The sequence below is a fragment of the Dipodomys ordii genome, unplaced genomic scaffold, assembly GCF_000151885.1.
Source record: "Dipodomys ordii isolate 6190 unplaced genomic scaffold, Dord_2.0 Scaffold76, whole genome shotgun sequence".
Classification (NCBI taxonomy): Eukaryota; Metazoa; Chordata; class Mammalia; order Rodentia; family Heteromyidae; genus Dipodomys; species Dipodomys ordii.
This window is the reverse complement of record NW_012267292.1, coordinates 4,721,010-4,793,098: the sequence shown is the minus strand read 5'-3', so window position 1 is coordinate 4,793,098 and position 72,089 is coordinate 4,721,010. Positions and strand designations below refer to the sequence as shown.

Sequence of the window (72,089 nt, the reverse complement as noted above, 5' to 3'; positions counted from 1 at the left end):
TCTTCCACACTGTTTCTTATTCTAAATGTAGCCATAGAGAGCTGATGCCTCCTGTTTTGAAGAAAGAGCTGGGCATGCTGTCCAAGCTCTGCAGCCACAGGTGTGTCCTCCCTCCACATTTTAGCCAGACCCTGTGATTGACCATTCTACGCACAGGGCATTTATGGCTTATTGACTGAAGTTCACAGGTAGAGAAATCTTGTTTTACCACAGAAAATGAACGCACAATTTTGATTCTGTCTTTTCTTATTATTTATATGTGAGAAAAATGATATAATCAAGAAGCTGGCTGTACATTGCAACCAAGCCAGGACCTGAAGAAATTCTTGAAGAGACAATGCCTCTGCACTTCCGGTGATTGCTCAGACTTGGTGCAACAGGCCGGTACTGTCCTGGGACAAGGGTTTCCCTGCCACTGTTGTATGCCACTGCAAATACAATCTCTCATTTTCATGGCTTCAGCCTGCTGAAAGTAAATGAAATTATCCAAAATCAAATTGTTTTGTCAGTTGTGTGGCTTGAACTCAGGGCCTTGGCACTTGCTCTTGAGCTCATTTTTGCTCAAAGCTAGCACTTCACTCTATCACTATGAGGCAAACTCCACTTCCAGTTTTGAGTGGCTGATTGGAGGTAAGAGTCTCACTGGGACTTTTCTGCTGGGGATGGCTTCAAACTATGATCCTCAGATCTCAGTCTCCTGAGTAGCTAGGATTACCGGTGTGAGCTACTGGCACTTGGCCCAAATTTGAATCTTTTTAAGAGAGAACATAATTTGTGAGTATAGATGTTCTAGGACAGACTATCAGGTATGCAAATCCCTTATTGGTAAGATATTCCCAAAGATCCTTACTTGTGCGTTTGCAATGGAGATTGTGACTTTTAAAAATTATTATTATCATTGTCGGTTGTAGGGCCTGAACTCTGGGCCTGGGCGCTGTCCCTCAGCATTTCAGCTCAAGGCTAACGCTCTACCACTTGAGCCACAGCACCAGTTTTGGCTTTTTCTGCTTATGCGGTGCTAAGGAATCAAACCCAGGGCCTCATGCATGCAAGGCAAGCACTCTACCACAGAGCCACCTTTCCAGCCCTGATTGTGACTTTCTTATAAGCCTCTATATCCTAGAGCTCCTCAAAGGGTGGAGGAATTGTTAGATATGCAGAATCCCTGGCTACATCCTAGACCTATTGAGTCAACTAAGATGGATTCTTCATTGAATGAGACCCAGGTGTTTATCCGCAATTAAAGATCATTCAGATTGCTGTTATACTTGAGTTTGGAGTGTATGTTGATAAACATTTTAGCCTAATAATTCTTGTGTTTATTCTTATTATCTTTCATGTATAGCAAGTGGTATTACTTTACTGTTTACTATATAAATTTAAGGATTTTTTTTCAGAATAAACTATTTCTCTACAAACATGAATTGATTTATAGTAAACATTAAATAAGTTCAAGTGGTATGCTGATATCACAGAAATCATAAAAGGTATATGTACAGAAGTGACTTAAAGTGGCATGGTGCTTAGATTCCTGGGCTTGTGGAGCCCTATAACTTAGGTTTCTCTTCTTCAAATTCACTGTGTGGCTGACAATAATTTTTTTAACCTTTATGCATCAGCTTCCTCATCTGAGCAACTAATAATATTACCTATCATTAGGCATTGTAGTTCTTAAGTGGTTTACTATATAAAAAATACTAATAGAGCCAGGCACTGGTCGCTCATGCCTGTAATCCTAGCTACTCAGGAGGCTGACATCTGAAGATCATGGTTCAAAGCCAGCCCAGGCAGTAAAGTCCTTGAGACTCTTATCTCCAATTAACCACCAGAAAACCAGAAGTGGCACTGTGGCTCAAGCGGTAGATCGCTCGCCTTGAGCTGAAGAGCTGAGGGACAGTACCCAAGCCCAGAGTTCAAGCCCCACAACTGACAAAATAATGATAATAATACCGATCCCATAGTAATGAGATGTTTCAGGATACATTTGTTTTTTTACTGTCTAGAAAAACAATTTGCTATTTATTTCCTCCTATCTTGTTAGGCTAACACATACCATCTCCCTGAAAAGGCTAAATATTTCCAGAATTTTTATGCCATGGCAGAGAGTGAGAGCAGTAACTTTCTTGCGTTGGTGGGAGGGTAATCTTATCGGGGAGCAATGGGTGAGGCACAAGTGCCAGGGAAGGGCTAGACAGAGAATCAGCTCTAGTTACACCAGGAGGCAATGACGACAGGAATGACCACTCAGGGGTCATCTTTACCATCACGTACACTTTGACTCACAGTTTTACTTACTTCACCTGCCCTTACCCTTTTACTCACAGTTTTGGAATTTCTCCACATATATTCTATTCTGAGAACTCTTTATTTGTATTTTTCTCGCCGCACTTAGGCTCTGGGTTGTGCTCTCCTGCCTTCCAGCATCTCTTAAAAAGAAACTTAAATGACTAGTTCTTAGATGTTGTAGGACCCTCCTGAGACATATGTAAGATATGGATTGTTTCGTGACATTCATTGGCCTCCATTTGTTCAGAAGTGAGAATCTATGTTCTTTTCTCTAATTTCATAGCCAATAAATCCAAACAGCTCATAGGGGCAATCTCAAGACATGGGAATAGCTGTACACTAATGCCTTATATCTGCAATCCTAGCTACTTTGGAGGAAGAGATCAGGAGGATAAGAAGCCAAAGGTAGCCCAAGCCAAAAAACAACAACAACAAAACAAGAAGTTCACACTTCAGCCAATAGATGGTCAAGGTGGTGAGCACCTATCATCCTAGGTTTGCAGAAAACTGAGATAAGAAAGATTATAGTTCTAAACCAGCCTCAGAGAAAAACCATTTTCATGACCCTACCCATCTCAACAGAAAAGGATAAAGATGGTGGCATGCTCTTATCCCAGCTACTATGGGAAGCATAAATAGCAGCATCACAGTACAGGTCATTTCAGGCAATAAGTTAGTCCTTATCTCAAAAATAACTAGAACATAGGCAAAATGAACCCCAAGATAAATACTCAAATGGTTTTTCTTTCTTGCTTTCTAACATATTTATAAGATGATTTTTTGTTGCTTTGTATGTCCCTCCCCCATGGTATAACCCTTGTTTTCACTGTATTTGATGTTGGTATAATTTGTGGAGGGAAAGGGAAAAAACAAATGGTTTAACTAGGGATACAGGTGGACCCATTGCAACAATGAGATGTACAAGACATTATGTCGCAAAACAAATGTTACAACTTTGGAGGGGAAGGTAGGGGGAGGCTGGGGGTGGGGGGGAGATGAGAAGGGATGGTAAAGGGAAACAAAGGAGGAGGCTACAATGCTTGATAAGCAATGTACTCATTACCTTGCTCATGTAATTGTAACCCCTCTGTACGGTATTTTCACAAGAAAAAAAATAACTAGAACAAAAAATGCTAGAGATACGGTGCAAGTAGTTCAAGTAGTGGTTCAAGCGCAAGGCCCTGAGATCAAACCCTAGTATTGCCAAAGACAAAGAAAAAGATATACAAAGAATGGACACAATCTTATTTTTAGGTTGCTATTCAAATATGTTTTTAAAATCAGTCATAGGTACTTTTATCAAATAGTAACAATAAATCTTTATTAATATATTAAAAAAGGTACTTTAAAAATTTTATTGCCAAGGTGATATATAGAGGGGTTACAGGTACATAAATAAGGTAGTGAGTGCATTTGTTTTCAAACTTGTCACCCCCTTTTTCATTTTTCTCCCTCTTTCCTGCCCCCAGCAGGTACATTTTTTGTGAACACCTATAATCTTCCAGACTCTTCTTGGGTAGAAAATAAACATTTCAATGAGAGCAGTTAGTGTGTAGAATTGTTTAGTAAGTTATTTCTCTCCAAGATAACTCACAGGTGGAGTGGAGATGCATGTTAACTTTTTTGTTTATAAGCCAGGCAAGCTCAAGGCACATTCATTTCTGGATGGTACAGGCAGGCTCATCAGGCAGAGAAACAAGGAAATCCAAGGTGGGGAGGAAGATAGTTCATTGTCTGTATCAGCTGGCTCATTTCTCACATGTCAGAAGAGCTCCTGGTAAAGAGGCCACACTGCAGCAATCTATGGGCTCTGTGTGGTTTACATACATGACCCACTGGGGCTTACAGATTATTTTAAGATTACCCCTAGGTATGGAATATGAAATTGCTGCGTAAGTCACTGAAAATATTTGAAAAAAACTACATCTGTACTGAATGTACAAATATACACATATGGAGACTTTTTCCCATGTCATTAATTCCTAAACAATACAATATGGCATTTACATTGTATTAGGTATTATAGACAAAGTAGAGAAGATTTAGAATACACTAGATGATGCACATAGGTTATATGTAAATATGATGTGTCATTTTATATAGGTCTGAGCATCCGAAGATCTTGATATGCATGACATTTTGAAGCCAACTCCCTGCAGATACCAAAGAACAACTGTCCCTATCAACACTTCAAAACTGGATTTTTCACACACACACACACACACACACACACACACACACACACACACACACACACTCACACATCTGAATACAAGCTTTTCTTGGGAAGGGGGAGAGATACTGGCAAAGAGTAGGTGCACATTATCCTGGAATATACATCAGCCAGAGCTGAATGGAATCTCTGCTCCAGACCTATGGCTGTTCACATTAGGCTTGTCCCCTCTACATTCCTACAGCCCATCTCTGAGTTGGGGCCACATTCTGGTCTCCACCTGCAGGGAATGCTGGGAAATGGAGTTTCTGGCTTCTACGTGTATCATACTAATGTTGCAAATGCCTAAGACATAGGGAAAGCCTTTAAAAGATGGTGACAACAAGACCCAACTAGGGAACTAGACAGTTTTCAGAATATTTGGCCATTTAGTCCCTATGTGTTCCCAACCTTCTCCTCTTTCTTCCACCACCTCATCTTGCGCTCTTGCTCTCACACTTGCCCTCTCTTAGAAAAAGTTATAGCTAGAGCTAGAGATATAGAGATATAGATAAATATAGCATAGAGATATAAAGATATAGATACTTAGTATGTAGAGATAGACAGACAGACAGATAGTCTCTCTGCCTGTATACTAGTTCTGTTAACAAGAATAGATCTCTATTGAAATATACAGTAATTTCTACAAAACATTTATGTATCAGGCCTTCTCTGCACGTCTGAACGTGAATGGCCTTTCCTAGCAATCCCTTCCTCTCTTGTGAGCATTCATCTTGCTCCTGTTTTTTTTTATTTTGTTTTGTTTTGTTTTTTGGTCGGTCATGGGGCTTGAACTCTGGACCTGGACGCTGTCCCTGAGCTCTTCAGCTCAAGGCTAACACTCAATCACTTGAGCCACAGCACCACTTACAATTTTCTGGTGGTTAATTGGAAATAGTAGTCTCAGGGACTTTGTTCCCCAGGCTGACTTTGAACCTTGATCCTCAGATTTCAACCTCCTGAGTAGCTAGGATTACAGGAGTAAGCCACCTGTCCCTGGCTTGCTCCTTTTTCTATGGTCACTGTCGTTATTCATAGTAGTGATGATAGGTATGTAGTCCAGATAAGTGATTTTTATGTGTGAGGATTGGTATTATGTTCTTTTTATATAGGATCTGTACTGGGCTCTTGATTTAAGCATAACAAACTAAAAATTAATCATTATAGCTGTATTTTACAAACCAATAAAATGAGCCCACTGAAGTTAGTTGACCTGATGGAAAGTCATGAGGAAGAAGCTGAGGCAAAAGGGAAACCCAGGCCTGCCTGAGTCCTGCTGGCCTCAGAGGGAAGCACGGGCTGGCTCTGCTGCCTCACCCCTTCCTAATGGTGCTTGAATATCTAATGAGCATTTCCATGCTGCTGTTTCACCTGTTTCACGAGTTGGAGGAAAGAATAAAAGCCTTTGAGGTTCTGGCTTTTTAAAAAGGCATTTTAAATGCATTTCAGAATAGAAAAGCATTTTTAAATGGGTTGGGAGAACACAAAGCATCAAAGAGCTCATGGGTACAGCTTGTGACTTCCTGGGGCTCTGTATTCTTAACTGTCAGACTTTAACAAATATTCCTGTAGATAATTGCTTAATTATTATATCTGTCAAGAAAAAGCCTTCACATCCATCAAGTACTGCATATAAAAATAGTTTTAATCCTAGATTTTGGAAAGTTATCTCCTGAGGCATGAGCAAGGCAGAGCCCTCATGATACCAAGTCATTCTCAGACTCCTAAGGATTGAGCTGACTGTAGAGCAGGGGAGCAGAGGAAACAAAGCAAAAGAACTGTTCTCCCTTTTGTGGGATCACTTTCATTTTATAGTTTCCAATTATTTTTAAGTCTTCACAACATGGAAACCAAGAAGTCAGATGATCTAAGAAAATGTATATATATGTGTGTGTGTACATATATATATATATGTACACATATATATATATATATATATATATATGTACACATATTAAGTGACGTAAGCCAGACACAAGGAAACATAGGTCCCATGGTTTCTCTTATTTGTAAAAATTAGTATACATCTAGGACAAGCTTAGCAGATGAGCAGAATAGCTCAATAGCTATGTACATATGGCCATATAAGATGATGCTAAGCAAAACGAACTTCAATACATGGACAAATGTTGTTAATGTACTATGTGATTTCTTGTTTCTTTTGTACATTCTTCCCCCTATGATTGTTGTCTCTCTATTTGATTTTGGTCCCCTGGGTATTGTATATATGTTTATCTGAATTAGAGAAGGGAAGGGGAACAAAAAATGTTGAGACAAAGGACAATGGGGAACCAGTGCAACAGTAATATTCACAAGATCTGTACAACTTGGGGGGGAGGAAGTAAAGAGGGAGGAGGAAAAATAGGGAGAGGGTAACAAGTTAGACAAGAAATGTACTCACTACCTTACTTATGTACATCACCTGGACAATAAAATTAAAATAAAAAAGAAGTTAGATTATCTTAATTCTGCTAATTTATAGTAAAAGAATGTGGTGCAGTATAAACAAGGCTGGGAAAGATTGAAGCTTAGCTAGTTATGCTTGTCCAAAAATAATTGAAACTATATACTAAGATAAAATTTGGTTATCTGTTATGTATAAACATAGCAGCACTACCATGCAAATGGTGAGAGAAATCGATATAATTAAATTAATGCACCCACGGAGGGTTCAAAAATTACATTACTTGTAGACCTTGTATTTGCAAGTTGACCTATTCATGAAGATTTATGTGTGAGAATAGAATCACTATTAAGGTGCCTTAGTGCTGATTCATGTGAAGAATAGTGATGGTATATTTAGTCATCCACCATGCACAATCCCAGCAGAGGCTGAACAAGGCCATATTTGGCCACCTTGTTTTTCTCTAGTGCTGTATAAAGTATCCTTATACTTTATATAATGCCAAATTTCAAATTTTTGTACTTTTGTGCTTTAAAGAAGCCTCTAAGCACAGTGCTGAACTGCTACATAGTGTTCCAAATCCCAAGAAAGCAAAGTGTGCTCTATGGAGAAATAGTTTTATTAGACAAGCTTCGTTCAGATGTGAATCACAGTAATGCTGGCTGAGAGTTCAGCTGTTCTGCTCAGGGTCATCAAAGGATTCAATGAGGGCTAGGAAGGTGGCTCAGTGGTAGAGTGCTTGCCTTGCATACATGAGGCCCTGGGTTCAATTCCTCGACACCACATAAGCAGAAAAAGCCAGAAGTGGTGCTGTGGCTCAAGTGGTAGAGCACTAACCTTGAGCTGAAGAGCTGAGGGACAGTGCCTAGGCCCCATAACTGACAAAAAAAAATAAAACAACGGATTGGGTGATGCTCATCTACATTGTTAAGGGATATTTGTATTCTCTTTATTGATTCAAATGCTAACCTCTTTTGGAAACAGCTTTCCAGACATGCTGGAAAGACATGCTATTCTACTATCTCTATGTGGGAATCCCTCATTCCTGTAAAGTTGACATATAAAATTAAGCATCAGACTCAATGTCCACAAGTGACTTTTCATAGAATGCAACTGTAGTTACAGTATTTATTATTTCAAGTTCCTATATTAAAAAGGTTAAACTATTACTGGGTGCTGGGCACTGGTAGCTTACACCTGTAACTCTAGTACTCAGGAGGCTGAGATCTGAGGTTCAAAGAAAGCCTTAGTAGACAAATCTATGAGACTGTTGCCTCCAATTAATTAGTAAAAAGCTGGAAGTGGAGGTGTAACTGAAATGGTAAAATGGCAACCATGAGCAAAAATGCCAAGTAAGGACATGAAGTCCAGTACCAGCACAAAAATTCATTAACAAAAAAATAAATATTAGTGAGTATAATAAATTAGTTTCAAAATCTTCATTGTTTAACAAATAGACTTTTTAAAAACATGAATGTTAGCTACATGGTTACACCTACCTACAAAGGCAGTTAGAAAATGGAATCATACAATGTACTAAGAGATACCATGAGTAGCTCTGTCACTGGCCTTACAGTTATTTCTTTCAGGCATTTTTTCCCTGAAGTAAATGACTAAACTCTTGAATATAAGTATGTTTTTAGGTTTTCCTTTTAAATCAATTTCAGTTTTTCACCAGGGAATGCTGGTCTATCTCCTCATCTGTCTTACTGAAAAATTAAGCCTTTACATAATGAGATTTCCCAATATTCTCTTGTTCTATTAATAGTTCCATCAAGACTTTAATACCTTCTGTAAGTTTTTGCCTAGAAATACATTTGCTACTGAATACAAGATTATATACTGTCAAAATACAGCTGATAAACAGTTAAGTTGTTGGCTCCAGTTCAAGTTGCTTTAACATTAGACCTATAATATGCTAGCTGTATGTGACTCTGTGATATTGTTTATATTAGTGAATAAAGGGACTTGGACTCTGTTTGGGTTCCTATACTACCCTTTATTGTTCTCTGAGATCTAGGTTCGTTTTAACATTTTTTTTTATCCTGTTGACCATGATGAGTATTTTTAAGTCTTTTGATAGTGTTTTAATATCAAAAGAAGTACACTGTGATTATCAGGCCTCTTCTTTCAGGGGAGTATTTCATTTTTATTAACCTGCTCACATTCTTCCTTGGAATTCCTAGGGAAAGTCTCACAAATGTTTTTCCCCTAAATGTTGTACTTAATTGTATATATTATACCATTTATAACTTTATGCAATTTTAGAGAATTCTCAACCTTGTTAAAATGAGGTTAATGTTGACAGGCGCTGGTGGCTTACACTTGTAATCCTAGCTACTCAGGAGGCTGTGATCTGAGGATCACAACTCAAAGCCAGCCAGGGCAGTAAAGTGCATGAGATTCTTATCTCCAATAAACCACCAGAAAACTAGAAGTGGCTCTGTGGCACAAGTGGTAAAACGCTAGCCTTGAGCTGAAGAGCTGAGGGACAGCGCCCAGACCCAGAGTTCAGGCCCCACGACTGATTAAAAAAAAAAAAATGAGGTTAATGCCATGTGATCCAACAGCAGTATGCAGATGGACAGACAGATAGATAGATAGATAGATAGATAGATAGATAGATAGATAGATAGATAGATAGATAGACAGACAGACAGACAGACAGACAGACAGAGGCCACAAGAATTGAATTCAAGGTTGTTTTTTTTGTGTGTGTGTGTCCGGTCGTGGGGCCTGAACTCTGGGCCTGGGCGCTGTCCCTCAGCTCTTCAGCTCAAGGCTAGGGCTCTACCACTTGAGCCAGAGTGCCACTTCCGGCTTTTTTCTTTTTGCTTATGTGGTGCTGAGGAATTGAACCCAGGGCTTCAGGCATGCAAGGCAAGCGCTCTACCACTGAGCCACCTTCTCAGCCCCTGAATTCAAGGTTTTAGAGAGGTATCCCCAAAACAAAGGAACAATCCAGGTTCCATCAGCTTATTAATGATCAAGCAAAATGTGGAGTGGAATAATTAGAAATGAATTTCTGTTATATATACTACAACAGGAATGGACATAGACAATAGTGTGTGGTATGAAATAAGCCAGGCTGAAGCCAACAAATATTGCATGTTTCCACCTAAGTGAATTATCTAGTAGATAAGCTTATGCATACAGAAAATAAAATCAAAGTGCCCAGGGGTGAGGATGAGGAAATGATAGTTTTATGGATATGGAGGTTCTGTTTAGGATGATGAATAAGTTCTGGCCAGAATTGCACAGCCTTAGAATGCCCTTAATGCCCCTGAATGATATACTTGACAATTAAGGTAAAAAATATTATATTATTTTATATCTTGCCACAATAACACATTAGATAACACAACAACACAAAATCATATCAGATTTTAAATCTTTAAGTCTGAGTTCTAATCCCAAATTAATTCATTGTTAAGTGTGTATATGATTTTAAACAACCTGTTCTTGTCTACAAAAGTGGGGGTTCCTGCTACTGGCCTTAGGGGATTACTATGGAAATTGATGCATTTAGCCTGGTACTTAGAACTAACTATGTAGGTAAAAGGATCTGATTTATTAAATAATCAAAAAATCTAGAGGACTATGTTGAAGCACTGTGTTATATAATTGGTTTTCTGCCTTTGCAGAGATAAGGATGTTTTCATGAAATACAACTGCCATTGGATGTTAAATGTGAAGGAAAAATGGACAGACCTGTGTTGGGATCCAGGGACTACCATGCTGGCAGGAACATAAAATGTCTGTGCCTAAGTCTGATGCTTCAGTTTGTACTTAGGTTGTCTTTAGGTTATCATATCGCTTTTCCTCACATTTGCAAATTGTTCGGTTTCATTAGTACAGGCTGGCAGTCCTTGCAATGCGTCTTGAAAAGAGGTCTGTGGCCCACATCAGAACACATACAGAGATATGCCCTGCAAAGAAATACAGTTATTTGGAAATCAGACATCCTCCAGTATTAATTTGAAAAGAACTGTATTAAAGAATCATGCCTCAAAAACCCAGCATGCATCCAGATGAGTATGCAGAAACTAAGACATGAGACCATAAAGAAACAGCTGACAGGAGACAAGGAAGCAAGAAAGTGGCTAATGCCCTTTGTAAGCCTTGCTTGAGGCTGGCATCATGCATAACATGAGACCTGTGACATTCAGAGAGATTAAATTCCATTGTCTGCTCAGGAATACAATGAAATGATTTCAATGTTAATAATATAGGATTCAGTTATTGGGGGGAAACAGGTACATATATATGTGTATTATATATATATATTTTTTTATGTTCTGACAGCTAAATTCTGTAAATTTTACCACCAAGTAATTTCTAGAGTCTATCTACTTTTATCAATCTCTAGCACTTAGCCAGCCTCACAGTGAGAACTCTGTGAATGAACTAACAATGGAATAAAACTGTCTACAGTATGTGTGTTTTTCTAAGACATGTAATACCAGAAGGTAAGTAAGAGATTTAATTATACCTCTTTGCCAGGTGGCTCATTCTTGCAATCCTAGCTACTCAGGAGGATGAGATCTGAATATCATGGTTTGAAGCCAGACCAAGCAGGAAGTCCATGAGACTCTTATCTCCAACTAACCACCAAAAAGCCAGAAGTGGAACTGTGTGCAGTTCAAGTGGCAGAGCACCAACCTTGAACAAAAAAAGTTAAGGGATAGTGCTCAGGCCCTGACTTCAAGCTCATACTGGCACAAATAATAAATTAATTAATAAATCTATTAAGTAATTAAATAAAACTATCTCTTTTGTCTTTTTCAGAGCAGAAATTCTCTCTATTGGGACCATTCATAAGCAAGAGACATCAACGCTGTGACATATGCCGGTGCCACCACCCCCACCGCCACCCCCACCACCTCCTCTGCCTCCCCCTCCCCCACCTGTTGGGGCTCCTCCCCCACCTGCTGGGGCTCCTCCCCCTCCTCCACCACCAGTGCCTCTGGTAAGACCTGTTTGTTCTGTCTGGAGTATTGTGGCCCCATAAACCACTTGAATATATTCCCTTCAGCATTTAGAGTTTCAGTGTTTAGAACAGCTACTGCCCAGCTCTCCTGTGACAGGTGAATCTGAGGTAGCTGTCTCTAATGATGTCATTTATTATTTCCAAACTAGATTGATCCAGTTATTTCTCACCCCAGTTCCTGGGCTCCCACTTCCACCCTGTTGGCCAATGTAGCCAGCATTTCCTCTCTCAGTCCTGGTGCTTGATACAGGATTCCTGAGCCTCTTGGAGTGACTTTCTATCCACCTGGAAGTCTCATATGTGAGGCCATGTCAAAATGCCAAGCTGATAAGTAAGACATTGCAAAATCAAGTTCCACTATGTTACATGGAAGGTATTAATGATCCTCTGGGCTTTCAGTTTAGAGTCAGCAAATTAAGCATCATGTGAAATACCACAGTCCCGTGTGAAATGTAAATCTGACTGAAAGTTCCCTAGCTCCACAAGACTAAAATTGGTCTATTTATGTTGCCTCTACTTCTCCCTCTCTCCCTCTCTCCCTTTTCCCCCCCTCTCTCTCTTTCCCTTTTCTTTTCCCCATCTCTCTCTCCCTCTCTTTGTTTAATCATTTGATCATTTGGTTTGGGCTTAGCAGGGGCACAGAGAAGGTGCTGAACTTCAATACCAGTGACCTTTGCAACCAAGATAAGTTTGGTGTTCAGAATCCCTGTTGTGCATTTTGGAATACTGATCAAAATTCTTTTCATCTACATCCTAGATTCCAGTAGCATCCCTCAGTTATGGGGGTGGGAGAAGTCCAGAGTTGTATTTGTTAAGCTTTTTTATTACTGTCCATATGCCTGAAAAAAAAAAAAACAATTTTCATTGCTCTATGGATTCAGAGGGTTCTTCTATCGTGGTGGAGAGCAGAGCATTCCACTGCATGGCAACGAGAAAGAGGGGAAAAGGGAAACAGAAAGGCACGAGGGCAAGATATAGCCCCCAAAGAACATCCCTCCCCCACCTCACTGCCCCTCCAGTGTCCCCTTCCAAATAAACTCTACCTCCTACTTTTCACAGCTTCTCCAAAGTGGATCCAGCAAGAATGATCCCTCTTTAGGTCAGAGCCCTCAGAATGGAATGGGCTCTAATAGACACCATCCACAGTTATACTCACCAATCTCCTAGGCATTTCTTAAGCCAGTCAAATTGACAATAAAATCAATCCAATATACTAGATAATGCCAAGTGTTTCCCAGTAGGAGGCAGTGTAAAATAGAAGGAATAGGAATAAGTACCGAAGTTTTACAGTGATAAAACAGTTCGTAAGTGAAGAAGACATACATGAAATTATCACTAAGAACTAATTATCACTAAGAAGTGCAACTAATACTAATTTCAAATACAGTGATACAGAATAAATAGCCAGATATGGGCTGGGAAGGTGGTTCAGTGGAAAAGTGCTTGCCTTGCATGCATGAGGCCCTGGATTCGATTCCTCAGCACCACATAAGCAGAAAAAGCTGGAAGTGGTGCTGTTGCTCAAGTGGTAGAATGCTAGCCTTGAGCTAAATAGCTGAGGGACAGTGCACAAGCCCAGAGTTCAGGCCCCATGACCAACAACAACAACAAAATAATAATAATAATAATAATAATAATAATAAATAGCCAGATAAACAAACATGTCAAATTGAAGTTTTTAGAGGTTTGGAGATAAACTTCTTTTAAACCTTGCTAATGACACATAAATACCCGAGTCTCAATAAATGTTAAACCTATCTTTCTGAGTGTTTCTAGAAGTTAACAATAGACCTCTATGTAAGTGCTTTCCCTAGTGATCAGTAATTTTAAAAATTACTTTAAAAAATTAACCCAAAAGGAACTAAAATGACTTTCTGTAAGGATCTGTAGAGCATGCTCTTTATTTTACTAAAAAAAAAATCTAAAGTGGGATTTGGAGAAGTAATTTTATTATGCTATACTTTTAATTAAAATTTTCATCGAGCTTTGATGTTAGTTAAAAATTGCAGCTATTGTGACCATGAAAAGTAGATAAGCTGGGTGTTGGTGGCTCATGCCTGTTATCCTAACTACTCGGAGGCTGAGATCTGAAGATCCCTGTTGAAAGCTAGTCCAACAAGCTTTGAAGCCAGTCTGAGAGACTCTTATCTCCAAATACCACCAGATAGCAGCAAGTGGAGATGTGGTTCAAGTGGTGGGACAGCCTTGAGCAAAAAGCTCAGGGACATCATTCAGGCCCTGAGTTCAAGCCTCAGTACACACATACACACACACACACACACACACACACACACACACACAGAGGAGAATTAATGTTCTTTGTGTATAAAAAGCTCTTTCAGATAAATTCAGGAGGAATGAATTTTTTAAAAATGGGCACGGTATGATCTCCCACTTTCCCTTATCCTCTACTCTCCTCCCCCAAAGTTGTAAAGTTCATTTCCAATATAGTATTTTGTATCGCTGTTGCATTGGAACCAGCCCAGGTGCCCCTCAGTCGATGAATGGATCAAGAAACTGTGGTATATATACACAATGGAATTCTATGCTTCCATCAGAAAGAATGATATAGCCCCATTCATAAGGAAATGGAAAGACTTGGAGAAAATCATATTAAGTGAAGTAAGGCAGACTCAGAGAAACATAGGCTCCGTGGTTTCCCTCATTTGTAATTATTAGTTTATGTCTAGGATAGTCCTAGCAGAGGATCACAATAGCTCAATAGCTAAGTACATGTGGCTATAAAAAGATGCTAATTGAAATGAATTCCAAGGTATGGAAACAAGAGGTTTTTTTTGCTTTGTTTTGTTTTTTGCTTTGTTTTGTTAATGTACTGTGTGAAGTTATTTTTTTCATTCATTTTTATCCCTTCGGTTTATCCTCTGTTGTCACTGTTTTTGATTTGGGTACCCTAGTCTTGTATATATGTTTATCTGATTTGGGGAAGGGAAGGAGAATAACAAAATGATGAGACAAAGGACACAGGATTAAAGTTTGAACCACCCAACTCAGCTTCAAGCTATACTCTTTGGTCTTATTCTTTTAAAAATCCAAAGTATAACCCCTGCTTTCACTGTTTTTGATGCCGGTATAATTTGTGGAGGGGAAGGGAAAAAACAAATCTTTAAATAGGGATACAGGTGGACCTATTGCAACAATGAGATGTACAAGTCGCTATATCGAAAACGAACTTTACAACTTTGCTGTGGGGGGGAGGATTAGGTGGGGGGCCGGGAGAGGATGGGATGAGAAGGGGAAACAAAGGAGGAGGCTACAATGCTTGATAAGAAATGTACTCATTATCTTGCCCATGTAATTGTAACCCCTCTGTACAGTATTTTCACAATAAAAAAAAATCCAGTAACAATGACAAATTTTCCTACATGGTATATCTTGTAGGTACATAATTTAATTGTAAGGGTATGATTAAATTATTATTGTTGCTTTGTTTAATACAAATTTCTTAGATACCTAGAGAAGGTGCAGGTCAGTGGGTTTGGCTTTTGAACTGCATAATTTTATTGAACTTTTATTTTCAAATGTCTTTTGATTCCTCCTATCTTAATTATCCAAAGTGAGCTGAACAGGCTGTTTGAGGTCTGTGAATTTTGTTTTCTGGCCACAATCCCACATAGACCAGTGACCCACCAGCTGACAAATTTTAGAGTTGTGTTGCTCAGGCCTAACTGAACAGTAACATTTAGGACCATAGCTTATGTGTTTGATGATAAAATAGATTTTATGGGGTTTTGTGGCATGCTATTACCATTCAAGCTAAACACAACTTTAGGAGGAAGCATGCCCAAGGGCTGGATGTATCTTATTGTTTAAATACCAAAGGGAGACTGGCTTGGATATCATTTCTTTACCATGAGAACCACTCTGAGGAGGAAGACATGATAAGGGTGTGTATTTCTGCCCTCATGCTCTCAGGCTATTATTTTCTAATCATGCTGAAAGGAAATTACAATGAGAAGTCTCTATGGTCCCTAGCTGCTCTGATCCATCTTTGCTCTTTGCCAGACAGGGTCTTTGTTTACACTCAGGAAACTTGGCGGCATGATTTTCCTCCTGTTGACCTAAGAATGGCATGATTCACAGGCAAAACCAACTCAGCAGTGTTGGAAAATGTCAGCTGTTACTTGCATGCAGAGGTTTCCCCACCATGTAGAATACAAGGGCTTGTGATGGAAGGGCGTTGTGGAGACAGTGTTGGAAATCTCGTGGGAGACTGGGACTCTTGTGTTTACTTTTGTTTAAAAAAAAGTGGGGGTAGGGAGGGCTCCTTGGAAGGGTTCTTAATAGAATTGTATATTACATTACATCCTGGAAAGGGTAATTTGCATGTTTACCCGTGCATTTGGAATAATGAGAGGCTTAAAAATTCTGAAATACTGTCACTCACATTGGCTCTCCTGACATTGCCGTGCTTTGATTAGTGTGGCTCATGTGGGATGGGAGAGATTTGCCTGGGATTGACAGTGCTGATCAGGAGAAAGCTTTTGCATTACACCATTCTCTGAGGCTTATGTAGGCTAATATTTGGTGCCAGTTTCAAAAACAACACGTTTGTGTTCACATGTTAAAAATTTGATTTTCTCTTTGTTCGTGGGTTTACACCAAAGCATTAGCAGTGTTTTAATGAAACCTGAGCCCATCCTTGCAGCATATTTCCTGTCTGCAAGAGGGAGAGGTGTGTCAGATCCTGCCACTCATGCTTCCAAAAGACCATTCAGCACAATATGTAAATGTGTTTCTTCTTTCACAGCTGTGAGGTGGGTGTGTGGCTGCGACAGAAAAGAGCAGGCTTGCTGTGGTGTGCAGAAGTGATTGTGCACTGATAATGCCCAAGTCTCGGCAGGAAAAGCCTAGGAGCAGCCATGAAAGGCCTTTATCAAATATCCCCAGATCCCAGGAACAGGAGGGTTGGAGCTGAGAGCTCACGCACAGCACATGGAACACAATGGCAGAGGGTGAGCCTTGAATGTGGCCCATTTATGGAACAGTGATTCCTCACTAGAGCTTTTTTTTTTAACACCCCAAATTTCTGGCCCTTTGCCTTTGGAATCTATGAAATTCCATAGTAACTAGATTGACTAGAACACTGCCACAATCCTCCCAGGATTGTTTCCCATCCATACCCAGCTGGGATCAGGAGGGATGCTGTGGCTTGGCGCCTGGGGTCTTCGGGGCCATGGGCCCTTTCCTTTACCTTCTCTTCTCTTCTTTACCTTTCTTGGCATACAAGGAAAAGAGAAGTCGTCTCTGAACTCTGGTGGTGGCAAGCAATGTGACACACAGCTCTAAATGGGTAGGACTGGGAGAGCCCCAGCCCACCAAGCACAGCTCTGCAGAGAGGGAGCAGCAGCCAGAGTCACAAGCCCCATGTTGCTTATCAAAGGACAGGTGCATGCAGTGAGAGCAGCAGGGTTCCCATAGACAGCATTTCTGGATTGTATGAAAGAAACTATGTGGCTGGGTGCTGGTGGCTCACGCCTGTAATCCTAGCTACTCAGGAGGTTAAGATCTGAGGATTGTGGTTCAAAGCCAGCCTGGGCAAGAAAGTCCATGAGGCTCTTATCGCCAATAAATAACTCAGGAAAAGCCAGAAGTGGTGCTGTGGCTCAAAGTGGTAGAGCATAGCCTTGAGCACAAAGATGCTTAGGGACAGAGCCCAGGCCCTGAGTTCAAGCCCCAAGACTGACAAAAAAAAAATCATGTGGGGCTGGGAAGGTGACTCAGTGGTAGAGCGCTAGCCTTGCATGCCTGAGGCCCTGGGTTTGATTCCTCAGCACCATAGAAGAAAAAAGAAAAAAACCGGAAGTGGCGCTGTGGCTCAAGTGGTAGAGTGCTAGCCTTGAGCTGAAGAGCTGAGGGACAGCGCCCAGGCCCAGAGTTCAGGCCCCATGACTGGACCCCCCCCAAAAAAATCATGTACCCCTATGTAATCCCTGATGGAGACTATAAGGGAAGGGTAGTGATTTGTGTTTTCCTTCTTGTATGATTCTTCATTTTCTCAAATGGAGTATTTTTACTTTTACAATTTGAAGAAAAACAATTGAAGGAAAGAAAATGCCTGGGTGTGGGTGGTTCACTTTGTAATCCTAGCTATACAAGAGGCTGAAATCAGAGGATCACAGCTAGAAGCCAACCAAGGCAAGAAAGTCCATGAGACACTTATCTCCATTTAATCATTAAAATGTCAGACATAGAACTGTAGCTCAAGTAGTAGAGTGTTAGCCTTGAGCACAAAAGCTCAGGGACACACCAGGCCCTGAGTACAAGCCCTAGGAGCAGCACACATGCACACACAGAGAGAGAGAGAGAGAGAGAGAGAGAGAGAAACAAAGAAAGAGAATGATCATTTGCCTGTCAGAAGCAGAATTAGATTATATTATAGTCATAATCTATAGTAATAGTAGATATATTCTGAGCAGCTATTGGGCATCTATTCTAAGCATGTAATACAGATAACTCAGATTCAGATTTATAATCCAATGAAGTTTCAGATGCAGGAACTGAGGCTCAGAGAGTGAATGAACATATCCAATCTCACAACAGCCAGTATATGGTGCAGATGGATTTCTTCCTAAGCTCTCTGACTGTAGCTCCCAAGTGCTCTACACCTTGATGCCTTCAAATATGTGTACTAGGCAGCCCCAGCAGTACTTACTCTATGCATGTAACACTTGTGGAGTGCTTGCTATGAACACTGGACGGGTGTAAGTGCTTAGGCTATATACTGCCTTATTCTTCATAATAACCTCTGCAGCAAGGGTGTTGTTCTTGTTTTATGAATGAGGGCACCAGATCTCCACTCTGAACCTCTAGTCCAGCTGTTTTTGATATAAAGTCAAAGGGCATTGAATCTCTGGGGATTATCAAGGAAGCAAGTCTCAGGGATGACATCTATCTCTTTAAATCTAAAATCCAGGAAATCTATAAATCACTCACTCTACCACTTGGGCAAAGCTTCTAGATTTCCTTCCTGTATTGCCAAGCTATTCCTAGGTTTCTCTTTCTTGTTCTTTTTTACCTTTATGGTTCCATAATTTTCCCTACTTGCTTGATTTTCTACCTTTAAGTAGGAAAAAATGCAAGTTGCCTTTTGAATTAGCAGAAGATAATCACCATTAATGATTGGCACAAGCCAGATGCGGTAATCCTACTCAGGAGATTGAGATCTGAAGGATTGTGGTTTGAAGCCAGCCCAAGCAGAAAGGTCCAAGAGACTCTACCTCCAATTAACCAGCAAAAAGCCTGGCTAGAGACATGGGTTAAGTGGTTAACTACCGGCCCTGAGCAAGAAAGCCAAGCCTTTGGTACTGACAAACAATAAAAGAAGTAGACTAATGCAAAGGAAATGAGTTTTTGTCTTGTCTTTAGCTTATAGCTGCCTGTGCATGAGCTTAGAAACAAGTTCTCTGCTGCTAACAGTGCTGGGCAATGGGGACACTAAAATGCCACTTCAGTTCAGTGATAGCAGACTGTGTCCTTGACTTTAACTGAACTGTCATACAAGCTTACTAAGCTTGGACTGCCCAGAGCTCTTGAGTCTCTGCCTCAAAAGAGTTTACAATGTGAATCTAAAGAACTCTTGGCTCATAGTGGATCCTTGCTCAAACATGGAAATGTTGACTGTAGAACTGGATTCCTTATCCCAGACTAGAATTTGGAACAATATATTCCCTCATCAGAAAGCTTTTCCTACCAGTGGATTACTTATACTCTTGTCAGAGCCTTCTTGTCTTTTGAATAAGTCACTTTTCATCTTTCAAATTTGCTTCTCAAATCCATGGAGCTCTCTTCTGAATAGTTAAGATTCAGGTGAGAAATGAGCAAGGATCTTGAGTGACTGACATAGAAGATCCATGCCCAATTCATGGCCTGGTGTTTCTTCCAGAGCTGGTGAGTTTCCTGAAGATACTCTAAGTCATTAGGTCAACCTGCTGTGAGCTAACTAGCCTCTGCTTCTCATTTTCCCCCTTCATAGCCAGAGCACATTCTAGGTTGTATTTTATAAAACACCAGCAACACACCTGTATTTTTGTAGGAATGTTTTATAAAGTAAATACAGATGTAGTAAAAGTAACAAATTTAGGGAGAGCAACAATTAATACTGGGTATTATTTAAAGGGCCATAAAGGCTAGGCACTAGTGGCTTACACATGTAATCTTAGCTGCTTAGGAGGCTGAGAATGAGAGAACAGATCACAGTTCAAGGTCAGCCTGGACAGAAAAAAGTTTGTGAGATAACCTTCTTCTTCTTCTTTGTTGCCTTCTGTAAGAAACTTGCTTATTTTTTTTAAAAATCCAGATGCTGGCATTGTCCATATTTATTTATAATTGTTGACCTGCTGAAACTTGTTCACTGAAACATTTTGACTTGCATTACTGTTTTACATCCCCAGTTATATTAAAAATCCACATACAAATGAAAATGGAAAAACTCTCCACATATGCTGCTTACCAGCTAGATTTTTTTTTGTATAATTGTTACATGACTGGCATGGATAGCACACAGGTTGGTATCTTCCAAAAAGCCAACCAGATAGGCCTCATTTACCTCCTGAAAAATAGCTGTGTTCTGGAAGTGCAGATCTGTTCTGAAGTCCTGAGCAATTTCTTGCAGAGGTACTGTAAAGGTAGCTTGAGAATCAGCTCAGTGGATTTCTGATAGCATCTCATTTCCCAAAGTGCCACAGTACCAGGCCTGAAATGATGGGGTTTCTTCACCCCATGTTGACCACCCTTGCAAGTGGCTTTGTGTGTGTGCACATGTACATGTGTGTGTACATGCATGTGTGCGTGCATGCACTGGTCCTGGGCCTTGAACTCTGGGATTGGGTGTTATCCCTAAGCTCCTTTTACTCAAGGCTAGTACTTTGCCACTTGGATTCCAGCAACACTTCCAGCTTTTCCTGTGATTAATTGGACATAAGAGTCTCATGGACTTTTCCTGCCTAGGCTGGCTTCAAACTGCAATCTCAGCCTCAGATCTCAGCCTCCTGAGTAGGTAAGATTACAGGTGTGAGTAATGGGCACCAGGATTAAACAACTTTTTTTCTTTTTTGTTTTCAGAGCTGAGGACCAAACTTAGGGCCTTGCACTTGCCAGACAAGTGCTCTTTCACTGAGCTAAATCCCCAACCCATGAGTACCTTTTGTAGCCAGTTGTTTCCTGGGTGCTTTAGCACTGGTGGATTTACAAGCAGTCTGCCTGGTATAGAGAGGCCTTACTCACCTTTCTCCTTCGCCTGGAACTAGAGCAAAGAAGAGGTGATGCTGGCATTAGAGAGCCACAGCAGCACAAGGGCAGCTGCCATGAGACACCCTTCTTAACCCATAGCCAGGCACAGCTGCATGCACAGGAGACTAAAGATGCAAGGATATGGTTCCGGGCAAGAAAGTCCAAGAGACCCCATCTCAATGGAAGAAGCTGGGCATGGTGCACATCTCTTTGTCAGATAAAATAGGTGGATTGGAGTTGGGATATGGACCCAGACAAAAAAATGAGATACTGTTTTAACCAGTGTTAAAGTGGGCTGGAGCTATGACTCAGTGGTAGAACATTTGCTAGCAAGTATAAGACCTTGATTGAGTTCAAATCCCAGTACCACTAAAAAGGAAAAAAAATGCTAAAAAGTATTTTTAGGCACAATCTACATTCCAATTTGTTATTGTTTTCTAATAGAACCGATGCTGTACCTTTACTTTATACAAGGATATTTTAAAACTCAGGAAAAGTACAGCACGTACACATCTTATAATTGGTAGCAGCAGATTTCCATTTGGTAATGATAAGTTTCCACTGTAATATGACCTGTTCTCAATAGAGGAAATTGAACGTGTTGTCAAGCTGGTGAAAGCAGAATTCCACCTGTACCCCAGGGAGTATTTAAAATGCAAAGGCGTAAAAACATGTTCATGCCCTAGCACCCTCTGTTCAGCACTCATTGTGCTAAGTTCTTATCTCAGCAGGGACTGTGCAATGTTTCAGCCTGGTGTGTTTAAAACAAAGACAGTTGGGGCTGGGAAGGTGGCTCAGTGGTAGAGCGCTTGCCTTGCATGCCTGAGGCCCTGGGTTCGATTCCTCAGCACCACATAAGCAAAAAGAAAAAAAGCCGGAAGTGGCACTGTGGCTCAAGTGGTAGAGCACTAGCCTTGAGCTGAAGAGCTGAGGGACAGCACCCAGGCCCAGAGTTCAGGCCCCATGACCGGAACCAAAAAATAAAAAATAAAACAGACAGTTTTAGAGTCAGACAGATTGGAAATCAAATCCCACATGTGCCGTTACATCCCCAATTTCCTCATGAAGACAGTGGCCCCCAGCTTGGAAGCTTCATGAAGGGAGGATATTTTGTCTATCTTGCCCATGCAAATCCCTAACACTTTGGGCAGTGCCTGACATATAGTGGCATTTGGTAAGTCCGTTGAATGAGACTTCAGTAAGATAACAGTAGCAGCTGTTCTTTACAGCTGCGTGCATAACAAATTGTAGTTTCTGTTATTTTAAAGACCAGAACACTGGGCAAATCTTGGACTAATAAATTCAAGCCAAAGAAAGGCCCTATGGTCAGTTCAAGAAAACAAACAGGTCAGACAACCTAAAGTTAAGATCAAGGATGGGAAGCTGAGTTTCCCTCACTGGAGAGTTAGGCCAGTGGTCTGAAAGCAGTCCACAACCCAAGGAAACAGAAGTTACTACTTTCAGGTTTTCTGGAGTTCCAAATCTATCCTATCAGTACTTGCTCCTGCACGTGGATTCTGAGGAGTTGGTGGTTTCCTTTCTCACCTTTTTGTACAGAGATGAATGGATCTGGACCCACTGGTGTAACTGGAACAAGATAGATAAAAGTCACATGGTCTGGCCTATGGGATTGTTCTATTAGGGTGAGCAATGTAGGCAGGATGACCTTGAGATATCCAAATCCAACAACATAGTAACATGGTTTGGAGAATCTTTCTTTTCTCAAATACTGTTGGTTTCTCATTTAATGAACAGTCTTGACAGTAGCAAGCCAAGGGACTGATGAAGAGGACATCAAATGTTGTTTTTATGAGAGAGAAAACAGTGATGCCTGTGTAAGAATTCTGGGTTGCCTGACTCTAAACTCTGCATTTCTAAAGCAGAGGAGAGAGAGAGAGAGAGAGAATTTTTGGGATTTGTGAAACTTGATAGCTGAGCTCCCCAAAGCTGAGATTCAAATATTATGGCTTTGTCTTTTTCTGCCTGAGTTAAATATTCATTTAAAGTCTACTGACCAGGCAAACATGAAATATAGGTGGGACATATTCTTTATATTTGTTGTTATAAAGAAATTATAGTTAATTTGTGGTTAATTTTAGTTTATTTAATAACATTTTTATACTGTTAAGAGTTCTTTTAATACTAAACACTGAACAACCCGTGGATGATATGCAGTGATGTGTATGAGAGAGTGTGTGTGTGTGTGTGTGTGTGTGTGTGTGTGTGTGTGTGTGTGTGAATTTTGTTTTTGTTGGTCCTGGAGTCTGAACACTATCCTTGAGCTTTTGTGTTCAAGGTTATTGCTCTGCCCTTGGATCACACCTCTACTTTCTGACTTTCTGGTGGTTAATTGGAGATAAAAGTCTCTCAGGTTTGTCTCAGGTTTGACAGTATATATATATATATATAGTGGGGGGATGCACACACACACTGTTTCTGAGCTTTTGTGCTCAAGACTAAGACTCTACTACTTGAGCCACAGCTCCACCTCTGGCTTTTTTGATGTTCATTTGTAGATTAGAGTCTCATGGGCTTTCCTGCCCTGTTTGGCTTTGAACCTTGATCTCTGGCTTCAAACAGATCTCTTGAGTCTCCAGGATTATAGGTATGAGCCTGTATGTTTTCAAAAACAGAGATTTTTAAGATAAAACACATTGGGGTATGTTAGGTTGGGAAGCAGTTAGTTATGAGTTGATAACTGTGGTAAAGCTGATTAAAGGTTCCTATTTGCATATTGACACATTTCAATAATTGAAAAAACTTTAGTGGATATCAAATAATTCACTTAATTCAAAATAATGGGATGGAATCAGGAAGTTATAAAGCCTGCTTTCTTCATTAATTCAGAGAGGAAGTTATGATGATTAATAGTACATGATTTTTAATTTTACAGAAGAAGACAATTGCTTGAAATTCTGTAAGTGTCTGTGATTTGTCTCCTCCTCCTCCCTCCACACAACCTGAGTCTTGGTTTTATAGGGATTATATTAAGGTTTGATTGTTGTGTTGTTTTTAGTATCCGTTTCCTAAAGCTAAAGTAAGTAGATTGGTAAGTGGAATGAATTGAGTTTTTCTCCTAAGGCAAATGGATACAAAGGACTTTGAAAAATAGCTGTGGCCTCACCATCATACTCTCGCCTGCTACTTGTTATTAAAACAAACTTTGAGACTCAGCAAATACCAGATAGGAAACAGTATTTGATGAAACTGTTGCAGTTTCCAATCCAAGGACATGTAGCATGACTTGCATTGTCTTAGACAAACCACAGAGGACACTGAAATAATTATTGAAATAAAAGTCTCCTAGTTGGCAACTCTTCTTAGGGACAAGGTCACCAAATGTGGAAAAAGTTTCACCTTCACCAATCTGACTAACTGGTGAGTGGGAAAGTTCATGTGAAGATAAAACTGCAGACCTAAATAAGCTGGCAAAAATATGTAATTTAAATATTATATAATATAAATATATACAATGTATAAATTAAAAATGTAAATATAGAGCCAGGCACTGGTGACTCATGCCTGTAATCCTAACTACTCAGGAGGCTGAGATCTGAGGATTGTTATTGGAAGGTAGTCCAGGCAGAAAAGTATATGAGATTACTCGGTAAAAGCCAGAAGTAATGCTGTGGCTCAAGTGGTAAAGCACTACTTACTCTTGAGCAAGAAGATGGTCAGGGACAACACCCAGGCCCTGAGTTTAAGCCCCAGGACCACCAAAAAAAACCATAAAAACATAAAATTATAAAATATAAACTTTATATGTAATTGTATATAGTACAATATATATAGTTATATATAACATATTATAAATATATCATTGTTAAAGAAGAACATGAGACAATTGTTAAAGAGAAAAGAGGTTTTGATTGTGCTAGTAAGGAATTTTTACACATATCCATATATATATTCTAGCACAAAGACATATCATTGATGGTTTTCTAGTTAACTCTAAGACAATGTTTAATAATTCATTCAAAGCTAATAACCATCAGGAAAACTGTTTCTCACCTACTTCCATTTCCCATCTGGTTAACTACTCAGCCATGCGCAAACTTACACATCAATTTAACCCACACATCAGTTTTTCTTTGTCTTTTTGGGGTTGCCATTTTAGTCCAACTTCCTGTTCCTTTTTTAAAAAAAAAAAAACAGTTATTTTCAATTAGCTCATCTAGTCCTTACCCTCATCTGAGAAAAATCATGGCTGCTTCTCCTCACTGGGGCCATTCAATGCCACTGTATCCAAATGAATAATGTAGTTTTGTCTTTCAGGCATAACGTCACCATTGGTGACAGTGTCAGACTTGGTTGTTTGGCTTGGATAGGGCAGTTATTGAGCAATGGGCCTTCAAAGCATGGTGACCTTTGTGAAGTTTAATACTATTTCTTCCTGCTATACTTTGGCAGGAACAGCCACAAGGTCAGGTGCAGTGCTAGCTACATTGGCATTGAACCAAGCCCCATGAACTGATCTTCCTTGAGCTGGATTTACAATGCCTTCTGTGTAACCTTGAGCATCCCAACCTTGAGCCCCACTATAATAGATCTCATTAGAAGATGGCGAGCAGCACTGACATTTCCTTTATTTTGTATCTACTTGGATTTCAGTTTATTGTAGTTGTTGCTAGCTAGTAATTGAATACAGAAGTTATTCTTTTTTTTCAAATTTACTTTATGGTCATTATAGAGGTGATGTACAGAGGGCTTACATTTACATGAGTCAGGTTATGAGAATATTCCTTTCATACAGTGTCATCTGTTCCCTCATTCTCTCCCAGTCCCTCCCTCCCATCTGGGTGTGAGGGGACACATGATCACATCACATCAGCCCCTAGGGCTCATATGAAGAACCAATGAGATGGCAAATGAAAACCCTTAGCATCCCAAGCCAAATCACACAGGCTTCTTCCTGTTCTTACGTGAAAGTAACTGAAATATGGCAGCTGTATTAGGATACGTTATTCTGGCATCTGTTACTTTAAGGGTCAGATGCCAGGAGGTCCAGGACCAGCAAGGATCAACTTAGCATGCAGTTCCTTAAGTCACTGCTTTGATGCCCAGAACATTAGTCCTTAGTTACACAGCCCACTATAATTTCTGATCCTCTTTGTACGGAGACTCCGTGTATTTCACCAAGGTTCTGATTCTTTCTGCTACCAGTATATTGCCTGGCATAGGGTTCCTGACAAATCCAGGAGTCTGCTAGAGGTTCAAGTTTGTAGGACAAGCTTGTAAAAAAGGCAGGGTATGTTAAGCTGGGTGCTGGTGTGTCAAGCCTGTAATCCTAGCTACTCAGGAGGCTGAGAACTGAGGATCGAAGGTTTAAGTCAGCCAAGGCAATGAAGTCAGTGAGATTATCTCCAAATAACTACCAAAGAAAAAACAAAAACTATGTCTCAAGTAATGCAGCAGTAACCTTGAGCAAAACAGCTCAGGGACAGCACCCAAGCCCTGAGTTCAGGCCCTAGGACCAGCGCGCGTGCGCATACACACACACACACACACACACACACACACACACACACACACACACACGGAGGAGGATGTATGCAAACCTATTTATTGGTATAAAGACTTTTCCTTAGCGAATTGTAATAGTACCTTTAATTTATTACTTAACAGTGATTCGCTACCATTTTATTATACATCTTGACATAAATCTCTGATCATTCAACATCATCTGTGAGACAGATGTCTATCATTTGGAGTCCCCTGGGGGTACACTCTCAGGAAAACATTTGGGTTCAAGTAGTTCATTTAGGGGCTGCACCCTGCTGGGAACACCAGGAGACACTGTGGAGCCTGTTGTCATACTAAGTCTTATTTCTTTCTGGCACTTTCAGTAGTCAGTCTTCCCCTGGCAGAGACTACAAACAGCCCAGAGGGGGGTGGCCAGAAGGCAGCCTTGGGGCAAGACAGAACAGCCAGACAAGGGATGCCCATGGCACCAGCCACAATTGTGTCTGTCCCCAAGGGAGATTCATAGAGGGAGAAACTGAGGCTAAGCCAAAGTTAAGGACTGCCTTGGAGCCATCCAGCTGGTTTACAACTTTGGATTCCTTTCCTTGCATTCTGCTCCTGACATCTCCTTGTCTCCTGGCTGGTTAGCTCCTAAAACAGCTGGCTCCACGGGGCTTCTTTTAACAGTGCTTGTCATGTGGCTCCTTCAGGTGGTCACTTAGCACAGTGCTTCAGATTTTCTGAGTCCAAGGCCTGCCCATGTTCCTTTCCTGAACAATCCTGTGGCCTTAGTTGGCTAAATTCCTTAAACTTGCCGCATTCTAGTTTTGTCCTCTATTAAAATGCTCTCTCTTTGTGGTTGATATGAAGGTGAAATAAATTAACATATGTAAAGTGTTTGACGTAGAATAGGGACCACAAATGTGTCCCTTGGTTCAGGTTAGTTACCTATGATAATGTGGACAAGTTATAAATCAAATGCTTACATTTCATCCCAGCATTCATGATTTTTGGTGTCTTGGGTTTGTTTATTTTTTTAATTATTGTAGTTGTTGTTTGTGCTGACACTAGTGGGCTTGAATTCTGGGCTTGGGTGCTGTTTAGTTTTGTGGTTAAGGCTAGCCAAAAGTCCACTTCCAGGGCCCTGTGCAGGGCTCTGCTTGCTCCGCCTCTTGCTTTCTCAGAAGCAGATCCTCCCAGGCACTCATGGGGCTCAGGTCCCAGTGAGCTCCAGAGCCTCATGTTCTCCTGCATCAGCTCACTTTCCAGCCTCCAGCCCCACTCGTGCTCATGGGGTCCGGGGCACCCTTCCTCTGGGGAGGCCCTGGGTATGCACCCACCTCCTCTTCCACGTGTGCTATGATGTGGCCACCACCTGCTCAGAAGAAGCAGAAGGCAGGGAGAGGATGAGCCAGCCTAAAAAAAAAAAGTCTACTTCCAGCCTTTTGGTAGTTCATTAGAGAAAAAAGTCTCCTGGACTTTTCTGCACAGGCTGGCTTCAAACCAGAGCCCTCGGGGACTTCACCACAGTACACAGAAGACAGGAGAGAGAGTAACTCAAGGGCCAGAGAGCTGAAATTGAAATTCAGCTAAGATGTCTATTAAATATAAATGCTGAGAACCTGCCCCAGTGGCTCTCTCCTGCAATCCTAGCTACTCAGGAGGCTGAGTGCAAGCAGTTTCAAAGCTACTCTGAGAGACTCTTATCTCCAATTAGCACCAGAAAGCTGGAAGTAGAGCTGTGGCTCAAGTGGTAAGGAGTTAGCCTTGAGCAAGAAAAGCTTGGGAACAGTGCCCAGGTCCTGAATGCAAGCCTCAGGATCAGCATATGCACACAAAAAGATGTGGATAAAATGATGAATTAACTGCCTACCGTGGGCTCTCTGGTGACACTGGAGTTCAGATTGCACAAGTCGTGCTGCTTATGACATTGCCAAAGATTTGCTCCTTCCCAAATTTTCTCCACATTTATAGAACACTGTTCTGAGACCTCAAAAGAATTTTTAGTGGTGGCTTACTTCTTTAAACAAAACGGAGACGAAACATCGAGTGTGACCTTCCAATGTGCACTATTAATACATGTACCATTATCGGCATGTGGTAAGAAGTAAATTAATACTAACATCTCTTGACCCCTGTAAGATGGATCCATGACAAAATATGGGATCTTGCTTATTTTAACACAGAACTTGCTCAGATCCGTAGGTATGTGCAGACAACCCTGCCAGGTAGCTAGTCCTTTGTGACAAATGTTGGACCTACCCAGTAGGTACAGCTGCATGGACAGCATCACCACAGCAGAGACCTGAGGTGATACAGGGTAAAACTGTGCCTTTCTCCACTCAACAACACTGGTTGAAGTCCTAATCCCCAGTACTTCTGAAAGTGGCTATTTCAAGAGGGATATTTACAGAGATAGTAAAAGGAAAATGAGGGCTGTGCCTTAACCCTTTAAGGTTGCTAAACTTACAAAGAGGCCAGGACAGACTTTCAAAGAGGGAAGTCTATTTGAGACAAGAAGGAAGAGCCTGAGAGAAATCTTACTAGGAGCTAACTCAGCCTAAACCTTGACCTTGTACTTTGAGCCTCTAAGACTGTAAGAACAAATTCCTGCTGTTTAAGCCACCCAGTTTATGGTGCTGTGAGATGGAAGCTTGGAGAAATAAATCTACTGCATCTTTATTAGGAGGTATATGCAGCAATCACTCTCCACTCCTTGAGTTCAGTGCAGTCCTAGCTTCTGCATGCCCATAGCAGCTCCCACCACACTTCAGGTAAGGCCCACTAGAACACCTATATTTCTAGATATACCTTCAGAATCTGTGTTTGGATCTTCACTCCTGTGCTCCAGTGTGTCCAACAGCCCCAAGTTTCTGTGCTGCTTTATTGTGTTTTGTCTTTGTTTGTAGTATTCAGAGAAGAAAAGAAAAGGATTCCTGATTACAAAGAGCCTTCTCACTGTAAGACCTAGTTTAGGGCTTTGCTTCTAATGACATAGATGCTGACTGTATATTAGCATTAATGCACTGCAGAATCAATGGACAAGGAACGGCTATTTATAGAAGCTCTTAGGGCCAGTTGTGTCAGTTTCTTGCAATGATTGGGTCATTTTTTAGTATCCATTATGGAATGATTTTTCAGCAAGCACAAAGCAATTACCCTTCCCACTTGCCATGCAGCATCTGCTGATTTCTTTCTTAGAATCTCCTTCCTAATGATGTTTCCTGGAATGATAGGGCTCAATTGTGACTAGAGCTGATAGGCAGACCCACTAAGAATAAGGCCAGGAAGACTTAGGGTAGATCTGCAGATACACAAGTACAATGTGTAATGCAGAAACCATGAGGAGTCAATGGTAACCTACTTTATACAAATAACCACACTCTTTTCTCTTTTGGTATTTATATTCTTCACCTAGTTTTACTTCACCTAGACTCTGTTACCAGAGTTAGCAACTACAAACAACTTCTAGTTAAATTAGAACTTCAACTAATAAAGTAAAAGAATTGGGCTGGGAAGGTGGCTCAGTGGTAGAGTGCTTGCCTCGCATGCATGAGGCCCTGGGTTTGATTCCTCAGCACCACATAAGCAGAAAAAGCAGGAAGTGGTGTTATGGCTCAAGTGGCAGAGCGCTAGCCTTGAGCTGAAGAACTGAGGGACAGCACTCAGGCCTAGAGTTCAGGCCCCACAACCACCACCAACAACAAAAAGAATTTCAACTAATAAATATGTTAGTATAAGGATAGAGCAAATGTGGACATTCATACACACACACACACACACACACACACACACACACACAAGAGAATAGGGTATAGGATGAAGGAAAATTGAGGATAACAAACTCTAGTCACTAAAGGATTGGCTTGAAATGGCTGCCTTCTTCATCAGAGTGGAGGGCAGAGCAGGAAGGGCCTGGGCTCTCCCTCTATGTAGTTTCCTCCTTAACTTTCAACCTAAGCCTCTCCCTCGCCTCACTTATCTCCCAGCCCCGAGAGACTGAAATTAACCTTTGTTCCCACACAACATGGCTTTTCAGAAGCTAACTTATGTCTTTTGAAAAGAAGCCTGTCGACACTTTTCCTATTATTTTAATAATATGTAAATGAATTTATTTATTGTGATTTTGATTTATGCCCTGCCTAATTCCTTTACAAAATAAGCCAATTGCTTAAAAAAAAAATCTGTTCCTATAATAGATTTCCTTAGCCTTTTCTGGAGCATTTGGCTTCTGCAGATGTTTTTCCTTCTGGTTTTTAAAGTGTCTGACGTATTTTTTTTAACAAAATAAATCAAAACACTCTGTATAAGTGTCTGCCAATACAGGGACAAGACACATTTTGTAGATTGTCAGTTTCTGCGGATGAACCGTGTCATCTGAGGTTTCCACCACCCTCCCACCTCTGCCAGGTGATTTCAGTGACAGTGTAGGAGGTAGAGCACTAACTACTGAGCTGGGCCCATGAAGTCGTTAAAAGCAGGATAAAAGCCCAGCATTCCAGCTTCTACTTTGCATTTGTGTCTTTTGAGCTGAGCCATTCTCTTCTGCTTTTACTTTAGGGAGACCTTGGCTTCCAGGAGAGACAGCATCAACCAATAAACATCTTGTAACAAAAGGCCAACTGCCCCTCACATAGGAAATGCTTTCCTCATATTGTCTTCTGGCAAGAGGCACAACTGCCCCATAAGGAGAGGGAACAGCCAAAAAGTCAGGGCGGACCACCCATCAGGCAAAAACTAGGCAATAGTAACAATAAGTCTCTGAAACCTCTCAGAGAAGAAAGATCAAGGTAATGGTCAACCAGCCCACATCAAATATTTTAACTATACAGACTGCTCTCCTCCTGTTCCCATTATCTATTTAAACATCCACATCCTGAAGATAGATGAACATGGGCTATAGTGCTGTCTCCCCAGGGCTTCCCCGCTGAGTAATAAATCTCCCTTCTCTGCCTTTTATCATGTCTCTTTACTTGGCAAAAAGGGGTGAGTGGCAAGATCTTACCTGTGGAACTCCTGGAGTTCAAGCCCCGGATCTAAAAAGTAATTTCGATGGAGTGTTTTTACATTATGACTTTTTCCAAAGTATTGTCATGTAAACACAGGAATGTATATATGTACATAAATGTGTATACTTTTTAACTTTTAATAAACTATGTTATTTATAGCACAATTGAAGTACAAAGTACCCAGGCACCCCGTACCCTCCTCACTATGAACAACTGATTTTTTTCATCAAAATTTACATTCTGTGTTTTGTTAAAGATTCCTCATCTTTAAATCCATCTTTTTGGTGGTATTCTTACTCATAATCAACAGAAAATGATTTTTAAAATGTGGCTTCTGGAAAAGGTTTATGTATTTATGTTTTACATAGCATGGTCATATTTCCTGCCAGTGCCAGTGTTTTTGGTTCTTAGGATAAAATTAAATACCACAGACTAGCTGGCATGTTAAAGGCAGTTGATGCTTAGCTATGTTGATATTCTAGTCCTTAAAGAGACTTGTGACTTTCAAATGCCTCTTGGTCTTTGAATGACTTCTACTCCAATAAGGCTGAGTCCTCCTCTATTTGCTCTGTAGCGCACCTGCCCATTCGCATGAAGGACATCATAAGCAGGTAGATCTGCGATTGCAGAAGTGCTGGTGACATCAGCCTACGCCACTCTGATTACATACAGCCTCTGTCAGCAGCCCTAATTTTAGGATGTGCAAGACAGAAATACAGTTGAGAGGAGCGAACTAAAAATAGACTGCCCTTTATCCTATTACAGTTCACTTCCTCAAGTGGTTGCAGTATTCTATTTAAGCAAAATGCTATCCCTGTCATAATTGCCATGAAGGCCTTGTGAGGCTTGAGAAGAACAATGGAAGCCTGCTTCTCATCATGATTCATTGCAGCTGTCATGACCTTCAGTTTACTTCTGCTCTCCTCTAGAACTTCTGGCATGTGGTTAAACAGATGCTACTGTTTCTTCAGGAAGGGTTTACAGTGGCCCTGTTTTACTAAAAATATATAAGGAGAGAATATACAAATGAGACTATGTTGTAAGTGATCCTTTAGTATACCCATGGGGCCTCTTCTGCCATTCTCAAGGCAAAAATACTTCCTTTGATTTTTAATTGATACCCTGATTTTAAAATTGAAGAACAAGTTTTATTCTAGTGATTTTTTTAAGAGTTTAATATGTGTAAGACATGGTGCTGAGTACAGGAAGGATTGATTGATTTATCATTTCTGCCTTAAGGAGGCTTTTAGAGACAGACACACATCAAGATGGGAAATGTCTGATGTCTGCATCTGGCAGCAGATTTGTTCTTAGGAAGGACCTTTCTTTGGAGACACAACTTGAAAAAGAACTACGGATGGACAGTAACAGTATACCTCATTCAATTCAATTCAGTTCAACTCAATTCAGCTCATGTTAATTCAGAAGAATTGGCTCCATGCTGGAGAGGTTAAGCAGAGGGAGAAGACAGGAAAGATGGAAGGTGAACAAGAAGAGTTGAGAGTTGACACTGGTTTTACATTGCTGCTAGATGAAGTCCTTCTGTGTTGTCATTGTTAATGGCCACAGTGCTCAGTGCCCAGTGCCCAGTGCACAATGGTCATTCATGATGCTTAGCATGGAAAAGTACAGTAAATCTACTGTACTCATGAATGTTTTATGAGACTGTTTTGGAGTCTGGATTTTTCACATGTGTTTCGTTCTGTTTTTTTTTTTTTTTTTTTGGTCCGGTCGTGGGGCCTGAACTCTGGGCCTGAGTGCTGTCCCTCAGCTCTTCAGCTCAAGGCTAGCACTCTACCACTTGAGCCACAGCGCCACTTCCTTTTTTCTTTTTGCTTATGTGGTGCTGAGGAATCAAACCCAGGGCCTCAGGCATGCAAGGCAAGCGCTCTACCACTGAGCCAACTTCCCAGCCCTCGTTCTGTTTTTGATACATTGTTTCAGAGAATATAAAGAAGCAAAAATATGTCATAGGAAACTAGGAATCCAGAAGTGAATGTGCCTTTAAGTTTTCCTATAATGACGTAAGTTTTCCTGATTTCAGAAAACTTTGGGGGACTTCAGGCTTCCTGGGGTCATCCAATAGAGTATCTGAACCCATCTCCTCTACATCTCAGGGTCAAAACCTTAGGTATACTCACTTTACTGGACTAAACTCTTAAAATGTATAACGGTTACACAACAAGCTATGTGTGTATAAGACTAAAAATGGGAAGGGCATTATTAATTCTGACTCTTAGATTAAGTAGGAATCTCTGTTTTGTGAATTTCCTTAGATGGTTTAAAGAATCATTTGTCTCCAAATCAGGATAATTTCAACAACCCAAATGATGACTGAAACAAGTATAGCTTGAATGAGTAAAAATAAGTTTCATAGGGAGTTGCCTACAGAGAAGTGAATGACTATGAAGGACTATTTACCTTGCCTGACCAAAACTGCTAAAGAGCTGTCCCCTAGAATCTCTTGAACCCCCTGAAGCTACCAAACTCTCCCCCTACCAAATTCTTATTGATATGGCTGTAAGCCTATGACAGAAACAAGGACTTAGAGTTCCACTTAGTGTAAAAACAATTAAAGTAATTACAGATTTAGATATCCTAAGACACAGATCATGGGAAAAGTTATGTGTTCATATTAACTGCAATGAGACACAGACTTCATAGGTATGAGGAAAGACTTGTAAGCTATAAATGTTTGCAGTTATAGGATAGTAGGATTGTTTAGAGAGGATCATTATGTAGAAGACAGTAGAGTTTACAGAAGTACACAATGGAAAAGATATATCTGCATAAGACACAAATACTATACTGCTTTTATCCTTTTTTATTGTCAAAATGATGTAAAGAGGGGTTTCAGTTATATAACTAAAGTAATGAGTACAGTCCTTGTTAACCTTGTTACCCCTTCCCTCAATTTTCTCCTACTTTTTCTCCCTCCCCACCCCCCCCAACTATACTTCTTTTGTGTGTGTGTATGCCTATACTGGGGCATGAACTCAAGGACTATGTGCTGACTCTTTGTTTTTTGCTTAAGACTAGTGCTTTACCACTTGTACCACTGCTCTACTTCCTTTTTTATAGTGGTTAATTGGAAATAAGAGATTTACAAACTTTTCTTCCTAGGCTGGCTTTGAACTGTGATCCTCAGACCGAGTAACTAGGGATATAAAAGTGAGCCAGGCTAGCCACTGTACATTCTTAACTAGAGGAGAGAATGATGACTTTGGTGGAAAATGTAGCTGAAATATTTTCCAACTATTTAGCCATGCTGTGGTTGAAAGGTCTTGGTGTGGTTGCTGGAAGAAGTCATGCTGGAACCCCATGGTATTCATGGATCCTCTGAAGGTTATAATTCAAGGAGGGTTATTCTTCCCAGAGCATCATCATATTCGTGTCTTAATTCATGGACTCTCCTAGCTCACTAAATGTGTTCCACGAAGCTCATTACTAGTGGGTAAACTATATCATTAAACAAATTTGAGTTCAAGAGAAGAGAGGATACCCCTGTTTATTCTTAGGATACATGGCAGATACTGTTGTTTCAAATGTTGGAATTTTAATGCACCATAAACATTTTCTAGAAATTAAATATGGAGTCAAGAAGACCCTGGGACAGTTGACAAGGATGAGCTGAGAAGAGCCTGGTCATTTGTCAGCCTAAGATGAGACAGAACATTGTAGCAGCAAAAGCATATGATAAAACAAAGTTCTCACTCAGGAAGCAGAGAATAATTGTACGTGCCTCCTGTCGTGTAACTGTAAGAAAGTAGTTGAAAATTCCTGAAAAGAAAATATCTTCAGGATTACAACTGCTATGGAGCCAAGTTATTTTGTATAATTAATTGCATTTTATCTTTGAGACAGGGTGCTTTTAATCATGTGGTAACCCTTACTGTTATATTGCTTGAAGTCAGTGTCTTTTGTAGACACTTTTCTCTTTCTCCTGAAGTTTTAGGTTTTCTTTGTTTTTATTATATATATATTCCTCTGCTTGGAATTTATTCCATTCTTTTAAAATTTTAACTAGCTGTTTTATAGACTGCTACACAGCTGTCTTCCGGGGATTTCTTTTTTGATCCATGGCTTTAATCCAGGGAATGAAAGCTTTAAAACAGGAAAAGGTGGGAGTCTGTCGGAAATTATTAGAGGGAGCTGATATTAATAGCTAACATTTATTAGGTAATTAGTAGGTGTCAAGCACTGTTTTAAGCTTGTTATAAGGTTACCTCATGTAATCTTCACCACAACTTATATTGTGGCTGCTATTATTCTTTCTCAATTTTACAAATAAGAAAAAGGAGGCCTGAAAAGGTTGTACCAATAATAAATACTAGATCTAAGATCCCATTCAAGATGGCAGGACTGAAGGGATTCTTACTCTACCAAGAATACTTGACCAATGGCAAACTGAACCCGGATGCTTCCTTAAGTGAAATCTCAAGGGGAAAAAAGTGGATAGAATAAAGAAACAAGCCAGGGATCAACTCTTTACACTATAACTTCACTGCCTTCTTAACATCTGACCAGTGAAGATGCTGTTGACAGCTCAACTAACACCTGAAGCCATGGCTCAGAGAAGAAAATGGATGTCAAAGCATGGACTATGGAGACACTAGATGTGTCTATTCAAGTAGAGTGTGGAGGATCACTTGAAAACCAAAGAAGGATGCTTTGAATGGCAAGTGGGGAAGGAAAGCCCTCTATGTTTCATTGATAGAGTCCCACAGTTACAGTGAGAGGCCAAGGGTGCTTGTAGAGTTAAACGGTAATCTAAAGACCCAGAGAGTCTTGAGAGCAGATTCTGGGATGACCAGACCTCCATCTGTGCTCCTTTTGGGTAAAGCTGAAAGCCAGTTTCTCAAGGATCCAACACAAGTCCAACCTGGAGACTTTTTTTTTTTACAATTAACAAATGGGCAATTTATTGAACAGTTCACGAAAGAAGTACAAACAGCAAATAGTATTCTACATTCATAGCTATCATACAAATACAAATCAAAGCAACATTGAGATTTCATTCACTCCAAAGGCAGGTCTGGAGACTTCTATTGTACTTTCTATTAAAAAGGGTCTAAAACACCAGCTAGGAAAAACAATAGCCACAAAAATATGTCTAAATCCATTCACATTGTCATCTATAAGTGACATGTACCACCTTGAAAACATCTTGCCTTTGCTAGAAATTTTGAGATTTTTCTCCTCTTAGTTATCAAACTGCATCTACATTTTTATTACCTTAATCTTCTCTGTTACATGAACAGTGTTTATAATCCCTACTGTTTCCAAGTTAACAAGGGAAAGCCAGGTACTAAAATCTTACATTGTACCCTGTAGCCAGCAAGGAGGTTTGAAAGGAGAAAAGGACCCAACTCTCAAAAAGTAGACTAGCAGGGTTGGCACATGAGAGGTTCTGTGTTACCTGACAAGGGAGTTTCAGGTACAGGTAATTTACAATTGAGGGTATCAGCCACCCAGGATAGGGTTACTCTGTGCAGTTTCCATTTTAAGCGTTCCCAGTTCTCCCCTGCCAAGGCAGCTGCTGGATCACATTTAATGCACTCATCAGGCTATTCTCAGTGTCCATCATTCACCCTTGGCTGTCAATTCTGGCAAAGGCCTTGTGGTTAACTCTATTGCCTTATCCGTTTCTAAAGTAATGTCCCCAACCTCCTCCCTCTCATTTTTTTCCTTTTCCTTTTCCAATGTCCCCTCCCTACCTCTCTTCTTGCTGCTCTAGCTCTTACACTTTTTGTGAAGCAATACCTACTGTGGTCTCAGGCCAGAGAGAAGGTGTCCCTCCCCATCTGCCTATCTGCAGTCCCGCCTTGAACTTCCTGGGTGATGTCATTAGAGGTAAGGCCAGTGGTTAGGAGAGCCAAAATTACCTTGGGTTCACTGCTCAATCCCATGTTTCCTCAAAATGTCTATTTCAACTCTCTTGCTTCAGCTGCAAACTGGGCAGAATGCTCACAAGCAGAACATGCCTCACAGTGTTGTTCAATCACCCTTGAAATGAGTTGACTCTACAAGTACTTGAAACATGCACACAATGATTTCCCATTCCTTGTTATTTTGCTATTGTTGTTACTGTCACCATTTACATGTTGTAGGCCTTCATTAACTCCCTCCCCTAGGACTCCAAAATTACCTCTGTGAGCACAATAGAAAAGAAAGAAGGAAGCAGGTCTTCATAGAAGCCTAGCAGTTTCAAATGAAAGAGAAGAGTTTGTGAGTACTTGGGTTTCAAGCTTGGATGAGTGGGAGAAAGTCATAACTTTGGGAATGGTGAGAGTGAACTAGCATGGCACACAATAGTGGCATTTCCATTAACTAGCAGGGAGGGACTTGAACTCAGGGCCTCATGCTTTTGCTCAACTTTTACAACATTTTCACATACCGGTTGGCATTCTTCCACTTGAACACACATCTACTTCTGGCCTATTGCTGTTACTTGCAGATTAGCATTTCATGAATTTGTCCTGTTAGGCTTGCTTGAGGCATGTTTCTTTTTTGTATTATTTATTTATTTTTGTCTACAAGAAGGAGAAGATAAGAAACTTCATTAGTTTTTAAGACACGGCTCAATTGCATTATTTACTGGTTATTCATCAGTCTGTGTCCCAGACTCTAGGCTCTGGTCTCAGTGCGTGCTCGCTCTCTCTCTCTCTCTCTCTCTCTCTCTCTCTCTCTCTCTTATTTTCTTCTGACAAGATTATTCTTTCCAAGTTCATTGTAGGATTTTAAATTTTCTCATAATTTGACATTTTAAAAGCTTGGATTTATTGGTATCATTGAAAAAGAGAATGATGCTGAATTGAATTGGCATATTTAGGGACCAAGTAGCAACAGGACAGAAAGTGAGAGGATGTCTTGAAAGAAGCAGGGCTGTGAAATAACCTTAAAGGTTAGCAGGTTTTTCTCCCATATCTGCAAGATTCGTGGAAAGAGCCAGATGCTGGGGATAGCAGAGTAAAAGATTAGGGTCTCCAGTCTATATGGAGTTCATTTCAACAAATAATGAGTGATCCCTCATGAAGTTAAACAACAAACTAAACTGTATTTCCTGGTAATAGAAAGCTAAAAGACTTAGTTTCTGCTCTGACAAATACTAGGGTAAAGATTCATACCACTGTACCACTACACAAGATACAAGCAGTATTGTTACCAGTGTCACCAATGGTGTGCTTTGTTCATGGCTTAGTTGAGGAAGTCAAAGACTAAACTTGGCAAAGTAAACTGTATTTTCTTTGGTAGTTAAGATGGAGATTTAAGGAAAAAAGTTTAGGCCAGGCACTGGTGGCTCATGCCTGTAATCCTAGTGACTCAGGAGGCTGAGATCTAAGGATTGCACTTCAAAGCCAACCTTGGACAGGAAAAGCTGTGAGACTCTTGTCTCCAATTAACCACCTGGAAGTAGAGCTAGGCTCCAAATGGCAGAGCACTAATCTTGAACAAAAGCACTCAGGGACAGCACCTAGGCCCTGAATTAAAACCCATGCCAGAAAGCAAGAAAGCCAGCAAGCCAGCAAGCAAGAAAGAAAGCAAGAAAGCAAGCAAGAAAGAAAGAAAGCAAGTAAGCGAGTGAGCGAGAGAGAGAGAGAGAGAGAGAGAAAGTGAGTTTGGGAGATGTGATAGGGGTGAGGTAACATATGACCAGGAGAGTCAGGATCCTGAGCATGGACTGAGAAGAACAAATGGGAGAAGTCCAAAGCAGTGGAACAGAGGCCTATAACTAATTAGGAAGTATAAAACACTGGGAAGGGCCCATGTCTGGATGCCTTGCTTTCGTAGAGAGTAAGAGGTTACTGGAGCACAGAGTGAGGGGAACTCAGGAAGTCCTCTCAGAGACTAGGAGTCTGCTGTAGAAATCAGCAAAGAGGCTCAAGTCTAGGAAATGAGTGATTAGATAAAAATGCACACACACATATGCATATACAATACACACACATACACATACATATACATATACATACATGCTCTAAGATGAAGATCCTGACCATCTGCCACTCTGCCACTGGCAATCAATATAACAATGCCAAGTATAAAAAAATCTTACATATTATTGTTACTTTAGCAACAAAGTAGCAAGTTCCTTCTTTCTAGCAGTTTCTGAAAGTGACTTTAGAGCTTATTTTCTCAGGTAAAATAACTACCACATGCTTTTTTCACCCTCCAGTCCTGGGACTTGAACTCTGGACCTGGACACTATCTGTGAGCTTCTTTTTGCTCATGGCTAGTACACTACCACTTGGGCCACAGCACCACTTTCAGCTTTTTCTGAGTAGTTTATTGGAGATAAGAACCTCATGGACTTTTCTGCCTGGGCTGACTTCAAACTATGATCCTCAGATCTCAGCCTCCTAAGCAGCTAGAATTACAGCCACCAGCATTGGGCTTATCACGTGTGTTTAAATATATGTGTGCATTATATTTAGTGCCCCTTGGAAACTATGGCTCTGGGAATTTCTAGTCTCTGCCTCTAAACCTGTTTCTGTGGGCTTTGTTCACACAGTTCAAATCCTTCCTTCTCCATATTTCTTCATTCCTCTTCTTTCCACTCTAGCATTTATCCTCCTTCTCTGATTATTTCCTAATGAATGAACTTGGAATTAAAATTTTGCATGGTTGCTAAAAATAAGTACTGCAATTTGTCACCAGAAGTTCAGATTGTATTTAGGAAGGTATTACCATACAGTAGGACTTCATTATAACACGTGTTTGGATAAGCAAATGCCAGCATGTGTGGGTAAACAGAGGGTAGCAAGTAAGAATGTAGGCAATCCCAGATGGTGATATAAATGAAGATTTTGAATGTTGTATTGAAAACCTCAGTGGCTGTGAGTGGAGAGATATGATCTGGGTGACAGGTGCTCTGCTGAGGGTATATTGCTCTAGGAACATGGACAGAGCTCTTCGTCTGGACTTCCAGGATCCAGAGACTCCTTGGAAGATTGCCAAGAGACAAATGTAAACCAAGCAACGAGATGAGCCCAAGCCAAGGTCTGGAAGAAAGTTGCAGTAGGGAATGGAAAGTCTGGACCTTTTACAACAAGAGAGGAGTTGAGCTAGAATTCTGAGAGCAGTAGGGAGACTGAACAGAGTTTTATATTTCTCTGGGTATGGGTGGTATAAAAAAAATACAGTGGGTTTCTAGGCATTTACCATTGTGAGACCAAAGGAGGATACTCTTACGAGAGGAACACAAAGGCACAATACCTATGTGCATCTGATCACATAAAATCATATTTATCAAAATGAACTCCAGGAAATGAAACAAAAGGGATTTTTTGTTGCTGTTTTTGTTTTTGATTTCTTTTTGTTTTGTTTGTTCTTGCTGTCTTTGGGAGAATGAAGGGGTCACAGAAATGGTGGGACAAAGCGTGAACAAATGCAGCAGTGGTACTCACTAGACACTATGTCGAAAATGAGCTATACAACTTGTGGATGGGGATGGGAGGGAAAAACTGGGAGAGAGCGAGGGGAGAGGTGACATTGTTCAGGAAGAAATGTACTCTTTATCTGACTGTATAACTATGTAACCCCTCTTACATCACCTTTACAAAAACAGCAAAAATGCATTTGAAAAATAGTTTTATGGAGGAGTGTGACATGATAAATAGAATATCCCTTATAAAAATCATTCTGGCTGCTATGTAGGGAAGAGGAAGGAAGCAGGAAATGGATTCCAGAGGTAATGGTGGTCTGCCTAACCACAGATGGAAAAAAGGGTCCAGAGAGGAAAGTAACAGTGAAAACAGGGAAGCCGACGTTGGCCCTAAGTCCTCTGGCACTGATTGTAGTGCCCTTACCCTTTATATTAAAAGTTATACCATGGGATACCTCGAAGGATGAGCTTTTTGTAAAATAGGCTTCACTTCCCCATAAGGGAGGGGAAAAAAAAGGCAAGCAAGCTTAGTGCTCTTGGGAATGGAGCTTTGGTATAATACTGTGGGATCACAATATGCCTCCTTCTTGAACAGCTTGACGTAGTCACATTTGGTGTGTGAGGAACATTGTGTCAGACATCCCATGGAGAGTTTGGAGATTTTGTTCTGAAAGTATTTCCATCAGTCTCTCTTTGGGATCCCAGGTTCCCTGTGATTTCCTACATAAAGGACAGCAGCAGGCAGGAATTATGCCAGTCTCTATGTCCTTGCAATTCAGACCTAAAAAATTAACTGCATGTACCCTAGCTGCTGAGGCCCGTCTGCCCCAAATTTAAGGAGGTTGGAGTAAGCCTAGCTTATATGCTAGGCAGTCTGTGTGTGTATCTGTTTCATATTTAACAGCCTTCATGAAGGCTAATCAGCTGAAACTATTAAAAAATGATTTGATTTAATCAGGGGACCTGTGGCTCATGCCTAAAATCCTAGCTATTAAGAAAGATGAGAGCTGAAGATTGTGGTTTGAAGGCAACCCAGGTAGGAAAGCCCTGGAGAGTTTTATCTCCAATTCAGCGCTCAAAAAACTGGAAGTAATCCTGGGAAGGTGGCTCAGTAGTAGAGTGCTTGCCTTGCATGCATCAGGCCCTGGGCTTAATTCCTCAGCACCACATAAGCAGAAAAAACCAGAAGTGGTGCTGTGGCTCAAGTGGTAGAACTGTAGCCTTGAGCTGAAGAGCTGAGGGACAGTGCCCAGGCCCAGAGTTTGGACCCCACGACCAACCAAAAAACAAAACCCAAAAACTGGAAGTAGAGCTGTGATTCAAGTGGTAGACCACTAATCTTGAGCAAAAACAGCTCAGGGACAGCATCTAGAGCCTGATTTCAAGCCCCAGGACTGACACATGAGTACAAAATAATGATTGGGTTTAGATATAGTAATTGACATAAAGAACTAGGATGAACTAGCTAGCTATTTTTTTTTTTTGGTCCCTCATGAGACTTGAAGGGGCCTAGATGCTATCCTTAAGCCTTTTTGTTCAAGGTGCACTCTACCACTTTGAGCCACACCTCCACTCCCAGTTATTAGGTAGTTAGTTGGTAATAAAAGTCTCACAGACTGTCCTACCCAAGCTGGCTTTGAACCATGCTCCTCAGATCTCAGCTTCCTGGAGTAGCTAGGGTTATAAGATGTGAGCCACTTATTCCCGGCTCACTAGAGACTTTTTATAGACATCAGTATGAGACTGACACAGGAATAGCATAATGGTATCAAGGTGACAAATAGCAGAGGGCATTCAATCTAGATTTGACTGTCATTTCCTCTCCTAAACACTGTAAATATGGTTGAATCACTTAGTGGAAAGACAAATAATATGCAGAAGTTTTTATATTTTATCAGGATAGAAGGAAAGGCATTGTATGAATTTTTGGCTCTGTTAGTACTATCATTTGATTGTGATATTCCTGATCTTATTAGCTCGCTTCAGTTTTTCAGCCTTTACTCCAAAAGAGATGAGATAATGTGCATACCTTTTCCACTATTTCACCTTTTTAAGATATTGAGCTATTTTTTGAAGCTTGCTGTAGGCAAACTGAATGACCTAAAGCTTTGTGTGGAACTCAGTAGACTTTCATACATAACATATCACTTTTAACAAGAATCAGAAATGACCTTCGTGTCTTATTGTGTGTTTTGAAAATTTTTAGAACATGTATTTTCCATGGGAAAAGTGTCTCATGGTGGCTTTCCCTCTGTTGATTATATGTTCAATGAAGTTCCTAGTGATCAGGATTTGCGTAGAATAAAAACATCCAAGTGAATATTTAAGAATCTCTTCTCCTCTTTCTGTACCCAGTAACCATGGTAATAAGAATTCTTAGCGTTTTGGAAGCCATTTTAAAAAGCAGAATTATGGTTGAGTTGTTTATCAGTATTGCAAATAAACTACAAATGACTGTCTTTGAATAACATAATCTTCAGTGTGCAAATGAATATGTCCTTTTATACAAAATCCATTATGTTTTGGTAGAGGAGAGGGTTGAAGGACACCATATCAATGGTATGCCCTCTAGCAGAAGAACAAAGAACACAAAGTCTGAAGTCAGAGAAGGAATGATGAATTTGAGGCAGAGTATAAATATTTGCTGATGTAGAAAACATTTATTAACAGACCTGTCGTATAGAATCTCAGAGGCTTATGGAGGCGAATACCCGGTAGGTACTAAAATGAATATCATTACTTCAATGTAAGCTTTTCATAGTGCTCTCCTGAAATACTGGGCTAGAAAAGGTCAGAAGTGAAGATTACATCTTAGTAATAAACAGTAAGATGGCCTCTCTCTCCAGGGAAGTGAGGAGCAGAGTTTTCTTATTATTCCTGGTGCTGCTTCTTTTAAACAGAAGAATGCTCCATTCAAGCCCTCACCTTCCCTGTGGCCTGAATAGAGCCATGAATATCATTACAGTTCATTGCTGTTTATCTTACACATAGGAAGAAAGTTATAAATAACCCTCTTTTCCATATTTCTGACCACAATGCATAACTGGATTTTCAATGTCAAATACATAGTTTATACCTTCTTACCTAGGACCATAATATTTCTATTATTCTACTCATAATTATTTTTGAGTAAAATAAGACTTTAAAATCTCAACTTTTGTAGTTTAAAATGATTTCTGATTTTAATTGCTTATATTAAATATTTTAGAAACCTATGTATGGGAATGACCCTGCTGTGCATATACCTTAGATATTCATTCTATCTATATGTGTATGTGTGTGTATCTGTACATTTATCTCTATCTACATCTAAATATACACAATTAATGACCTCTGGGGTTTCTGTCTCACAGCTGTTATATTGATCATCATCCATCAGCCCCTCTCAATGTTCAAAAAAAAAAAACCAGAAAACATGTTTCCAAGCAACAAGAATCAGGCTTGAAGCCTGCTGATGCAGGGTAACCTGAGCTATAGCACCAATCTGTGAAAATGTGGACTCAGCATAGTTTAGCCTAGACTATGGTACCTTTATTTCTAGTCTCTGAGACTACAGAGATGAGGAATTTCTAGTCAGAAACCCTACTTTTGCCTTTTCTGAACAGGGACTAATAACCACTGAACAGTTTTGTAAATCCCAGTTACACATCAGGGACAATCTAAAATTTCATGTTTCCCTGGAAGCCTGCTCAGCCTGATTTGGCCATTTTTTTTTAATCTCTCCATCATCTCTGTGGGACATAGTAGATCCTTGGTCATGTGTTACATCATGGGGTGGCTTAACTCTTTACAGTGTTTCCTAGGTCCCTGGCATATGTTTACACCTTGGAGAGCAAAAATGCTGTCTTATACCTCCTATGTTTAGTTCTCTCACTCATTCACTTACTCATTTATTTGCCTAATAGATTATTTTTGAGCCTATCTCAAGCCAGTTCCTGATCAACTTGGTGAACAAAACAGAAATATTTTCCCTGCTAGGGAATCCTTTGTTGTTATGAACATCAAACTGTTATCCTCCAATGGATATCTTCACAATGAAAACATAAATGTAAATTTATACTCCATGATAAATATGGTATAGAAAGGAATATGGTATCCTAAGTGAAAGCAATCAAGCAGACTTTATTTATATTTGGAGTCAGAAAAGACCTCCAGGTGCTGATGCTTAAATTGAAGCCCCAAAACATATGGTATTGTCTAAGCAATAGGGACGCAAATATTTCTTGCTTCGAGAAGTGCTTAACCATCTCTAAGTTCGTGTGACATAAATCTCCTAACTGCAGAGAATTCCCTTGCCTATGTCTTCTAATGAAATTCCCTCCATTCCCCTTATTACCAACTTCCCATACACTTTTTTTGTGTGGTATCCCTGGTTCTGATAACCCATGAAACTTCTGCTACTTATCAGCTCAAATTACAGTGTGGACAATGCCCAAGGCAGTCTCCCCTGAGACCTGAAGATGATTGCACCTGTAAGACTGGCCTTAGGAACAGAGCATGGAAGACAGAACTATGGCACAAGAAGCTCCCAACAGATAGGGTGTCTTGCTTATCTACCAATGGTATATGTATGCCACTAAGTGAAATCCCTCTTCTTCCCTTACAGGTGAGCACAGACACTTCCAGCCTGAGAAAGACAGAACTGAAAGGTCGGAGTGCACTGTTGGCTGACATCCAGCAAGGAACTCAGCTGCGAAAAGTCACACAGATCAATGACCGCAGTGCCCCTCAAATAGAGAGTGAGTCCGCAGCTTACCTAGACCTGTCAGGAACCCAGGGCAGCACAGGTGTGTAAGGCACAGCCAGACACACCCCCGGCTGCATTTGTGACCAGGCTACCTCAAGTGGGTGAGAAAATCAGAGCTTTTCCAAAAGCAAAGATTTCCAAGTACAAACAAGTACATAACAACTCTATAGTGGGATGTCTTTGTATTACCTTCAAATACATAAAACAAAGCTCACTCTCTTTGCCATTTTAAAATGTCCCATTCAGGTGGCATCTAATAGTTTTGCACTGTTGTTATAGCCATCCCTCCTATCTGGTTCCAGAATATTTCCATTACCCCCAAAAGGAAACCATATACACTCCTCCCAGTCCCGACCCCCACAATCACTGACCGACTTTAGTTTCTATGGAGTTGCTATTTCTAGATCTTTCATGGGGATGGGATCATATCACACCTGGCTTTTTGTGACCAACTTCTCCCACTTGTTATGTTGTTAAGCTCCTTCTATGTTATAACATGAATGAGTACTCCAGTCCTTTTACATACAATTTCTTTATATGACTATACCATATTGTGTGTCCCTGTGGGATGACATTTAAAGGTCAGTTACCCTGTATCAACATAGTCTCAAACTCAGTAGTAGAAAATGAAGGTCTCAGAGGCTAGGTATGGTGGTAATATCTATAATCTCAGCTATTTGAGAGGCAGAATTGTGATTCAAGATCAGCCCAGGAAAAAGTTAGCAAAATGCTCTCAAAAGCAAGCTGGAGCTGGATACCAATGGCTCATGCTTATAATCCGAGCTACTTAGGAGGCTGAGATCTGATGTTAAAGATTCAAAGCCAGCCAAGGCAGGAAATTTCCTGAGACTCTTACCTCCAAGTAACCACCAAAAAGCTAGAAGTGAAGATGATCTGAAGCAGTAGAGCACTAGCCTTGAGCAAAAAAGTTCAGGGACAGCCCCCAGGCCCTGAGTTCAAGTCCCAGGACTACCAAACACACCAAACACACATATGTATGCACGTGCACACACACGCACGTGCGCATGCACGCACACACACACACACATATACTGGGCTTGATGATTCATGCTTGTAATCCCAGCTACTTGGGAGGTAAAGGTAACAGGATAGATGCCTGTTGAGGCTGCCCTGAACAAAATCACAAGATCCTATATGAAAATCAAACTGGAGAAAAAAGGGCTGTGATGTGGCTTAAGTGTTAGAGCCACCTCCCTAGCAAGATTGAGCCACTGCGTTCAATTCCCAGTACCACCAAATTTTTAAAAAGTAAAGAAAGGAAAAAGGTTTTATTTCATTTTCACAAGGAAAAAAATGTGTTCAGAATTATATATTATGGAATCATCATGCCAGACTTCTGTCTTTCAGTGCATGATAGAAAAGAGAGAGGGAGGGAGAAAGAGAGAGAGGTGAAAGGAAGAAAAGAAAGGAAAAGAGTGAGGGAGGGAGAGAGGAAGACACAAAGAATGGAAGGAAGGGAAAGAGAAGGAAAGGAAGGAAGGAAGGAAGGGAGAAAGGAAGGGAGGGAGGGAGGAAGACAAGGAAGGGAGGAGAGGGGGGAGGAGGGAGGAAAGGAAGGGAGGAAGGAAGAAAGAGCAGTGATTATATTTCTGCTACCAATCAAATTGAAGAATCTCTTCTCTTTCTTTTGTTCCTGGCACTAAAGGTTTTATACTACGCATATAGTCTACCACTGACATGCACCCCTAGGGATCTTTTTTTCAGGCTCAGTTTTCTCATCTGTCAAAAAAGGGGGATAATAAGTCCTGTTTTTTTTTAAATTTGGTTACCACTATAGGTTTAAAAAATATATGTTGAACTAGTTAGTAATGTATAGTGTTGAAGTGTTTTATATATTTAGCAATGTTGTACATGATGGTAAGTCTCAAAGTTCTAAAAACATAATTTTTAAATAAGTTTTTTATTGTAAAAATACTGTACAGAGGGGTTACAATCACATGAGTAAGGTAATGAGTACATTTCTTATCAAGCATTGTTGTCTCCTCCCTTGTTTTTCCCCTACCACCCCTTCCCTCCCATCTCTACAACTACAACCCCCCCTTGCCTAAATTGTAAAGTTCATTTTTTGACATAGCATCTTGTACATCTCATTGTTGCAATGGCCCCACCTGTATCCCTATTTAAACAATTTGCTTTTTTCCTTTCCGCTCCCCAAATTATACCAACATCAAATACAGTGAAAACAGGAGTTATACCATGGGGGAGGACATACAAAGCAACAAAAAAAATCATGTGGTACCTTATAAATAGGTTAGAAACAATAGCAAGAAAGACAAACCCACTTGTGTCCTTATCTTGGGGTTCATTTCGCTTAACATCATCTTATCTGACCTTTTCTGCTGGTCTCAGACATATACTAGTTATTGCAAATAAGGAAAACCATGGGACCTATGTTTCTTTGGGCCTGGCTTACTTCACTTAATATAATTTTTTCCAAGTTTTTCCATTTCCTAACAAATGGGGCAATGTCATTCTTTCTGATGGAGGCATAGAATTCCATTGTGTATATATACCACATTTTCTTCATCCATTCATCTACTGAGAGACATCTGGATTGGTTTCATATCTTAGCTACGGTAAAATATGCTGCAATAAACATAGCTGTGCTGGTAGCTTTAGTGTGGTCTTGTTTGTGATCATTCGGGTAAATGCCCAAAAGTGGGATTGCTGGGTCATAGGGAGCTCTATTGAGGAAACATCATACTACTTTCCAAGGTAGTTGAACAAGTTTACACTCCCACCAACAATGAAGTAGGGTTCCCTTCTGTCCACATCCCCTCCGGCATCTGTTGTTATTAGAGTTCTTAATTATAGCCATTCTAACTGGGGTGAGGTGGAATCTCAATGTTGTTTTGATTTGCATTTCTTTTATGGCTAGACAGGTTGAGCATTCCTTCATGTGTCTATTGGCCATCCTTCTTTCCTCTTCAGAGAAGTTTCTCTTTAAGTCTTTAGCCCATTTATTTATTGGGCAGTTGTTTCTTTGAGGATTTGTTGTTGGGGGATTTGATTTTTTTGAATTGCAAGTATATTTTAGATATGAGACCCTTATCCATTGTCTGGCTAGTGAAGATCTTTTCCCAATCTGTGGGCTTTCTATTGATCTTACTAGCTATGTCCTTTGCCCTGCAGAAGCTCTTTAGCTTCATGCAATCCCTTTTGTCCAACCTTTCTTTGATTTGTTGTGTTTCTGGGTCTCTATTAAGAAAATTTCAGCCTGTACCAAGGAGACCCAGGGTTTCTCCTGTTCTGTCCAGTAATGTTTTCAGGATGTCTGCTTTGACTCTGAGGTCTTTGATCCATTTGGAGTTGATTCTGCAGGGTGATATATAAGGATCTTGCTTTAGTTTACTACAAGTGATTAACCAATTTTGCCAGCACCATTTACTGAAGAGGCTGTCTTTCTTCCATTCTATTTTTTTAGCTCCCTTATTGAAGATTAGGTGGCTATAGGTCTGTGGGTTCATTTCTGGGGTTTCAATTCTATTCCATTGGTCCTGAGGTCTATTTTTGTGCCAGTACCAAGCTTTTTTGACTACTATGGCTTTGTAGTAGAGTTTGAAATTTGGTATTAATATTCCTCCAGCACTGTTCTTTCTGTTAAGGATCTAAAAACATAATTTTATTTCATATCTGTAATTATATATATTGACACCCAAAGATAGACACAGTTTTTAAAGAAATACTTTCAACATAGATTATAATAAAAGTTCCTGGTTAGATTAACGGTCTAATTGTTTTAGCTCAGCTAACAGATGAATATATTTTATTGAAATATCCATTGCCTAATCACTCCAATGAGTAAATAATAGATGTCCATATTAAGACTAAGCTGAGCATGGTTGTACACATCTGAGAGTCTCAGCACTTGGGAGGCTGAAATAGTAGGATTATAAATAGTAGGATTGTAAGGATAGCAAGGTGACATCCTACCTCAAAACAATAAAATTTAATTTTTTTAAAAAAAAAGAGGTAAGCAAAATGCTCAGAATAAGCTGATCACTTTCCTCCACCAGTGGGCACTGTTTCCTAATTTCTTGCTGAGTATTAGCTCAGATTGTAAAGGTTTGCCTGTAATACTGTTTATTTTTTCTGTCTTGTTTTGTTATGGTTTGCTTTTGTTTTGTTTTGTTTTTACCTGTACTGGGGCATGAACTCAGGGCCTGGGTACTGCCCTCAGCTTTTTTGCTCAAGGCTGGTGCTCTACCACTTGAACTGCATCTCTACATTTGACATTTTGCTGGTTAATTGATGATAAGAATCTCTTGAATTTGTCTGCCTTGGCTGCCTTTGAACCATGATCCTCACATATTAGCTGCCTGAGTATTACAAATGAGAGCCACTAGCGCCCTGCTTGCCTGGAATTCCTATTCATGCTGCATATCTTCTCATTTTTTTTAGTTAGTAACCACATCTATCCAGAAGGGTTAAGTTAGTTACTTCCAGGCTCTTGGACATTCTGTTCCACCAAGAAAAAGGTCAGAGAGCCAGGCACTGGTGGCTCACAGATATAATACTAGCTACTCTGAAGGCTGAGATCTGGGGATCACAGTTCAAAGCCAGCCCAGGCAGGAAAAGTTCATGAGACTCTTATCTCCAATAAACCACTCAGAAAACCAGAAATGGTGCTGTGGCTCAAGTGGTAGAGCACTAGCCCTGTGCTGAAGAGGTGAGGGACAGTGTCCAGGCCCAGAGTTCAAGCCCCACGACCGGAAAAAAAAAAAAAAAAGTCAGGGAAGCAAGAAGCGCTCAGGGCCTGACCGCTGGAATAGAAGAAGGAAAATTCTGAAGCAGATGTCAGTGTAGGCAGTACTCCCTGTTTGTGATTTTTATTAATGCTCTGTGGATAAGAACTGGATGATTGACTGAAATCTTTATCTAGTCTTCCCAATGTCAAGTGGATAAGACTAACTATACATCTACCATGTTTGGGCTTTCTAATTTACAAACAGCTGCCAATTCCCCTAATGGCACTCACCCAATGACAGTTAGTCAGGTCCCTTTGGTCACGTTTCAGGTTGGTTGGCCACACATGGCCAGCCGTTCAGTAGGAAGGGAGAAGGCAGCAGGAAGAGCTAGGCAGAGTGCCATGGCAGAGTTTGCATGAGGAAGATACGGAGTGGAACAGTGACATTGGACGGGGACAATGGGAGGCTGCCAAGGGTAATGTTACACGTGGTCTGGAGGGAGAATGGCTCATACAGCTCTGCACAGGCATCTCATCTATTTGCTTCTCCACTCTGAAGGTTCTAAAGGAACCAATAAAGAAGGAGGAGGCTCTACAAATCCTACAAATGCCCGGGGAGGAAGCACCCCTCCAGCCCTGGGAGATCTCTTCGCTGGAGGCTTTCCTGTGTTAAGACCAACAGGTCAGAGGGATGCAGCAGGTGAGGAAAAAGTCAAAACCATCTACCTTGTAGTCTTTTTTTTTTTAATCCTCACAAGTGTAGAAGCAACTGTGTAGCCATGTACACAGTGAGAGACTCCTACTTCATCCACAGTCACAGCAGCACAGCACTAAAGTAGAACCTTCCCAACACCTAGCATTGTTCTTGAGGAATCTTCCTTCTGGGGGAGAAGGGAGGCAGAACCAACATTTGAACTCTGAACCTCATGCTTGCTAGGCAGACATTCTACCACTCGAGCCACAATTTTAGCCCTTTTAGATTTCAGTTATTTTTCAACTAGGATCTCAAGTTATTCTCTGGGCACCAGACTCAGACTGTAATCCTCTTAGCTGTGAATACCTCCCGTATAGCTGGGATTATAGGTGAGGACCATCATACCCACCTTCTTTTGTTGAGATGAAGGTCTCATTAACTTTTTGTCAGGACTGTCTACTGGGTAGCAAGGGTTACAGGGATGTAGCACCACAGGTAACTACTCTTGAGAACCTTTTAAGTGATCATTCTGTTCAAAGTTTACCCATTAAAGAGTTACTTGTCAGCCAGGTGCCCGTGGCTCAAGCCTGTAATGCTGGCTACTCAGGAGGCTGAGATATGAGGATCGCTGTTCAAAGCCTGCCGGGGCAGGAAAGTCCATGAGACTCTTATCTCCTATTAAGCACCAGAAAACCGGAAGTGGCACTGTGGCTCATGTGGTAGAGTGCATGCCTTGAGCTAAAGAGCTGAGGAACAGCACCCAAGCCCAGATTTCAAGCCCAACGACCAACAACAACAACGAAGAGTAACTTGTCATTCTGTGTGTTACTTAGCAATGATGTGATAGTGTACAGACAGAGGTACAAATGCAATAGAAGTTTATGATGGTATTCCTGTGGAGTCCCTGGCAATGTACGAGCCATAAAGGCTCTCCATCATTGTATCAGCTAGGCATTGCTGTGTAACAAAACACTAACTATTGGGAGCTTTAAACATGTAGCCTATAATTCTGTCCACTGGTAATCTAGGGTGATCTCAACTAAGCTCCCTCTAGCATCTGCAGACAGCTGCAGGTTGGGCTTGTCTAGTCTTAGATTTCTCCAATCTCTGGTGTCTCCGCTGGAACAATTGCCCTGAGTCACCCTAGCACTCTAGGCTCTCCCAATCTCCAGCGGCATGGTTCCATGAGAGAAGGAAGACACACACCAAGACTTTTAGGCTTCGTACTGGAAGTTGCAGTAGGAACAGGAGTCCAGGTAGTGTTCATGCCTATGACATCCTCTTGGCCCAAGCAAATGACACAAGACTAGCTCAATATCCAAGATGGAGAAACGGATTACTAATGAGAGAACCTACCCAATCTCCTTTTCTGTGTGATCTACTGCCGCCATTTGTGCTTTGATGAGTATTCAGTGCTTTTAGTGTATTGCATTTAAATGGAGTGTTTGGAAGAGTTCTTTGGGTGCTGGGAGGGTCCTGGGAGGAGGGGCAGCAGGCCCTGCTGTGTAAGGAGGACCGTGCAGAAGAAGCCATCTACCATGCAACTGGCTGGCTTCAGGCCTGAGTGTCACGAGTGCCACCTTCACACCAAGGCGTCTCCTTGCATTATTGCTGAACTAAGCCAGAATGTGTTTCACTTCCAGGTGGCAAGACCGGGCCAGCCCCTGGCTCCCGCGCGCCCTCTCCCAGGCTTCCCATCAAGGCCATCGGCGGCCCGCCTAACCCCCCTGCCTCTCCCAGGCTAGGCAATGCCTCAGAGGTGCAGGGCACTACCAGGATGGGCCCTCCTCGCCCCAGCGTGCCTGCCCCACCGCCTCCCACCCCGCCCCCACCTCCCCCGCCCCCACCTCCACCTTTACCTCCTTCACCCCCCATCAAAGCCTCCCTCATCTCTCCACCTGTCCCACTAATCAAAGGCAATCCTCCAGTAGCTGCACCCCCTCTTGCCTGTGCCCCACCACCTCCTCCCCCTCCTCCCCCTCCTCCTCCTCCTCCTCTTCCTCCAACTCCACCTCAGCTGCCCCCTGCCTCAGTGCTGGGCGACAAAGCTTCCAAGCCCCAGCTAGCCCCCTTGCCCCTCCCACCCATCCCTCCCCCTCTCCCTCTTCTCCCACCTTGTGGATATCCTGGGCTCAATTCAGAACCTGACAGCCCAGCCCAAGAGGTGCAGGAGCCTCCTGCCCCACCACCCCCGCCACCACTGCCACCTACACTCCCCTTGTATGCTTCCTGCTCCCCCAGGGCACCTATGCCCACACCCCCTTTGCCAGGTTCTAATAACAGCTGTGAAACCCCTCCTCCCCTGCCCCCCAAATCTCCCAGTTTCCAGGCCCAGCCTCAGAAGGCTGGTGTGCAGGGCCTGTCTGCTCCTCCGGTTCCTCCAGGGTCTCAGCTGCTCCTGCAGAAGAAGAGGCTTGGCCGAGGCCCGGGTAAGGCAGCTGGTGGGGCCTGCTGCATTGTGCAGGACCTTTGGATGCGTCAGGCCTTAGAATTTTGTTTGAAACCAGAGCTATTCAGTGCCTTAGTGGAACACAGGAAATTTGTTTCTTCAATGGGACTTTATTGTTGGAGCTCTTTAGAGATGGAAAACAAGGGTGAAGAGGTCTGGGAGACTTGTACAAGATCATGCAGAAAGCCATGGGCTGGCCGGTACTAGCTGCATGAACCTGACATTTAGCCACCCTGAGGCTTCTTATCTGCAAAATGGGAACAACAATAGACACCCTCCCCACCACACCCGCAGAATTGTTGTAATATTGTGTTCTTGCCTGTGTTTTTGAGAAACCGAAACACCACCATTCATTCACATAGGATTGGGGAGACTATTAAATAAGGGCCTGAATGTAGCCAGGGCCACAATGTATTTTCTTTCCTCTCCTTCCCATGAAACCCAGCTGCTCATCCAAAGGAAAGGTGGCATCCATTTAGACCTTGGCTCCTTCAGTCTGCTCAGAGGGGCAAGCAGAGCCTTAATGGATTCTGGCACCTAGGAAAGGAAAACTTGAAAGGGGAAGGGGGAAGCCCTACAGGAGAGAGGGAATGGATGGATGCTGGGGACAGCAGTTGCTCTAGCAGCACAGGCCATGGGACCCAGCCCTGCAGCTGGAGGTACACCTGCTCCTGACACAGAATGCTAGGCCAGAGAGTGCTCATCTGTTTTCTTTGTGCCCTTGAATATGAGACTTGGCTCATGACAAAATAAAGGTAGCTCTGCTTCACCCCAGGTTTGGAGAAGAGGATGAGGTTATAACTGTGTGCATCATGCCCAGTTAACAGTAGTGGGGGTTCCATCATAGCAAGTGGCAGAGGATGTTGGCACAGTCACTGAGGAAGTAGCAGTAGAGTAGCTGTACTGAAGTGTCATGACAGTGGGTTATGGATTACAAAGGAAGTCTGACAGAAAACAAACAAAACAAAAACGTGGACAGAGGAGAGAAGCATCTTTCCCAAGAAACCTGGGAAGTGTGGAGGAAGGAGATTTGAGTTGGACCTTGGTAGATGAAGAAGGTTTACACTGACTGGCAGGGAAAATGGGTTTGCAATAAAGAGCCAATGGGAATCAAACCCAGCATAAAAATATGTCCTTGTTACTTCTTTTTCTGGCCTCCCTCTAGGCCCTAACCTACATATGGCCCTTCCCATTCCTATGGCTCTTCAGTGTGTCCCCTTTTTAGGATTGTACCATCTGATTATGAGAGTTATCTGTGTCACTGGTATCCATCATGATAGCTAAAGTTTACTACATCTCAACAACTCTAATTAGGTGTACTAGTAATATCCCCATTCTACCGATGAGGAAGCTAAGGCACTAAGAGGCTGTGTTATTTGTCCCAAAGCAATCCCAAACAAATTACATCCATCAGGGGCTCTTTTGCTCACTGATATATATTACATCCTAAAGTCTAAACAAATTAACAATCCATAAAGTTATAGCATCCACCATCCTGTTTCTGAATGTCCCATCATCTTGTCTGGAAGGGGCCAGTGGAGGGAAGCTAAACCCACCGCCAGCACCCCCTGCAAGATCGCCCACCACAGAGCTTTCAAGCAAGAGCCAGCAGGCCCCAGCCTGGACTGCAAGCCAGCAACCTGGAGGTCAGCTGCGGAATGGAAATCTGCACATCATTGGTAAGTGGGGTGCGCAGTTTCTATTGGACTGTCTGCCAGTGAGCTAAGTGAGCTCTCCTGGCCTCTAGGGAGTTGGCCAGCACACCACACCATCATGTCAAGGTGTGTAATTTTCAGTATACTCAACTGCAGAACTGCCTGCAGGTCTATGAAAAAGCATTTCTCTCAATATCTCCTAGGTAGTTCTGGGATTCAACCTTTAGCCTTCTGATTCAGATTAGAGGAAGGGAACACAAAGGGACCTGACCAGTGTGGAAACTGTGTGTGTCTGTATATGTGTCCATGTGTCATGTGTGTATGTGTTTGCATATGTGTCTCCATGGAGAGATTAGTCCATGAGCCTAAAAGAAAAGAGTAAATTGGGTAAGAAAGAATGAATGGGAGGCTCCACAAATGGCTACAGTCAGAATGCAAATGTGGAAATGGGACGGAGAGCCATGTAGGGTGAGATATGACCATAAAACCTCTTCATCCAGTTGAGCACTGGTGAGACACCAGTAGTCCTTGCTACTGGGGAGGCTGAGATCTGAGGATCATGGTTCAAAGCCAGCCGGGGCAGGAAAGATTGTGAGACTCATCTCTAACCAACCACCAAAAAGCTAGAAATGGAGCTGTGGCTCAAGTGGTAGAGCACCGTTCTATGTCCTTGAGAAAAAACAAAGCTAAGGGATAGCACCTAGGCCCTTAGTTCAACCCAGTAACAGCATCACACACACACACACACACACACACACACACACACACACACACAAAGAAAAAGAGCATCTACATCCTGTCTGTGTGCTGAGCTATTGAGCTGCTGTGAGACACAAGGCCTAAAGGACAAAGCAGGAAGTTATCCCAGGAAATGGCCACGTGGCTTCTCCCCTCCTCCACCAGGAGCTCATGGCAGAACCCCTTCACTTTGGGGAGTCCAAGTCCCACACTGGACACAGGCTGTGTTCCTCCCCACCAGCCAAGGTGAGAACTCCTTTTGGCCACCTCTCCCTCCCCACTAAGGCCCTCCTACCTGAGGGAGCTCAGCAGGCATCTGAGGCTGCTGGCTCCCTCCCCCTGACTCTGGACCTTTGCCTGACTAGCACTGTACCACTTCTGTCCCTAAAAGGACAGCAGCCTTTGAAGATGGTGGTTGGTGTGAGTTCGAGTGGGTTCTAGGGAATGACGATACATTCTGAGAAAACTGGAAGGGTAAATGGATGTATTAGGGGGAATAGCCCTGTCATTAAAACCTTTACACAGAGCAGGCAAACAGAAAACAATGTCTTCAGTCAGCATAACCTGCTGATCACACTTGGGTAGCAACAGTAACCTGAGTACACTTTGCCATTTCCCACATGTACAGATGACTTCGAGTCTAAATTCACGTTCCATTCTGTGGAAGACTTTCCCCCTCCAGATGAGTACAAACCATGCCAGAAGATTTACCCCAGCAAGCTCACTAGAAGTAAGTACCACCTCGACAAGGCTCCTGGCTTTTCCTGACTCTTCAGACATACAGACTGAATAACAGGGGTGGAAAATCGTTTTCCTCCCTATGGCCCTTTGGACATTTATAACATTATTCCTGGGCCATTCAAGATTATCAGTACAGGTAGAGGACTGAGGGCAGCGGACAAGAAGCAGATGACTGTCCCCTCATTTCTTGGGCCTCATAAGGCCAGAAGGCTGGATGTTCCCCACTCCAGCGTAAAGGGTAATATGATTGTTCTGTCCTACTGTGAGGATGCAGTACTGTGCAAACCGCTAGAAATCCCAGATCATTTATTTGTCTTGCTAACTAAGAATTTATTTGGAGGGTTGTTTTTTGTTTTATTTTGGTAGAACTCCAAGGCTATTTGATATCAGATTTGGATGACTAAATGTGCCACTTTTTACTGGGGCTTTTTACTGAGGGACTAAACACACCCCAAAACAGGGAAATCAGATATAGGCACTTTGAATGAATAATCAGAAAAAAAAAAACTGGATCCCTCTTTCCCACACACAGAATTCCCCAGCCCTCCCACCTGTACCAGGAAACTTCCTTAATTCTGGTAACTCATTAAATTGAAAAATACCCTTAGGCCAGAGGTTCTCAACCTTAAGTCCACTTTAGAATGACCTAAAACATGTCCAGAAGGCCAGGCTGCATCTAATCAGAATATCCAGGGTGGGACCCCGATGTCAGTATTTCTGAAAGCTGCCAAGTGATTCCATTGAACAGCCATGACTGAGACTCACAGCCCAGAGAGAGACTCCTCCTGATTTTAATTGAGTGTTCAGGCTCCAAGACAGGCCTTAACTTGACTTACCTATCTAACCTGCAGAAAAAAAGGAGGAGTCTGGCCAGTCTTCCTCTGGAGGCAAAAACAGAAAGAAGGCCAAAGACACATGAAGGTTTGGGTGCTTCACACAGTGATGCTGCCCAGTACTTGCTATGAGCCACTTGTACAGTGCTGGACTGATCTGATAGGGCAGAAGGGGCAGAATCAGCAACATGGGGTGAGCTTTGGATGTGGTCCCTCTGCATCACCAAAGTGGGGCTCCCAGTCCCACCCACTGTGCACTCAAATGGAAAATGATGTGTCTAGTGCTGGCCCAAGACTAGGAATCAATAGGCCTGTCCTTCCAAACGGACCTGGTAAAGTACTTTCTGCAGGACTCAGCTTCCAAGGAATCTGGCAGCTGTTGCCTGCTCTGCTCAAGGCAAAAGTGCATCAGCCTGACACTAGGACCATGTGTAAATGTCACTGTTCTGGAATAAGACAAATGGAAAGGAAGAGGATCCTGGAAATCCTGTACACGTTAGTATTTCAATAGACCATCCAATCATGGGAAGGGACAGATACTGTGTATGCCTAGCATTGCATTCCTGCTCAGGCCAGCAAATGCATAGGAATTTCCTGTAGGGTGCCTCAGGTACACCAGAGGCTGCAGTATGTGAGAAATATGGTCCCTCACCAAGACCCCACCACGTGCCTCCTTGTAGACTTGTGAGAAATCAGCTGTTGTGATGTGTGATTATCGATGTAGAAGCAGCAGTTGGGATCCCAAAGGCTTCGAGACATCACACTCCCACATGGCTGGGAAGGCATCCAGGCCGAGGACAGCTGTGATAGTTCAAGTTTCCTATGGTGGCTCAGAGGTACAGGGTGCTGACTGGGCTGAGGCTATTTAGACTTTAGGTATTAGGTTGGTAGGTGTCAATAAATGACACCTTTGTGAAATATGCATGTGTATCAGAGGGATGCTTAGGTGATCATGGTTTTTCTGGATGACAGAGCTTAGGTGTCAGCCCAAATGGACTTCCTCAATCCGTCCACAGTGACTGAGAATAAAAGGAAAGCTCTACCTCACAACCTCACACAGCCAAATGAATGCTCAAGTTAATCAACTTAAGAGAAGTGGCTCAAGTAGAAAGGCCACCAAAAACAGAAACAGAGAGGAAGGGAAGTTTGCTGTTTCAAGAATTATGTCTCCTCCTCGTCCTTCTCCTCCTCCTCCTCCTCCTTTTCCTTTTCCTCTGCCCCAAAACTTCCTTCAGAATCACTTCCCCATCAACTTAAATCTTTGAATCATCTTAAGAGGTAATCAACTCATTTTGGTTCACACTTTGGTGGTTTCAGTCCATGCTTTATTGGTCCCACTGCTTTGGGCCTAAGAAGATGCAATAGAGTGTGGAAGTGAGTGCACAGTAGAGCAAAGCCTCTCCTCTCATACCAGCTGGAGCCAAAGAGAGAAAGGAATAGATGAGTCTCCCCATCTCCTTTGAGAGCATATCCAATGACCCAAAGTCTCCCAAGGGTTTCATCTCTTAAAGGTTCTACCTCCAATTATCACCATAGGCTGGAAACCAATCCTTCAATACATGGCCGTTGGAGGGAAATTGCAGATCAAAACTACCGTTTGATCCATCAGGTATAGAGCCAGGAAAGGAACTTTAAATTACTGTTCAGATATTCATTGCAGTAAAATTCACAACAGCCAATGGATGGAAACAACGGATAAATGGATTTTTTTAAATGTTTTATGAAGCCAGGGGCTGGTGGCTCACACCCATAATGCTGGCTACTTAGGAGGCTGAGATCCGAAGATCATTATTTGAAGCCAGTACAGACAGTAAAGTCTGATGTCCAATTAATCAGAAAATGCAGAAGTGGCTTTGTGAAGTGTAGCTCCAGTGGTAGAGCACCAGCCTTAAATTAAAAAGCTAAAGGATAGCACAGGACCTAAATTCAAGCCCCAATACTGGCACCATACAGTTAGATGTGGCTCAATAATGTAAAAGGGCATACTGTGTGATTTCATTTATGTAAAACAGATGAGTCTTCTACAGGAACAGGGCTTAGTGATTGCCATGGAAAATAGGGAGTAACTGCTGAGGGGGATGGAGTTTTATTTTAAGGTGATGAAGATGTTTTGAACTTAGATAGTAGTGATGGTGATACACTGTGAATGTGGTAAATGTCACTAGTGCTCAGTTTTATGTTGTGTGTGTTTACCACAATAAAAAAAAGTGACAAGGAGCCACATGGAAGGAAATCTTTGGGGAGAAATGCATAGGTCCCAAGTATTTCTGAACATGACAATAGAAAGAGTGAAATCATCATGATATCAAACACTTGCCCCCATGGAGAGATTGAAATTTGTGAGTACCTCACATGGCCTTGAGTGTCATATTATAGTGAGAGATGGAAAGAGAGACAGACACCTAACCATGTCATTATAATAATCCACATTCCCAGCCAGCCCATCATCATAGTCAAAGCTCCTGTCAATCATGGCTATTTTTCCATGGCTACTTTTTCTAAACAAAAATACTTAATTTATCATCACAATTATTTTTATTGTACAATGCCATGAAGTACAGTTGCATTGCTGTCTAGACAAACTCTAGAATGCTTGTGATTTTGTAAAACTTAAATGATATAACTATTAAATAATAACATCATGTTTTTCTCTCCCCTATTTCTTGGCAACCATCGTTCTTACTGTTTTTGTATTCCTTTTTAGTGGTACTGGTGTTTGGATGCAAAACTTTGGATTTGCTAGACAGACACTTGAGCCATGCCTCCAGCCCTTTTTTTGCTCTGATTATTTTTTAAATAAAGTCTTGCTTTATATCCACGCTGGCTTGTTTGTGCTTTCTGCAGTAGCTAGGATGACAGTCACACACCAGCATTTATCCATTGAGACACAGTCTCAAAAACATTTTGTGGGGCTGGGAAGGTGGCTCAGTGGTAGAGCACTTGCCTTGCATGCCTGAGGCCCTGGGTTCGATTCCTCAGCACCACATTAAAAAAAGCCAGAAGTGGTGCTGTGGTTCAAGAGGTAGAGCACTAGCCTTGAGCTGAAGAGCTGAGGGACAGCGCCCAGGCCCTCTAACTGAAATTCTCCTGATTAGCTTACTGACTAGCTAGGGTTACAGATGTGAGCCACCAAGACAAACAGCATTCTATTTCCAGTCTCTATGATTCTGAATACTCTACTTCTTATACTATTTTCTTTTTGTGGCTGGATTGTTTCATTTAGCATAATATCCTCAAGGTTCATGCATGTCATAGCTAATGTCAGAATTTCTTCCCTTTTTGAGCCAGGCACAGATGGCTCATGGCTGTAATCTTAGAGAGCTAGGAAGATAGATCTATGGATCTCAGTTCAAAGCCAGCCCAGGCAGAAAAAACGCATGAGACACTTATTGCCAATTAACCAGTGAAAAGCTACAAGTGGATGTGTGGCTCAAGTGGTAGAGTGACAGCCTTGAAAGAAAAAGGCAAGCAAGAGCAAAAGGTCCTGGGTTCAAGTCCCAGCAAACCCTCCCCCCACACACACATACACAAATGCCTTTCCTTTTGAGCTGAGTAAGATTCATTGTATGTATCTCATTCTTTATCCATTCATGTGTTTCTGGACATCTGAGTTGTTACTACATTTTAGCAATTTAGAAAAACGCTGTTATGAACATGAGGGCACAGACCCTGCTTGTAATTCTTTTGGATACATCGATACAGATATAGACAGTCATGTGGTAATTCTATTTTTGATTTTTAATTATATTTTTAACTGTTTGAGGAACCACAATATTGTTTTACATAGTAATTCTAATATTTTGCACAAAGGTTACAGTTTCCCCATACCAAATCAATACTTGCTATTTTGTTTTTTAAAACTTAGTTTAATTTTATAGTAGCCATCTAATGAGTGTGAAGTGGTATGCCATTATTCTAATCTCTTTTCATTTAAAGTAGAACAATCCATCCTAATTTCCATGAACAGTGGAACTTCTCCACCGGACACTGCAGTAATTAATGACATAGAGTGTCATGTCATTAAAAACAATTTAATGAAGAATTCGGTAACTTGAGAGGATGAGTGGACTGGGAGAGAATAGTGGGAGAGGTGACACTAATGTATACAATGCATTGTATACATTAACTGGCATGCTTCACTGAAACCCCTTTGGCAACTATTTAAATATAAATAAATATAATTTTTAAAGCATTTGATGTCTTGAGAGTGCAAAACGCATAGAAAGAAAGCATATTGCCAGTGGGAGAGTATTTGTTCCTGCTTCGGTGTTGGGCAGAGGGTAGGACTCTGCTCCAAGTTTTTCTTGGCTACTCTGGATTTGATACTATTGACCACATTTCTTTCTAAACTGTCTTGCAGCATCCCACTGCTTCAGATCTATGTAAAAAGTCAATGTTCTGGAGAAATTAACCCTGGACTTTTAGTTGTCGTGATCCCAGGGCAGGAAAACGGAGATTAGGGAGAAGGACTACAGAGAAGCAGTATTCTGGATATTTGCTTTCATCTTCTTTATTCTTTGAATTCTTAACTGTGAGGATATACTCACACGTAACTTGTGCAACACAGAAGCACAAATGTATCTTAGAGAGAAGATTGGATCCCTGATGGGAGGAAGTCCAGTCATGTCAACAAAGACGAATCTTTTGTTTTGCTCATGGTGGGTGACCGTCAGATGCGTGTGACCAGAGTCAGGGATGTGTCAGTCAGCTCTAATGTGCATTCATGCCTAATGCTGTGTTCTCATAGTAGATTGGATGTGACTCTTCTGTGTCTATTGCCTGTGACATACAAATCCAGTAGAAATGCATGGTCTAGGGCCAGAAGCCCGAAGGTGACTGTCAGGTTGATGTGCTCACATTGTTGGGTTCTTTTGCTGATGTTTTCTGGGCAGAGTGGTGCACACAGCAGGCTGCTCCTGAGCCAATAGATGTTGAGATTGTGTTTTGTTTCTCTCAGGCCGCACACCTGGTCCCTGGCTCCAGGCGGAGGCAGCTGGGCAGAGCCCTGATGACATCAAAGGCAGAAATTCTCAGGTAACATGTCTCTCAAGTCTCTGAACATAAAGCTGGGAGTTCTCCACAGGAAGCAAAGGAACATTTAGAGCTTTGTACTTAACAGCTTAACATTTCTCTTTAGCTTCCATTTGGTGTACCAGCATCTCAGGCCAGAATGAAGCACCTACAGTTTCAAAATCCATAGCAGAAGGAGTGTTTCCCTGGAATTATCACCACATGCAGAGCCTTTTAAACTAATTCTGTCATAATCATCCGTATCATCCGGGACCTTCTCTGATTATGATGGTCAGAACAACCTGAGAGAAAATTCGTGTGACATTCAAGTGACCTAATTCAGTATCCTCTCATGTGGTTTCTTTTTGCACCCTTCTTGCTCTTTCCTCCATCAATACTATATGTAATTTTGGCCAGATTGAATCAGTTTGAATCCTGTGGTGGCTATAGGAAATTGGCAAAGCTGGGAAGGAAAGTGCTCGTGGGATGAGTCTGAAGAAATGTCCTTGCACCTGAGACAGCAAATATGTTTCCTAAACTGGGCAGAAGTGACTTCTCACATTGCATGTGATAAAGCCTTCTGTTTGAGGTGGATTCCAGAAGAAGACAGAGGGTATGGAAAGCGGGGATATGGGAGGATATAGGTGAAGTACCTTATGCACACACATGAAAATAGACCACTGAAACATAATGATATTGTTTTAATATGGAGAGGGACTATTAAAGGAAAGGGAGAGGGTGACTTTGATGGGGTATAGCATAAGAATACCATAGTGGAACCTCTCTGTACAACTAATATGTGCAAATTAAAAGAAAACCAGAAGAATAAACGAAAATGGGGTTGTCTCACACCCACCCTTTGCCTGTTATGCAAAGGGAACTCTAGCTGGGGTCTCAGTTGCTGAGAGAGTGGAAGAGTGGTGGATCTGTGGCTGACAGGGAGAGAGGCAAAGAAGAGAATAAAGCCCTGAGCCTTCCAACAGGACCAGTCTGTGGGAATAAACACCAGAAACATCTGCCTTCCCCTGTGTGCCACAGTGTGGCTAAGGAAAGGTGAACTTGCCTCTATAAGGAGAACATATTTCTTCCTTATCAGAAAAGAATCAACCTTACATTTTCATTTCTTTTCAGTCCTATCCTGACTTGCCTCTTGTTTCAGAGTTGTGAAACAGAGTTCTGGGCCATTCCCGGTTCTTTAGAACATCAAAGAAAGTGATCTGTGAGGGGAGGGGTTAGATTCCTGAATGCTAGGATGGTCTTGTAATAAGGAGTTCTTTCTCTAACAGATAAACACCCAATTTTCTAACTACAGGCATCTAAGAGTTGCACTAAACTTTCTCAGATATTCGTAGGTTCAGCACTGGGTATAGAAGTGTAGTCAAAGTGTATGTACAAAAGGAAAAAGAAGACATATTCAAAATTGTTAACAGAAATTATTCTTGGAGGATGGAAGAGAAGCAGCAGCAGGAATCTCCCTACCTAAACAATAATTGTGCCAGCAAAATCTATTTGAAAGAACAATCTTGGGTTTCTGGGCTCTACTAAAGGCTTGAGCTGTCCAGCAGAACCTTAAAAGAAATTATAATTTGTTTTCTTAACTTCAGCAGCTCCCACTTCTGTATCCCTAGCATCTTGATAGGCTACTCTGCATGTATTCTGGAGTAGAATGTATACAAAACTTGCAGAAGCTAAATTGGAATAAAACACAACTAAACAAACAAAAAAAACCCCAAAGCTGGTGCTGGTGGCTTACACCTGTAATCCTAGCTACTCTGGAAGCTGAGATCTAAGGACCATGATTTGATGCAAACACAAGCAGCAAAGCCTATGAGACACAACTCCAATTAAGCTGCAAAAAGCCAGAAATAAAGAGGTGGCTCAGGTGGTAGGGTGCCATCCTTGAGTGAAAAAGCCAAGCAAGAGCAGGAGAGTTTATAACCTCATTACTGGCATGAAAAAAAATAAAAAGCAACAGAAAAAAATCTGCACTGGAAATATTGGAGATCTGATAGCCCTTGGCTACGTCTAATTAGAGATGCAGATAAAAAGTAGAGGGCCTGGTGGTGGCAAGCCCCTCTCTTGTTGGCTGATGGGATGTCTAAAGAATTTTTTATCTTTATTTTTCTTTTCTATTTCTTTTTTTTTAGAAGTCAAACATTAAAGAGTAGGGCATTAGAAGGTAACTTCATATATGATGGAAATTAGATAGTTATGTAGACCCAGGGAAAGGCACAAACAGGCTCAGGAAACACCTGAGATCTCAGGTTGACAGGCTGATTCTTAGCTGAGAGACAATCCATTGAAATCAAAGAATAAAATAAAAATGATCATCAAAAAGTCCCCAGGAAACCCCTGGGAAAGAGGAGAATCTCATTTTTCAGGGTTATTGAGTTATTTGATTCAAATATAGAGTTTTCAACGGAAAAAATCACAAATCATACAAGGAAATGGAAAGGTATAGCCCATTCAAAGAAAAAAACATCACCAAAAATTATCTCTGAAAAAGATGGAAACTAATAACAAAGGCTTTCTAACAACTGTCTTAAAGATGTTCAGAGAGCTCTATGTGGAGTCTTTTGAGAAATCTCCATACTACTTTCCAAAGTGGTTGAACAAGTTTACACTCCCACCAACAATGCAGTAAGGTTCCCTTCTGACCACATCCCCTCCAGCATCTGTTGTTATTAGAGTTCTTGATTATAGCCATTCTAACTGGGGTGAGGTGGTATCTCAATGTTGTTTTGATTTGCATTTCTTTTATGGCTAGAGAGGTTGAGCATTTCTTCATGTGTCTATTGGCCATCCTTCTTTTCTTCAGAGAAGTTTCTCTTTAAGTCTTTAGCCCACTTATTTATTGGGCGGTTGTTTCTTTGAAGATTTGTTGTAGAGGGATTTAATTTTTTGAGTTCCAGGAGATGGAGACAAAAAAAAGCCAAGAAAATGATGTATCAATGAGATGGAAGTATGAGTAGAGACAGAAACAAACAAACAAAAACAGAAATTCCTATTTCTTATGGAATTGCCATGAGGTGAGGAAAGGAGTAGAAAGATATATAAAGAAATAGTAGCTGCAAATTTTTCCAAATAATTAATGAGAAGCATGAATATAAACATCCAAGAAGCTCAATCAACTCAATTAACTGACATGCCAAATACTACAGTGAATTCCCTTTCAACAATATAAATTTTTGAAAAACTGAACCATCAGAATGCTGGTGGCTCATATCTGTAATCTGTAATCATATCTGTTCAGGAGGTTGAGATCTGAGGATCATGGTTCAAGGTCAGCCCAAGCAGGGAAATCCATGAAGCTCTTTTTTGTGTGCGGGTTGTGGGTTTTTTTTTGTTGTTTTCTTTTTTTTTTTTGTGGGGAGGATGTTGTTTTGAGAGGTTTTATTTTTTTTGGTGCCTGTTCTGGGGCTTCAACGCAGGGCCTGGACATTCAAGCCTGGGTGCTCTCCCTGAATTTTTCTGCTCAAGACAACTTGAGCCAGCTCCACTTCCAACTTTTTTTTTCCCCACTTCCAACTTTCTGGTGATTAACTGGAGATAAGAGTATCACAGTCTTCCCTTCCCAGTTTGACTTTGAACTTCAATCATCAGATCTCAAATTCCTGAGTAGCTAGAATTATAGATGTGAGGCACTGGTATCCAGCTGTCCAGGAAACTCTTATCTCCAATTCAGAAACAAACGAACAACAACAACAAAAAAAAAAAACTGGAAGTAAAGGCTCAAATGGTTCACTTCCAGCCTTTAGAGGAAAAGCCAAGGGACAGCGCCTAAATTCTGAGCTCAGGCCTTAGTATTGACATGTGTACACACACATACTCACACACACACACACTCACACACACACACTCAAAAGGAAAGACAGAAATGTAAAAAAAAATAAAGTCCTGTCCCTGGGGACATAAATGGGCTCCTAGAAGGGATAGTGAATGGAGAGTATAAAATTTGACAAAGTACTTTACACTCATATATGAAAATAGACCAATGAAAGTTTTGTTGAAATTGCTTTAAGGAATGACAGCTGTAAAGAGTGTGAGTAGAATCAAGATTCCTTGTGATCATACATGGAAAAACCATAATAAAAAAAAAATAACAGGGCTGGGAAGGCGGCTCAGCGGTAGCTTGTCTTGCATATATGAGGCCCTGGGTTCTATTCCCCAGCACCACATAATCAAAAAAGAAAAAAGCCGGAAGTGGCGCTGTGGCTCAAGTGGTAGAGTAGCTAGCCTTGAGCTGAAGAGCTGAGGGACAGCGCCCAGGCCCAAAGTTCAGGCCCCATGACTGGACCCCCCCCAAAAAAATACCATCTGTTTCTTATCTCACTTTATCTCTTTTTTCCACCCACAGTCCCCTGGGTAAAAATCAGCTCATTGCATATGATGGAACCTTCTCTCCAACCTTACTGACTTTGCAAGAGATAGGAAAAGCTGCAGAGTTCATGCCGCCACCTTGTCTTCCAATCCTACCCACTAACACCTCCCCATGTTTTCACAGCTATCTCTAAAGACACTCCGGTGAGAAGAGGGATGAAGCCAAGGTCCCTGGATTCTGGGCATCAGGGATGAGCACCCCCCAGGAGAATGTGTCAGACTCCAGCAATCACTAGCTGTACTCAGTCCACATACAGGCTCTGAGCAGAGCGTTTATTTATTGTAAATATGTGGTTTGCATGAACGTTAGCCATTTAGACAACTTTTGAGTCATATTTTTAAAGACAGTCACCATCACTTCTGCATTTTTTAAAGCTTCTTGACATTTTTTTGTGTGTCTGTACATAGAGCCTTGTCCCACCCCATAGTGTCCATTCTGTGATTGTAAATGCGCTTTCAGGCTGGCCCGTGCTAGATTCTGAACCATTTTCAGAGCATCCTTAGTTACAAGTTACTCCCAAAGTCCTAAGTATCCACAACAACCTCTCATTGGCATGACTTTATATTCTCATCACACCAACTGCAAAATCAGACCAAATAATGCCTTATCAATGATGCAGCTCAGAGAAAGTAACGTGTCCCCCACACCCTAACCGCGCCGCGCAGCCTCCAGTGAGTGAGATGCTACGTCTCACTTCCACTTCACAGTACAGGGATGACTTTTTGCTGCCTAATGTAAATATTATTGCAATGTAAAAGGCAGGAGTGGGCTTGGTCCCTTCAAGCCTTCCCAGGGCCCCTTTTTGTAACTGAATTGTCCTACAAGTAGCCAATGCTCTTAACTGTTTACAGCGCCACCTAGTGTCCTAATTTCCATCACTCTCCTCCCGTCCCTCCAAATTCCCAATCCCACCCTGGGAAGCTTGGCTTTATGAGATTTCAGTATTTGTTTGCCCCTTCAGGTAAACAACTATAGATAACCTGTGATTATGGTAAATTATTCATTGTATTCCAGAAGTCTCTCTCCCCATCTTTTCATCCCAAATGCAAGATTTCCATGGACAATGTGACGTGGAAACGCATGGAAGGAAACATCTCATCAAATAGTATCTCAAAGAGCTGACCCTTGTGAAACCTGAAGCACCTCAGGACACATGGAGCTCCTTTCTAAGCTGAAGAACAAAACTGTCCTGAAAGCTCCCCCGGGGCCTTGTGCTGGGCCCCAGGATGTGTTGGTGTGCCCAGGGAATTCAGCTGCTCTGCATGTGGAAAGGGTTGGCGGAGGCAGGCACTGTTCCTCAGACCCTTTCTTTGAGCCTCAAAGGAAGTGTGCAGGTTCCTTCCTGTTCACTCTAAAAGTTCCCATCCATTAAGGTGGGGAGGCTATGCCACAGAAAGGAGAGAAAATAGACGGGAACAGACTGATCTCTGGGCTGTGCTCAAAATAGCTACAGATGAAAAGAAATCAGGGAGGAGAGCAGTGAACAATCACTAGCTCAGAACAACCCACTCACACTCACACCTGAAGCCTAGCAGGCCTGAGCTAAGCCAGCCAGGAAAGGTGAAGAAACATGTAGCCCATGGGACTCCAAACACCTGGTTGGTTGTTGTCCAGAAAAAGGACTAAGGCAGTGTCCTACATTGATGTCGTGTTTCCTTGACCCAGGTAGGAGAAACAGCCATGATCAAGTTGCCATCTCTGTGGGGGGTGACTCAGGCCAAACTGTAACAGCCAAATCAATGGAAAAGGCCTCTTCGGGCCTTTTGTGTTCTTGATTTGTATTGTTTCTGGAAGTTCTCCAAAAGATCAGAGTTTATTCTAACAGTACCCACTCCACTTTCCTCTCAGTTGTGTAGAGTAAGTCCACATGCTTTAATCATCCCGATGAAGACAGCCCTACACAATGGCAATTCCAGTTTTGGAGTAGACTGCCTCCCTTGTTCATGTTCTGTACCTCTGGATAGAAATTAAAGCAAAACTATCTAAGGACAGAGGAAAGAAATGAGCAGAAACCAAAAAAACGGCAAGTAGGGAGAAATCTCAGGAATCCAACATCACATCTCTCCTCCAGACCTATCACTGAACCCACAGCCCTCTGAGCTCCTGCTGGCACCCTGAGCTCCTTCCAGAGTGTACAGACTGAGCCTTGACCATGAACTCGGGCCAGGGCGTTCCCCACATCCCTCCCTTCTTCTACCTTGTAGTCTGTGATTCCCCATGTTTCACTGTATTTTATATTTATTGATGACTCCCTCTGCAGATTCATTTCTTTGTACCTAATAAAGTTGAATAAATGGAAGTGTTTCTGGTCATTTCCTTATAAAACCCCATTTGTAGTTACCAGTACTAATTTAAGTTAGATTTTTAAATTGATATGTAACAAGTGCACATGGGTACAGGATATGGTATGATGTTGTGGTATATGTATATACTGTATAATGATCAAAGTTGAGTAATAAAGATTAGGAGGACTTCTAGGAATGCCAAAGCAAAAGAAAATGCTTGCTATAATATACTGTTTTAGAAATAGGGCCTTACTCTTTTGAGCTGACTAACTTAAGAGTCTTGGGAAAAGCCAAGCAAAGGAACAGAAAACTTTTTCAACTACATCTTTGAAAGTAGATAGCTATTTATTAGCTTTATAGCTATAGTATGGACAGTATATTGCTTATAAATTCTGCTTAGTTGTGTTTAAGCTGAACAACTTTCAACCTACATCTGCACATTTCCACTCCATAATGCAGCAAACTCCTCAAAAAAGCCTCCTTTGTGAAGTAGAAACAGCACACACACACACACACACACCTGGGGGGGGGAGTTGGTTAGTTATTTAGTTTGTATGTCAGTTCTCAGGGCCTCATCATAATGTTTTAAGTGGACACTGTAGCCTAATACAGAGGAGATGAAGTTCATCCACTGTTTAAGCTGACTTAGAACTTGGAAAGATCTGAATCGCTGCTTTGTCTCTTATAAGTTTGGAAATAAAAATTAGTCTGTGCCGCAGTTTCCTCGCCTATCAAATGGTGACAAGAATGTGCACCTTCCCATGTAATTGTAACCCCTCTGTACGGTATTTTCACAATTAAAAAAAAAAAAGAATGTGCACCTGGCTTATCACAGTGCAGATACACAGGCATACTACACACTGAGGAACAACCAGTTTGTATGTTTCATGCTAAGTCACAAACGTGTTCCATTTAGATGTTTGCTGAGCTGTGCTGGCCACATTCACTTGCTCTGCTACTAATAGCAAAGTCAGCGCAGCAATGAAGGTTTATCGATGTTCCAAAAACAAACCTCATCTAGAAACTCATTTTAAAGGTAACTTCTTTGCATATGAATGACTTAAGGGAATGACTGGCTTTCCCACATTTGTGGAGGCACAGATCGGCTCTTGAATGACCAAAAAGGCCAGTGTGAATAGGAAAGAAAAGCAAGGATTCAAGACAGTCTGCTAAAATAAGATATAAAAATCAAAGTTGCTGCCATTGGCAGAAAGAGGCACCTTTTAGGGAGTTGAGCTGAGGAGAGACACCCCCTTCCCCCACACACACACCCAGGGATGAGGGGAAATAGCTTCATGGAAAGAGCTGTAGACTCCAGGAATAGGTTAATCTTTTTTGTCATTGTAACAAAAGACCTGTGAAGACGACTTAAAAAAAGACTTTCTTTTGGTTCATAGTTCAGAGGTTTCTATCTATGCTTGGCCGGCTCCATTGTTTGTGGCCTGAGATGAGACACAACAACATGAAGAGAGGGTGTGGTGGAACAGAGCTGCTTGACTGAAGCATCCAGAAGCCAAAAGAAACGAACTAGGGACCAGATCTAGCCCATGAAAGACATGACCCCCAGCATCACTTCCTCTAATCAGCCTCTGCCCTCCAACACTCTCCTCTGCCTCCCAATAGTCCACTCAATAATGAATCAAACAGTGGATGAGCCTCTTGGTCAGATCCGAACCCTCATGACCCAAGCACCTCTCAATGTCTAGATGCACAAGAGCCACACATCATCCTTTTAGGAGATACTTCATGTCTAAATCTTAATAATGAGAAAATGGGACATTCCAGGAGGTCTGAGTGCATCCGTATCTAGCTCGTTTTCAACTAATTTGTGTATATTCCTAGACATGTAATTGTTGAATCGTATGTAGTTCCATGTGTAATTTTTTTCACACCCTCCATAGGATTAGTAAACAGCGGATATACTACTTTACTTCTCACCAACAATGCACAAGGGTTCCAGGTTTTCCTGGTCTCCAGTTAAGCTAGCACTTAATGGCTAGCTTATGATTTGAGGTTTTTTTGTTTTGGGTTTTTTTTTCATTTTGTATTGTTGTTTTAGAATGAATATCCCAATGGGTCTGAGTTGATTATCGTAGTTTTTGAGTTTAGTTTTAAAGAGTGAGTTTATCCAAAAATTGGTCATAATGCAGAAAACTGTTGAACTGTTTGAGATTTCTGTTTCAGTGAACAAGACACATTCCTGTGTGCATCTCCTTTGTTGTGGTTGATGCCTGATTGCACTCATGAAACACACAGTAGAAAAGGACAATAGGCATTCATTTCAGTATCTTTATTGTATGTTTGATGCATTTAAATACAATCCCAAGGGCAAGCGTTAAGACAGGGAAGCTATCTGGTTTGTAGATACTTGTACAAAAGATTGTTAAAGACTACATACTGGAAACAGAATAATTTTCTTTTACATTATTCCCTGCCAATAACATTTTCCAGCTAACACATTTAAATTCTCACAACATGATTGCATATACATATATAGATATATATATATGCATATATGTTCCCATGAAAATTCTGCATATGACATTTCAGGGTGGTCGGTGTCAATTAGAGAAAGCACATTTGCCACACATCACAGAAGGGGATCAGGAACTTAGGACTGTGTGGAATGAAATCCCACACCTACAGGAAGCATAACGTAATGTTGGGACAGCTGACCTACTGCTCCTTCTCTTCCATTGGAGCATGTCCAGCAGAATGGGTCTACTCCCTTTCCCCTCCCTGAGCCTTCTCCTAAAGCTGAGAGCACAGGTGAAGATTTTTCCAACAAAACATGGCTGGCTCTCCAGTCAAGAATTCAGTGAGTAGTTTGATGATAGACAAATTGGCCCT

General features: G+C 41.5%; 1 protein-coding gene across 1 annotated transcript; it reads left to right on the top strand.

Annotated features, from left to right (window-relative positions):
- The first annotated feature begins 11,748 nt into the window (after positions 1–11,748).
- On the top strand, positions 11,749–69,220 carry Wipf3 (WAS/WASL interacting protein family, member 3). The gene is made up of 8 exons (XM_013024386.1): positions 11,749–11,871; positions 45,605–45,737; positions 51,013–51,153; positions 52,791–53,576; positions 55,126–55,275; positions 56,618–56,719; positions 62,521–62,597; positions 67,078–69,220. Exons 1-8 carry the CDS (start codon positions 11,749–11,751, stop codon positions 67,099–67,101), a joined length of 1,536 nt encoding a protein of 511 aa, XP_012879840.1. The 3' UTR covers positions 67,102–69,220.
- Positions 69,221–72,089: the final 2,869 nt, after the last annotated feature.

Coding starts and splice junctions, on each gene's coding strand:
- Wipf3 (XM_013024386.1), top strand. CDS start 11,749: ATGCCGGTGCCACCACCCCCACCGCCACCCCCACCACCTCCTCTGCCT. Junction 11,872..45,604: donor CTCCACCACCAGTGCCTCTG/GTAAGACCTGTT, acceptor CTTCCCTTACAG/GTGAGCACAGACACTTCCAG. Junction 56,720..62,520: donor CCCCAGCAAGCTCACTAGAA/GTAAGTACCACC, acceptor TGTTTCTCTCAG/GCCGCACACCTGGTCCCTGG.